Raw genomic sequence first — 72,089 nt, forward strand, 5'->3', positions numbered from 1 at the left:
TTCAAACACCCTCTCTCTCTCACTCGTTCATCTTCTCTCTCTCTCTCTCTCTCTCTCTCTCTCTCTCTCTCTCTCTCTCTCTCTCTCTCTCTCTCTCTCTCTCTCTCTCTCTCTCTCTCTCTCTCTCTCTCTCTCACACACACACACACACACACACACACACACACACACACACACACACACACACACACACACACACACACACACACACACACACACAACAATACTTCATTCAGTCTAAATGTAATACTAATACAAATACTAAATTGAATAAATGGCCTATACAATGAAATTAAACAATAGCATTTGTTCCTGACATATATTTATTCAACTAGGAAAATATTTATGAAGTTTATGTGGCATAGAGAAGGCTGTCACTCTTTACTTTACTGCACACCTTCAAACATAAACACTTCTCTCTCTCCCTCTCTCTCTCTCCCACTCACTCAAACACAGGCACACATGCATACACTCGCACACACAGCTGCAACATGATCTCCGAAAATTCTGTGCTCCTGGACACGGATGTTAAGGACACAAAATCCGTGTCCAGGAGCACGGATTTTGCCAAAATTCCGTGCTCCTGGACACGGAATTGTTTTCCGTGATGGACACACAGAAGTGCTCTCTCTATACTCCCACAGCTCTGTGTTTCCACAGTCTTGTGTTTTCTCAGGATTTTTCACATTTCAAATATTTTTTCTCCAAAAATACATTTCTTACTGACAGGTTAGGGTTAGGGATTGTTTTGGTCTGGGCACAGCTAGTTTTCTTTCATTCATTATATGAATTTGATAGCCTAGCAACCAACTGGAATAGGTATTTCTCAAAAATATGTCTTTAATGACAGGTTAAGGTTAGGGAATGTTTTGGTCAGGGCACAACTTAAATTGCTATAACATTATTTTGTTTAGGATTAGCATTTGGTATGTATTTTCTGATGACAGAGTGAACACAGTGCTGTGGTAATAGCCTATAGAAAGCACTTCTGTGTGCCCATCACGGAAAACAATTCCGTGTCCAGGAGCACGGAAAACAATTCTGTGTCCAGGAGCACAGAATTTTGGCAAAATCCATGCTCCTGGACACGGATTTCGTGTCCTTAACATCCGTGTCCAGGAGCACAGAATTTTTGGAGATCAGGCTGCACATGCACACATGCACGCATGCACACACGCACACACACACACACACACACACACGCACACACACACACACACACATACACACATACAGCCCTACAGTTAGTAATGAACCTCAGGGCAGTATAGTAAAACAGACTTAATCTTACTCTGCGAGTGAGCTGCATATTGGATTTAAAACTTGTCTTTGTTGCAAAAGCTCTGCGGGCCAGATGAAATGGCTCAGCGGGCCGCATGTGTAGCCTGATTATCATCGACGTTCAAATCTCTCTGAGACTTGGTCTGACCAAGAGCACAACAATTAACATTTTCCAAACGGCATGGTTGACCGGCCTCCCTTGGTTTGCTTATGTTTGTTTGCTTACCAACAAAGTGATAAGAGTTCCCGTATTTTCGGGAACTCAGAAAATACTTGCATTGCTTTTGACCTGACTAGTTGCAATGCTGAAAGTATTGTGTTACTAAGAGGGCACAGCCTGGCTAACACATGTGGCCCCCGGGCCTGAGTTTGCCCACCCCTGTCTAGAGCAATTATACCACATTCTTAACAGAACGGCACAAAGTCTTAGCTCCTCAACTTCCGACTTAGACATTCTACCAACAGCTTTCTTCAAATCCATCTTACACCTGATATCACCTGATGTACTTCAGATCATCAACACCTCTCTACAAACTGGCATATTCCCAGGCTGTCTGAAAGAAGCAGTTGTGAAACCCTTAATGAAAAAGAACAACCTGGATGCACTGGTACTAAACAACTATAGGCCCATATCCAATTTACCATTGATGGGTAAGATAATAGAGACATTTGTTTTTCACCAATTAACTGCCTTTCTAACGTCCAATAGCTACCTTGACCAGTTTCAATCAGGCTTCCGTGCCTACCACAGCTCTGAAACAGCTCTTATTAAAGTTATGAATGATATACGACTGAATTCTGATGCTGGCAAAACATCCGTCCTGGTGCTATTAGACTTAAGTGCAGCGTTTGATACAGTTGATCATGCCATACTACTACATAGACTGGAACACTGGGTTGGCTTCACAGGCATAGTGATCAACTGGTTAAAGTCGTACCTACAACAAAGACGTTTTTTTGACGCCATTGGAAGACATACCTCATCACCGATGTCTCTGAACTGTGGGGTCCCCCAGGGCCCCATTCTGGGACCACTATTGTTCAATCTGTTTGCTGCCACTGGAACACATTATAAAGAATAACTCAATAAATTACCATAACTATGCAGATGATACCCAACCCTACCTATCTATGTCCCCTAATGACTACACCCCCCTTGAATCACTCTATCATTGCATTGGCCAAATTAACAAATGGATGTCTCACAATTTCTTCCAGCTGAACACAGATAAAACTGAAGTAATTGTATTTGGGAAAAGAGAGGAGAGACAAAAGATTGCTACTATCCTTGAAACAAAGGGACTGAAAGCAAGGGATACAGTTAAAAATCATGGGGTCCTCATTGAGGCATTGAGCCTGATTGGGCTCTTGCATGACTTGGAGTTTGGATATTTGGAACGCCATGCTTTCGTGAATCTTTGTCTTGGAGCACTTTTGTGTCCCCACCAATTGTCAAAATCAAAGTTACGTCCTTGGCTATGCATTACACTTGCATTATTCATATTATGGTGAGTAGGATATTTGTCCTACTTTGGACCATTAGTTACGTACATCCAACACACCGTTCGAAATGGGGTGCGCAAAAGCATCATATGGTGAAATGATTTGCAGCTTTCACAGCAGGTTAGTGACACATTTTCATAAACCAAAATGAGCAGGCTCCAACTTGCAATTGTTTGTTAAGCCCGTTGTTATACACAAGTCAATTGCAATATGCTTTAAAAAAATGCAACAGTGAGTCAGTTTAGGTAATTTCTACGCCGTCTGTGAGCCCCTATGAGTAATTGCTAATGGGGAGACAACACGCACACACGCACGCACGCACACACGCTCTCACTCACTCACTCACACACTCACACACACACACACACACACACACACACACACACACACACTCACACTCACACACACACACACACACACACACACACACACACACACACACACACACACACACACACACATACACGGACAGTACACCACCCAGTGCAGGGCAGGGAATCTCCAGAGATGATCGCTGCTAGATTACTCCATACCACCCCCAGCTAGCTACCTCTTTCTCTCTCATACCCACAGACTTAACATGACACAGCCACAGGGATGCAGTGGGCTTAAATGCTTACACTAAAAAGTCCCTCTGTGTGTGTGTCTGTGTCTGTGTCTGTGTGTGTGTGTGTGTGTGTGTGTGTGTGTGTGTGTGTGTGTGTGTGTGTGTGTGTGTGTGTGTGTGTGTGTGTGTGTGTGCGTGTGCATGTGCATGTGTGCATGCGTGTGTGTGTGTGTGTGCGTGTGTGCGTGTGCATGTGTGTGTGTGTGTGTGTGTGTGTGCGTGTGCGTGTGCGTGTGTGTGCTCATCACCAGGCGTATACAGGGCCTGGGCCTGCCACATTGGATTAAACGCTTACACTCTGTGTGTGTGTGTGTGTGTGTGTGTGTGTGTGTGTGTGTGTGTGTGTGTGTGTGTGTGTGTGTGTGTGTGTGTGTGTGTGTGTGTGTGTGTGTGTGTGTGTGTACTCACCAGCAGGAGTATATAGGGCCTTCAACTTTAGTAGTTAAGTTTAGTCATTTCAGTGTTTCAGAGAGTTTGAGTCAGTGAGCTTGTCTCTGTCTTCAAAGAGAGGAATACCTGAGAGTACCTGAGTGTGTTTGTGTACATAAGTGAATGTGTGAGTGTTCATATTCTTGTTGATTTGTTGAGTAGGATGGTTGTCCTCACCTACTGGCTACTCCTCGTCTTGATCTCATTATTCTTGGAGGTGTCCACAGGTGAGTCTACATAACGAAAAACACTCACACTTATAATTATAAACACTTTATTACCTCAATTTTTCTCTTTTAATTTATTCGTTTGTAGTTATATTTTACTCATTATTTACTTACTACACTCATTTTTTTCCGACATAGATATGTGTGTGTGTACACTACATAGACTATATTAATGAGACTCTGAAGCAAGATGGGGAGGGGCCTGATATTTGGGATGTCTGGATGGGGTCAATTTATTAACTTTAAATGATCATTTTAGTGGCTTTACAAATAATCTTTGATCTTCTTAATTGCTTAATTGTTGTAAATAGTGGCAATCAATTTGTTTGTGTTTGGTTGGACAGCTTAAATATGAACTGTAACACTGTTGCCATACCGAAAACCGAATGACACATTATGACAAGTCATAAAAAAACAACAATGTGTCATTAATGTTCCTGACATGTCATGTCATTTATGGTTGAATGATACCCTTATGTAAGCCAATAAACTGTAAATTAAGGTGTTACCATATGACCTTCAGCTGGCTTTAAAAAATATGTTCAAGTGTGCTCTGAATTCTTCTAATTACTGGCTGCCATTTTATTGTGATAATGTGGGAATGTTTGTTGTCTGGGAGTTCATTATGTGTGGTTATACTGGTTAAATATAAACCTTCGGTGGCTCTAAAAAACACCTCTGATCAAATTAGTTGAAATGTAATCATTGGCAATAATAGAGCTTGAAAGTCCCACCCCTTAGTTCTGCATTTTACAGGACCTAAGCTGACCATCTAACGACATGGTTGCGAGTAAATATCTTCTGATTTCAGCCATTATATGCGCTAGGCTACAAATATGCTGTTTAAGAGACTAGATACAGATTATTCATGCAGATATATCAATATTTTGTCCCGAGGACGTCTGCATGAAAAATGTGAAGAAACACACCCTTGGGGGTTCGTACAAAAAATTACACAAAAATATCAGAAACAACATATATGGAGCTCGTGGCATAACTCGAAGGGGATCGAAATATCATTTTAATACCGCCATTGGATTACATGCTAAAATTTTCGCTGTTGAGGTCCCATGAAATCGGGGGAATTGACGTCACTTTCAAGCTCTATTTTGTTTTGACTGTTGAAATGGTGGAATGTTCTTTCTTGGTTTTCGAGGAGTTGGCCAGGTGTGGTTATGCTGCTTAAAGGGGAAGTCCAGTTTTTTGAACATTAAGGCCATTTTCTGAGTGGTCTGCAATGTTTTAGAGTCCCCCTCACCGTTTATTTCATGTTTGCTGCTGTCTCTGTTATTTGGCTGATTTGGATTTGATCTCAACCAGCTTTAGAATGGCCGTCTATGAGCACCTGCAACTCTGTTCTTAAAATCAACTTTAACATTTGTTTTCGAAAGTCTACAGCTCACAAAGTGGTTACAGGTGTTCACTAGCAGTCCCTAACAAGTTTCAAGGCGAAATTTGGCTTCTGTCATTTTTTATTTGCCATTTTGTGAAAGAAAGTGAAAGTGAAAGTGAAACTTAATTTACAAATTGCTACATAAAACACACATAAAACATGACAGATGCCATATTTCGCTACAAAAATTGCTAAGGAACACCAGTGAATACTGTTGAACACTTGCTGAGTTGCATATTCTTCAAAACAAATGTTAAAGGTGATTTTAAGAACAGAGTTGCAGGTGCCCATAGACGGCCATTCTAAAGCTAGTTGAGATCAAATCCAAATCAGCCAAATAACAGAGACTGCAGCAATCATGAAATAAACGGTGAGGGGGACTCTAAAAGATGGCAGACCACTCAGAAAATGGCCTTAATGTTCAAAAAACTGGACTTCTCCTTTAAATATAAACGTTCAGTGGCTTTAAAAAACACCCATGATCAAGTTTGTTCTTAATTGTTGTTATAATTCCTGCCAATCAATTTGTTTTGACTGTTGAATATTCTTTCGGTTGTTAGGGAGCTGGGAAGTGTGTTTCCACACGTTAAATATAACCTCAAGTGGCTTTAAAAACATCTATGTTCTGTTCTGTCGAATAATTTCTCAAAAAATGAATTTGTTTGGATTGTTGAATGCTCTACGTTATCTAAGAGCTTGACAGGGTGCGGTTATCCAGGCTAAACCTTCTAAAAAAACATCCATGAATAAGTTTGTGGTATCTTGAGGTTCTGGCAATAATTCAGCTTTGTTTATTGTTGAATGTTCTTCCCGGTTGTCACGGAGCAGGTCAGGGTGCATGACTGGATGGCATCCAAATATGAAATAAAATTTAAAAAAATAATAAAATAGAATAAAATTAGTGAATAGAAGAACAAAATAAAAACTACCAGTGAAAATAAGAAAAGACACACACACACACACACATCATTGTTGCATCTTGAATACCCTGTTTTCTGAATACTTGTTATAAATACCGGCGATAACTTAGTTTTGATTGTTGAATGTTTTTCACGGTTGTTGTGTAGGAGAAGGCCAGGGTGTGTGGCTGGACGGCTTCCAGCCGCCGGAGCTTGACGGAGCCCCAGTCCCGCCTTGCTTTATCATCACCATAGCACCACCTCCACTTCCCACCACCAGTGCCCAGCAACCAGCAACTACCGCCACCCCACCAAAACCACCAACACCGCCAATCCAGCCACAGACACAGGCACGCCTCCCGAACCCCACCCTCAAACAATCCCAAGGCAACGCCCAGCTGAAGAGGGACCAATTGCTTTCTCTGCTGGTCCTCCTCTTGACCAATCAGAGAGGGGGAACTCCTGCTGCTGCTCGCAGGCCGGTTCCGAGAACGGGAGTCGTGGCGACGAGGCGAAACCGTGGTAATGCTGGCGCTGTGTTGCCATGGTGGGCGGTCCCGACTCAGACACGGGATGGGACGAGGGTGGGGTCCGTGCTTGGATTACCATGGGGACCCGCCCCCAGGAGAGGATCAGACTCTTCCTCATCAGAGGAGTTAAGGAAGTAGAGACTGGACATAATATAATCTTTTCGAACGAGCACGCACGCACGCACGCACGCACGCACGCACGCACGCACGCACGCACGCACGCACGCACGCACAAGGACGAGCCCACAAACACACAGACATACACACACACATGCACACATGCACACATGCACGCATTGATTCGCAAACACACACAGAAACACACAGAAAGTGTGATTTTGACAATTCTTTTTAATTCCAACAGTAAGCAGAACAATAAGAATAGCACATTCAATTCTTATGAAGTCATTATTTACTGTATATTATAACAACGTTTTGTAAAAAAAAATGTAATCAATTATAAACCAACTTTAGAATATACTCAAGCCATGTGTCTCATCTTTGTTTAATAACTGCAGTATAACACAATATAATAATAAGCCTGTTGACCTTTTTCTTAAAGGGGTAGTCCGGTGTGAAATGGTTTACGTTGTGTCAATATGTGATGCTGAGCGCTGACGTTTGCCTCATACCTCGCATCTAAAGGTCCCCTGCATTCCGAAATCCGAGTGGTAGGCGGGACCCCGCGAGCTAGGTGAAATGCAGCTTCTGTCGGGAGGTCCTGGCACCTGTGTTAGCCATGGGGCTAAATCTTTACTTTACACCCATTTACGAGGCTCAAAGTTGCAAAAATGTTGATCCCGTAGTGTCGGGTGGTTGTTGACATGTAAATCCAGGCACTGAGAAGTTTGATAGTGCACCGTTGTTTTAACTACAATTACGTTTTTGAAGGCTGCGCCTCGGAGGACTCTGCCGGGCGCCGCCATCTTTTTTTCTAGTCGCGATACGTCAATAGGTCATGTGATACATCACGTGGTTATTGGACTGCAGTCGGAGACCGTCTAAAACTGACTTCAGCTTCAGCGACAAAATATTACAGTACTTATAGGTTTGGTTTGTTTTGTTTTTTTATACAATGGGTGTTTTGTCGCTGAAGCTGAAGTTTTAGACGGTCTCCGACTGCAGTCCAATAACCACGTGATGTATCACATGACCTATTGACGTATCGCGACTAGAAAAAAAGATGGCGGCGCCCGGCAGAGTCCTCCGAGGCGCAGCCTTCAAAAACGTAATTGTAGTTAAAACAACGGTGCACTATCAAACTTCTCAGTGCCTGGATTTACATGTCAACAACCACCCGACACTACGGGATCAACATTTTTGCAACTTTGAGCCTCGTAAATGGGTGTAAAGTAAAGATTTAGCCCCATGGCTAACACAGGTGCCAGGACCTCCCGACAGAAGCTGCATTTCACCTAGCTCGCGGGGTCCCGCCTACCACTCGGATTTCGGAATGCAGGGGACCTTTGGATGCGAGGTATGAGGCAAACGTCAGCGCTCAGCATCACATATTGACACAACGTAAACCATTTCACACCGGACTACTCCTTTAATGCAGGTACAAAAAATGTCACTCAATTGTGTACAGTATATGTTCTGCTGGCCGAACTCGTGTGTGTGTGTGTGTGTGTGTGTGTGTGTGTGTGTGTGTGTGTGTGTGTGTGTGTGTGTGTGTGTGTGTGTGTGAATATCTTAACAGTGCATTCAAACCATCATCTGTTTAATATAGCGTTCATTTGTTATTATTCACATTATATACACTGTTTAGGTTTGATGACATGGATACAATGTCCTCTGCACATAATAAACAAATCATCTTCCTGGACCAGCATAAAGAGTCTGACAAAGTGCAAATCACTAGACTGGAGACTGTTTATGACTTCAGCACAATGATTAAATGACGGGTGTGAGGGCATCTTTAACTGCCCTGTGTTTACGAGCCTTTCCCATGCGTAACCTGAATTGATGCAAGGGGAAAATATAACGTGGGAAACTTCAGGTGAGCTGAGTCCATGGTATAGATTAGAAGACCTGCCTTCACTGCCTTTTAAAGGTGCACTGTGTAGGATGGTGGCCAGAGTAAGTATTGCAACTATGATGATGCTCATTGAAATTGTGTTGCCTATATTGCCAAATTTTATATTTTCGTGAAAATTTACTAAATAATAAACCAATATTTACTAGTGTGACCAAAGTAGGCTACAGTAAGTTTTTCATCTATGTCTATTTTAAATTAAATTCAAAATGGCGGACCATGGAGAACATCCCTCTTTTCATGTATGTAAAGTGCAATTTTCCCAATGAAAATGCATACCTAGAATGTGATGGTGGTGGTAAGTATTTGTAAAAAGTTAACATTTGAGAGTGGGCAGCATGAAATCTGGAAATGAAATATTACACGGTGCAGTAGTAGTCTGTACATCTGTACTGGGAGGTGTCAGTAAAGACAATTTTTGAGGTACTCCTTAATAATGTTAAAAAAGCCTTTATTAGATTCTGGATACATACCTATGCTTTTGGACATAGCGGCGAACTGTGCGGCGGGACCTGATGAAGACACTATGGTGAAATGCATATATAGTCATATAGCCAGGATCTAATGAAAAAAGGGCCTCAAAAGTTGTTATCATATTTAGATTGCTGTTTGGACACCCACGTTTTTTTGATGAGCATTTTTTTTGCTAAACTTAAGTAACAATAAGTGACCCAATGAAGCATTCCATTCTCACTTTTTTTGTAATATTGTCAGTATTCAATTTAAATAAGGTCCAGAATATTCTGTTTATATGTGTGGAATAATGTTCTGCAACCAACCGGAATATTCCCGAAACACGGCCACATTTAGAATGAATTAAGACTTCACATGGTACTTGCACAATGCCAGCATTCCGCTCAAAATCTGAATATTCCTCCCATGTAGCTGAGCTGACAGATACCCCAACATAATGCTGTATCTCCCAAAAGTTTTAGAGGCGCAATGTTTCCTCCAGAGACAAAGAACGATATCATCATCTTAGAAAAACTCATCTGGGTTGAAACATTGCACATTAAAAAACAAATCTATGGGGGATAAAACATTTTGTGTCTTTAAGTTTGTCGAGCTCCTCCCGCTCATTGTCTCTAAGCCTTTTATCTATGCTCTTTAAATCTGGTTGAGACTAGCTTCAGCACGCATACCTGTGATGACAAAAGAAAACAGACAGACAATTAAAAATAAGAGTCTTCCTATATATACGCATAAGTGTGTGTGTGTGTGTGTGTGTGTGCAGGGAAGCTGACATGGGGGGGGGGCAAAAGGCTTAGTTGTCCCGGGCCCAAGTAGAAAGGGGCCCCAGAATTAGGTCCCCATTAAATTGCATGTATTGGGAAGGAGGTCCCTTTCAGATGACTTTGTCCTGGGCCCCTTGTGTGTGTTTATGTGTGCGTGTGTGCGTGTGTGTGTGTGTGTGTGTGTGTGTGTGTGTGTGTGTGTGTGTGTGTGTGTGTGTGTGTGTGTGTGTGTGTGTGTGTGTGTGTGTGTGTGCGCGTGCGCGTGTGCATGTGTGAGTGAAAGTTGAATCTGTTTAATGCTGTGTTTAAAGTGTCATGCCTTGCATTGTGTTCTTCTTGTCAAATTATATGACTATTTCTATACAATCTTATGTGAAATGTTAATGCTAGCAGTGATGACAATACGGGTATGGTAATAACAATAAAATAGTAACAGTATTTGTGATACATGTTTGATTCAGTAATAACTGTGTGTGCGTTTGCGTGTGTGTGTGGGTGTGCGCATGTGTGTGGGTGTGCGTGCACACCAGTCACAGATTTGAATTGCAGTGCAGGTCCACTGGTGTTATGGAGGGGATCTTTGTCTCTTTCTTCTGCTCTTTCTCTTTATTGGGCTTGTGCTTTCCTGCAATCACAAAGCACAATCTACTACAATCTACGATTCCTCTCCAGCACACTGAACAATAACGATCATCATTCTCTCTCTCTCTCTCTCTCTCTCTCTCTCTCTCTCTCTCTCTCTCTCTCTCTCTCTCTCTCTCTCTCTCTCTCTCTCTCTCTCTCTCTCTCTCTCTCTCACACACACACACACACACACACACACACACACACACACACACACACACACACACACACACACACACACACACACACACACACAGAAACTAAAAAATAAAGATTTTTCTCTCTCTGTTTGCTTCTGTCTCTCTTTTTCACACACACACACACACACACACACACACACACACACACACACACACACACACACACACACACACACACACACACACACACACACACACACACACACACACACACCAGGGTTCTTGCAGGATTCAGCAGGTAAAATTTTAGACCTTTTTTAGACTTTTTGAGACCATTGTGAGCAAAATTTCCGGAATGAGGGCGAGTGGACGCTGGCACGTTTTGGCTGCCGCTACTCGTTCTCTTCCACTCCTTATCATTCACTAACTCAAAAAATACACACAAAACTTTCGGACTATTTCTCCACTAACGTGAACGCTCCATACCGTCATTATTTATGGACAAAAAAAGAACTTTCCATTGCCGTTGTGTTGTGTTTTAGTCTCTGTATGTCTTTGAATGTCTGTTCATGTTTTTGTTTTATGTGTATGTTCTGTAAAGCGTCTTTGGGTATTTACAAAAGTGCTATACAAAATTGAATTATTATTATTATTAATATTATTAAGATAAATAGCCTACGTGGAAATTAGCAGAAAATCAAACAGCCTACATAACATTAGATGAGGGTTGGGGAACCTTTAAGGTAATCTATTCGGCCCTTGACATCATTTTAATGTTATGCAGTTTCAGATCTAATATGACACGTCTTGTATAAAATAAAATAAAAACTTCAGGGGACTTAAGTGAAGGTGAGATCTGTTGTAAGGTGGCTGCCTTCAATATGGGCCTAAGTGCCGGGGGAAATCCTGGTTTGTAGTGCCAGAGCACATGTTGCCCATTAAACTTGCTATTCTTTAAAGTTAAAGTTGCTATTCTCTTGGATGTCGGGATTTGTTTCCTCACTACTGATTGAATCTAAAGAGACAAGCAGTAGGCTACTCGTCCATATGGCCAAAGAGGTTAAAATTATCGTTGCTGTAGGAGCAACACCGTTGTACACGAAGGCTAAGAGCTGCGCAGGGTAATGAAATGAGGCAGAAAATATTGTGTTGGTTGCGATGCGCTTCCATTGACGCTGTCCCTGAAATGCATAGGACTACGGAAACGCAGTCAAGTGGCACTTTGAAGTCCAGCGACTTCTAAAACGTATAAAAGTAGAGCATGGCTTTACTGCAATCAGAATACACGTAAACAATTGCATTATCCCAATTGTTACACAGCTAATTTAGCGATAAAACAGCTATATCAGCCTTAGCCACTTTTGTTTTATGGAAGTTGTCAAGAGAAGCGAAGGGAAGCGAGCGAAGTCATGCTTTGTTAGAGGCAGCTGACTAGAGACAAGTATTTCACAGAAGCAGTCTCCCTAGCATGACTTTTTAAAATGACGGATGGGCGTTATTTGGTGTATTTGGTGATAATTCCGCTGAATCTGTCTTGTTTCTTCCGATAAGTCAGGGTAAAGATGTTGGACACCAACAGCGGCTATGAGCGAGATCTCGTCGCCCAACTAAATATTTTTGCCACAAGATGCATACAGTAGACGGTTTCCAGAAGCCAGCACATGCCTCTGCCCATACCCATAGCCATTTGTTTTTGATATATCCTGCATCACGAAATATTTTTTTCCAAATGGACTTGTTGTAGCCTAGGCAAGGCAATGCGGAGCGCAATGCTCTTCAGGAAACCCGCCCCATTTTACTTCTGATTGGCTAAAATTACACTCTCAGTGTTTACCTCTCACTTCATTGGCAGACAAACGCACATAGCCGAAAGCGAGCGTCTTTTAATTTTTTTGTAGGCTTGACTTTGCCTCGCAGTAAATCGAAATATTTAAAATTCTGCGGAAATGAAAGGCGGTAACATTTTTTAGACCTGGGTAAAATACATTTTAGACCTAGAATGGAAAATCTGGCTGTTTTTTTTTTTGTTTTTTTACTTTGTTAGGCCTAAAATGACAGTTTTTTGACTTTTTTAGACCCTGCGGGAACCCTGTCACACACAAATACAGACGCACACACAGACACACTCTCTCTCTCTCTCTCTCTCTCTCTCCCCTACCCTCTGTTCCTCTGAGTTCTGGCAGGAGTGTGTTTTTGAGTTCGGGGAGGCGGATGTCGGTCCGATGTGTGTGTGTCTCTTTTCTCTTCACCACGGTCCCGACTGAACGATCACACACAAAACTTCTCTCACTGGCCATCTAATGAAAACACACACACGCACACATGCACCGACACACACGCACACATGCAGACACGCACGCACACACACACACACACATGCACACACACACACAAACATGCACACACACACACACACTGTAAATCAATCTAGGACACACACTGTTCATCACTACTCTATTTAGTGTTCACGTTGCTTACTTTTTTATCACACCTTTTAAGTGTTACAAAATCTCTCTCTCTCTCTCTCTCTCTCTCTCTCTCTCTCTCTCTCTCTCTCTCTCTCTCTCTCTCTCTCTCTCTCTCTCTCTCACTCACTCACACACCCACACAATGCAGTCAGGTTCTGTGTAGTATACAGTATCAGCAAACATATCTGACAAAAAGTCAATTTTGCAGCAGCCGCCTCCGCGTCAGTTATTCAGTCCTTTAGTAAGTCAGTCTATTGTCAGTCGGTCAGTCCATTGTCAGTCAGTCAGTCCATTGTTGTCAAGAGCTCCTCATCACCTAGGCAACCAGTCTATTTTGGAACATCAGCTCGACCAATCAGCATCTCTGATACCTGACCCCTAACCGAGAGGTCTAGCACACGTAACATTGTCTATCCATGCACTCCTCTTTGATATCCGTGGGCTGGCTCTGGCTTGATGCCAGTGAGGCTTAGTACTATGAAGTATGAACAGGAAAACCCTGATAGCAAGCACTGAACAATAGATGCATTTCGACTACCATGATCTGAATGAATGAATGAGAGGCTTTGTAGCTTTAACTGTCCAAAGTAAGTCCAAAGTAGCCTAATTCATTAATAGTATAATAATTATTATTTGTATGAATTACTATTGTGGCTATTGTAAATGTTACTATTATATTATAAGAAATAGTAGAAGTAGTAGTAATAGTAGTAGTAATATTAGTGTTAGTTGTAGTGGTGGTAGTGGTAGTATAACTGGACACACCAACCCACACACACACTCACCTGTCCTGCAAGATGTCCGGATACAGATTGCTGGGAGATGCGGTTGAGTATGTTTACATGCTTCTTACTTTTATCGAAGGACCTAAACACAACACATAAACATACACACACACCCAGACACACGCACACACACACACACACACGCACGTACCCACACACGCGCACACACGCACTCACACACACGCACTCACACACACGGCAGAAACACAGTGTACCATAAACACTTACATGAGTATATAAGAGTGCACAAAATAATTAACTCCAAATTTCAAATGCACCGATTGAGGAAAGAACACACAACCATATACTGAATATTACCACAGTGCTAGCTTAGTAAACTAGACCAACAAACCTAGAGGCTAAAAAATATTTTTGCCAGGTGAGGATTTTTTAAATTTTCATGACGTTTTGGGATACCACTGCCCTTCCTCTCAGGTCTTTCTTGCCTTACATGAACTTTACATTTGGACCCCTGCACCCGGCTAAAAACAATTGGATGTGCGTGAGATCTGACCGGGATTGGTGAGTTGGTACAGCCTTGTTCATTATTATAATCTATAGATATAGTTATAGATATAGATTTATAGATATAGATATATAATTTATAGAATCACAACAACAACAACACACATCCCTGTGGTATCCCTTCCCCTGCCTATCAATAACAATGCAAGTTCTAAAGTTCTTCTAAACTTCTAATGTTTTCACATTCAGTCTGGCTCGACTGAAGGCTACCTGAGTGCTCCGGATGCTGCCCCCACTCCACTGGTCAGGGGGTTGTTGGGGATGGGAGGGATGGGCCTGGACAAGGACCCGCAGGACAGTTCCTGGCTAGTGAGGGGACGGGACTCCAGCTCCTCTTCTCGGCATTTAATTGGTGCATTGGGCGAGGGCTTAGAAGGGGGGTCTTTAAGGATAGGAACCTGGGCAATAATAAGACAGATTCAATAAATGAAACAAGATGAGGGATAACAAAACTTAAATGAAGTAGTTTAGTAGGTTTATCGATTTGTAAATGGCCATTCTAATTTTGCTTTACTAAATAGGTTATTATAGCTACCAGTCTGAATGAGTGGGCTGACTCGTGAGGAGATTGAGAGAGAGAGAGAGAGAGAGAGAGAGAGAGAGAGAGAGAGAGAGAGAGAGAGAGAGAGAGAGAGAGAGAGAGAGAGAGAGAGAGAGAGAGAGAGAGAGAGATGGAGAGGGGTATGTGTATATCAAAAGGAGCTAGGTTTTGTATTTATTTAACTCTAAGGTCTCATTGACCTACAATGTCTCTTCTTTCCAGCCAAGAGTGGCAGCTAGCTTAAAGTAAAAAATACAAAGGCAGAGGACAAAACTAATTAAAAAAAAACCATAGACAAAATCAAACGACAATCACATAGACACAGTGAAATATGCCATTGCATGGACAACTTCAGGAAAATCTCACCCTCCTATCTTCTGTTTCCTGTTTGGTTGCTCTGACTACTTTTGGGGAGGGGGTGCTCTCCTTCATGTCCTCTTTTGAGCTGACCACCTGATGAAACCTGAACAATATAGCACCAGAGGTTTGGTTGAATGGCTGAGTGATTGAGTGAGTGAGTGAGTGAGTGAGTGAGTGAGTGTTTTGTCTGTGTGGGCCTGTTAACTTTCAGTTGAGTAGTCTCCGTGCGAGTAGATAGATACCTGAGGATGAAACCATCTTTAGTGAAATACTCGTGTTGTTGCAGATCGACGCAAGACGGCCTGTTGTCTGGATCAATTTGCAGGCATTCCTGTCAGTTAGAGAGAGAGAGAGAGAGAGAGAGAGAGAGAGAGAGAGAGAGAGAGAGAGAGAGAGAGAGAGAGAGCGCGCGAGAGCAGGTTGTATAAAGTAAAAGTAGAAGAACAGTGTATAAAGGAATGCATAATTGCGAGGATGCATGCTGACAGAACGATGTAAAACCAGAGACGGTCTATTATGTTAGAATTAAAAGAATCTTTGGTAAAACCAGCCACAGCCTGACAAAAGAGCAGCGTGACACAGTGAAATACAGATGTTATCTCAGCAGCAGCAACTTTATCATACACTGTCATCTTGTTTATTAAAGAAAGAAGACACCGCGTGTTTCTTTGTACAATTGTGGCATTTGTAGCCTACTGTGTAGTTTAGGCTACTACTAGCATGCACTTTCATATCCGTCTCCTCCGTGAGAAATGCCAGTCTTTTTTGCACAGCTTACAGAAAGCCTTTCCATGGTAATCCATGAATAGTTCCCCTCCCCATTCCTTCCTCTACCTGCACTGTCGCTTCTGTTTTTTACTCGCATGGTGGGGCTCTTCATCTGCCATGTCGCTACTGTCATTTTGTCATTAAAAGTGATAATTTGCACCGGTCATTGCTCACGCTTGTTGCAATCGAATGGAATTAGAATGTAAGAAAGATAAAATAGATACATTACTTGGGGCGGCACGCAACCACTTTCCCACATTTCGGGCTGTGCAAGCAGCCTCTCGGGGGCACAGGCGACAGTAGCACATAGTTTGAGATGTGTACCTGGTTAAAACGCTATTATTAGGTAAGTCTACATTTCGGGACATGCACAGTCAGATTCGGGATTCGGGACAAACGCTTAGAATTCGGGACTGTCCCGAATTTTTCTGGACATCTGGTCATCCTAAGGGTAACACTTTTTAAGGGGTCATTGTTACAGTGTACTTAAAGGTGCACTGAGTAAACTTTTTAGTACTTTCCAGATTCATGTCCATTCACAAATGTTACCTTTCACAAATACTGTACTTACCATGACCATCTAAGTATTCATTACAACTTGGAAAATTGCACTTGCACTTCATACATGAAAAGGGGGATCTTCTCCATGTCTGCCATTTTGAATTTGCAGAGATAGACATTTTTAGCTGCAAAACGTCTTGTACTTTTAAGTAAACCTTAATAATGAAACTTTAAAATAAAGTGTTACCGTATAGGCTGTTATATCGTGTACTAGTCTTGTAATAACGGTACATTTGAAAGTGTATGTCCACTTCTACTTTATATACCTCGGTGAGAGAGAGAGAGGGAGAGAGAGAGAGAGAGAGAGAGAGAGAGAGAGAGAATATGTGTCAGGTTAATATTTTACCAGTTTCAGTGAGAGGTGTACCTTTCTCGGTCACATATACACATTCCTGTGGTTCATTCATTCATGCATGACATGTTGGCATGGAAAGCATATCATATACACTTGGGTACTGCCCTCCCTGTGTGTTTGTGTGTGTGTGTGTGTGTGTGTGTGTGTGTGTGTGTGTGTGTGTGTGTGGGTGTGGGTGTGGGTGTGTGTGTGTGTTATGGCTGCATCCTAGGGTCCCCCACCTGCCAGGCGGCCCTTGAATGGTCAAAAGTGAAAAAAAAGCAGAATTGCAATTGCAAGATGCAATATTGAAACATTCAGCTATTGTGTTGAGTACAATTGGTAAACATGTTATCCTTAATTCCAAACTTGTAATTATGATATTGTCTATATACATTTGTTGCAGAATTTGCCTTCTAGGGGGGCCCATAGCAACCTGTAGCCTAGGGGCCACAGGCCATCTTAATCCGGCCCTGCGCCTATACTTCAGTTAAGCTGCACGGTAATCACAGCATACAGTACTCTTAGGTATCTCTGTGTGTGTGTGTGTGTGTGTGTGTGTGTGTGTGTGTGTGTGTGTGTGTGTGTGTGTGTGTGTGTACCTCAGTGAGGCTGGCGGCGGATGGCTGCAGTGCTAGGAAGTGTGCGGTGAGTGTGTGTGTGTTGGTGTGTGAGGTCTCGGGAAGGCTGACTCCAGAGAAGAGGGGGTTCCGGTAGAACATCTCCTCATGTCGTGGTGTAAGACTACCTGTATGAACACACACACACACACTACTATCCACCACTTCTTATGCCTCATTCAGACCAAGAGCGAACTACGCTGCCTGGTAGCGGAGGTAGCAGAAGAAGTTTAGCGTTGAATTCGCTGTATTCGCTCTGGACGTGGCATTGACATTTGATTTAGCTAATCACATAACGGTTCTGGCTTGACAGCCTGGGACATTCGTTGATATGAACATTCCAATTGGTTTTCGCCAAACCGCGTCATAGCTCATTACCATAAGATTAGCTGACTTTTTATCGTTAAAATTCGCTCTGGTCGCTCAGGAAGCTTCGCTCCTGGCGAAATCGCTCTGGTAGCACTGGTCGTGCACCCTCCATACAAAAATAATGAATTTCGTCGTTCCGTTCGCGTTGGTCGCTCCTGGTCTGAACAAGGCATTATTCTATGTTGCAAATAATGACAAATGACAAGCATTTACACAATTTCATAAATAACACCCCTGTTTATAGCCATTTTTGACACACTAAGGATGACACTGAACATGGAAACTAGTTTACAAAAGTGATCTACTCAAAATGTGTGTGTGTGTGTGTGTGTGTGTGTGTGTGTGTGTGTGTGTGTGTGTGTGTGTGTGTGTGTGTGTGTGTGTGCGTGTGTTAGTTACCTATGCATGATGTGGTAGAGTTGATCGACATATGTGTGTGTGTGTGTGTATGTGTGTTTTACCTATGCAGCAATGTGTTTACCTATGCATCTGATGATGTGGTAGAGTTGGTCAATGTCAGTGTACATGTGTGTGTGTGTGTGTGTGTGTTAACTATGCATCTGATTATGTGGTGGAGTAATGTCGGTGTACGTGTGTGTGTGTGTGTGTGTGTGTGTGTGTGTGTGTGTGTGTGTTACTATGCATCTGATGATGTGGTAGAGTTGGTCAATGTCGGTGTGTGTGTGTGTGTGTGTGTGTGTGTGTGTGTGTGTGTGTGTGTGTGTGTGTGTGTGTGTGTGTGTGTGTGTGTGTGCGTGTGTGTGTTACCTATGCATCTGATGATGTGGTAGAGTTGGTCAATGTCAGAGTCTCCAGGAAACAGTGGCTCTCCTGTTAGCATCTCCATAAACACACAGCCCACAGCCCAGACATCCACAGCCCTGCACACACGCACACACACACACACACACACACAAAGACACATACACACGGACACAAAGACGTGCGTGCGTGCGCACACACGCACACGGTTAGATATTCACAACACTGAGACACAATATAATTCCCTCCCTCCCTCATACAGTACATGAATGCACACGCACACACACACACACACACACACACACACACACACACACACACACGCACGCGCAGACACACAGCTTCAACATAGACATGCAGGCAAATACACGCGGACAAGGCTGCAAGCACGCACGCATGCACGCACGAACGCACGCATGCGCACATGCACGCACATGCACACACATATACACACACACACACACACACACACACACACACACACACACTGTACCTACTTGCCATATTTGGGGTCTCCCACCAGCAGTTCAGGGGCCCTGTACCAGCGTGTTGCCACATAGTCAGTGTAAGGCTCTCCCGGTAGAGCCAGCGTCCGCGCAAAGCCAAAGTCACAAAGCTTCAGTACGCCCTGTGGCGTCACCAGAACGTTCTCCGGCTTAACGTCTCTATGGATGATCTGCAGACAAAAGAAGTGTGTCCATGAATAAAATATGCAGTGCAGTGCCAGGTATTGAATGCGGCAGTCGTTCCCAACCTAGGGGGTCGGGACCCCCAAGGGGGTTGGCAAACATCCACCAAGGGTCACGGCACCCTCTGGATATCAAGGGTATTGAACCTTTAATATACTGTAGTTCACATGTGTGACTAAAACAACAACATTCAAGGTCCACATTAAACACAGGTAAAGAAATGCGTTTTCATGAGGAAGAGAGCGTGCATGACATGAACACCTCTTGGACCTCGGGGTCACCAAGGTTTACGAAGGGGAAAATAAGGGGTCGCTTAAGGTTGGTAATCACTAGTATAGGGCTTAAGATACTGAATACTAAAAAAAACTGACAACAGAACTGTGGCTAGTAGAAAAGCTGAATGGCTAATGTCTCTGGAAAACCACTAGCCACTGTGGCCGGTGAGCAAAAACTGAGTAAAAAGTTAATGTCAAGCCCTGATAGAGGAAGATTGAGCATAAGTTATGGGGTGCTCGCAATATGACAAAAATTCTTAGGGGATAGAGAAGAGAAAAAAGGTTGTGAAACACTACTCTACAACACCTCTGTGACTACAACAATGTCAACAGTATCACCAGGGCAGGTCAGTGAAGTTAATATGTCACCAAACTAACTTCAACCTTCATCAAAACCAACTGGAGTGCCAATATTGATTTAAAACACAGCCTACTGTGACAAATGTGGGTGACACTTCTTAACTTTGACATCCACCCATTAAAGGTTTGTTCATCCACAACCATGATGATGATGATAAACAGTGGCGTGCACAGACATGTTGAGGGGCAGGTGCTCGAGGGGGAACATAACCTCCAGCTGCCTAAAGCTGGGCTTACACTGTGCGACTTTTGCCCCGATTTGGCACTCGCACGACTTTTTGAGAGTCGGGCCGATTTCTTGCTCAATCGCAGGTCAATCGTGAGTTTCGCATCGTGCAGTGTACATGGGGTAACGACAAGCGATTTCGCCTCACGATCGTGCAATCGCAGGGTCGCAATAAAATCAAAACGGTTTGAAATTCTGGTCGTGGCTCGTGCGTAAATCGCACAGTTAAAGCAGTGCTACGACCCAATTTGACACTTCACATGCACAAATTAATAGGGCCGTGCGATTCGCTGTTCGCTGCGCGACCTCATCTCCACCTCAGGTGCGCATGTTCCATCCTCTGCAGACCGGGGAAACTTGCCTGTCGCGTCGTATGGTGGAAGCATTTCGCTCGCATTCGACTGTCGGCTCGTGTAGTGTGAGGACGTGAGTCGTGAGTTGTGAACTTTTAACCTCTTAAGCTTCGGGGCTATTTTTGAGTTTTTTTGAGGTTTTGCACAACGTCTACTTAAATGGCTCTTGTGTCTGCATACTTTGACCTATCAAGAAGTGGCTGGTACCATTTTAAAGAAGAGACTCTGTAGAATCCACATGAAGAGTCAGGAAGATTTTGTGATGCACTGCCAAGGACTTACAGGGGTTGGAACATCTTCTTTTCTGAAATCCGGTTTTGAAAATCCCAGGATAGTACCACATTTCATCAGTTTAGCTGATACATTTGACCTTAGAAACACATTTGAGACATACTCCCAAGTCCACTGAAGCTGTGTGTCAAAGGGGATCTTGTTACAGCTATGTATGACCTTTCCCAAGACAATTATGTGTGGGTATGCACATGCGTTTTTCCCAAGTCTCCAAAAAATACCATTTGGAGACTCCAAAGGTGCCTTTTGGATAGCCAAAACGCACCCTGCAAATAAAGTGTTGCTGCACAAGAATCTTTTGAGATAGAAGCATGATCTTGGTCAGAAATGAAAGCTTACCCCTTGAGGTGTCTTTTAGTGACTTGGCTGGGTTGGAAATGGCTTTAGAAGGGTATTACAGAAGTATAACTGTACGGAAATAGCCTTTTTTTTACACTTTGTACAGGAAAACACTTCCAAAGACAAAAGGAAACCAAAGTACTATAAGGCAAATTTGACATTTTATTTTGGCATAAATGTCATTATCAGTGCAAACATGAATATGAATGTAACCATATTATATAAAACAGTGCAGTGCAGGAACAGTAGTGCCAAAATGTAGTGAGAAAAGGTCAAGCAGTGTAATATCGGTCCATTTCACGGTGTGGTGCATAGCTCCAAATGTGTTGGTATTTTGCAGGAGAGTGCGCAGCATATCATCTGTCATGAAAAGTCTAAAAAGTTGTAGCGCCGTGTACATGGCACCCTGTAGGAGTTGTGGGCCAGGCTTTCTTGAAGGCCGAAAGGTGGGCTGAGGTGGCAGGATGTCCTCAGTATCCTCATCTAGCCAGGCCCCATCCTCCTCTTCAGCAACCGCTGAGCCGTGCCCTCTGCCTCTTCCTCCTCTTTGGCCCCTGCCTCTTCCTCCTCTTTGGCCCCTGGTTCTTCCTCTGCCTCTCCCTCTGGCTGTTGCTCTGCCCCTTGATGGTGTCCTTGTAGAGGCTGAAGTACTGTCCTCTTCCTCTTCATCACCTCCTCTATCCTCCTGGCGTCTTATTCTCCCCCTGGAGACCTCAGGCTCCCAGTCTTCATCACTATAAAACAGAGAAAGAGATAAACAATGAAATACAACTAATGCACACAGGGTAAACAACATGCACTCTTCTTGACTGCATCTACCTAAATCCTCTCCCCTGGCTCTTTCACTCTCTCACTTGTGTTTCTCACCTTGTGTGTGTGAACTACCCATCCCCCATCATCACCCTGCAAGTTACTTTACCATCCCCCATTACCTCACAGTTACCCCCCCCCACACACACACACCCACAATAGATTATACCAGCAGAAGTGCATTATAATACAGCACTCATGGTATGATGTAACATAGTAATATCATAATATTATAATAATGTCACTAGTATCATACTACTAGTGTTGCAATTACATATGTAAGAGGACTGGCACACACACACACACACACACACACACACACACACACACACACAATACAGCACTCATGGTATGATGTAACATTGTAATATCATAATATTATAATAATGTCACTAGCATCATACTACTAGTGTTGCAATTACATATGTAAGAGGACTGGCGCACACACACACACACACACACACACACACACACACACACACACACCTTTTCTCTCAGACTACAACTCAAACTCACTTTCAGGACAACACAATTACGAATTTCCTTATATCCTATACACCCCCAATGAGCTTGCTAATGCTCACATTGGAACATGGAAACCGTGCGTTTTATATGATACGTGATAGCATTGTATCATTACTAGACCCCTGGAATAAATAGATATAATGCTCACCTCACCTCACGAGTTGTGTATCTCTCGCCTCTCCTCGTCTGCCTCGGAGACATCTGAATCCTCGCTCCCTTGGATGTTTAGAACTACTTCCTGGTCCTCGTCTGGAAATGTGGAAGGAGATCCAGCTGCTGGTTCAGCATGCTTCGTTTTTTGTTGTCTTTTTGGCATGTTGCTAAAAAAAAACAAGCTAACTCAGCGAAAAGACTGCTACCGAAAATGCAGTCGAAGTTTTAGATCTTTCTTCCGTGACGCAAACTAACTGAATGAATGGTTCAAACGCCGAGTCTTACGCATGGCTATTACGCGAACGCGTGGCTTCTGTTGTGAAAGTAAGGGGCGGGCTTCCGATAGCTCGTTGGAAAGCTGTGTTCATTGGCTTCAAGGCTGTGCTCGAAGGAAATCCGTAGCTTCTGATTTGACGGAGCTACAGTCAATCAAAGCAAGTGTGGTAGAAAAAAAAACGAAATGCCTATCATGCTTCGAAGGCTTGTATTTCAGCCAAGGAACCTCCTATCGAGACCAGGGTTGGCTTGTTGGATTCCACAGACTCTAGGGATCACGTGGGACGGCGCCAATGCCGACTCAAACGCGGAAGGGCGCGAAGGCAGCCGTTTTCCGTGAAAAAAAACTTCATAGTCCGGAACTTTCAAAGCAAAAATGTTTTGTTTGAGTGGAATTGTGTCGTGTGTGGTTGGAGTATTACAAAAAAGGGACCCATATTCTTATTCTTTGGAATCTTATGGACATTTTGACACCACCCAAGCCAGGATTATCCATGTTTTCGATGTTCACTGATGGCGGGAAGGTATGAATGCACTTGTAACCCCACCAATGGCCACTGGGGGGTACTCAACAGGTCAAAGGTATTCAATGAGATGAATTGATAAAAAAGGAGGAGGCTGGTGTTAAAAAAATATATAGGCTTTATTAAATTGCTGTTCAAATAACGAAAGAAAGTGGTAAAGTAATTGAATTTATTCACCAAAAAAAACAACTGAACAAAAATAAACAGAAAACTGAATAGGCCGGCTGTGGCAAGTACTGTGCCCACCCCACTAATAATACACCCACCCGGAGTGACTACAGGGCAAGCTGAGCCGGCTCAGGGCCGTACACTACACACTACCAGGGTTAACACAAGAGTTAACTTCTCTACACCGCACCGCAAGCTGAGCCAACTCAGGGCCGTACACTACACACTACCAGGGTTAACACAAGGGTTAACTTCTTTACACTGCACAAGAAGCTGGGCCAACTCAGGGCCGTGCACTACACACTACAAGGGTTAACACAAGGATTGACTTGTTTATAATTCACAGATATGTTTATCTATAGGGTGGGGATCCCATAGGGGTGCAGCACCTATCTCCCCTTCAAGCTACTTGGCCACAGCCGGACCGAAATAAAATAAAAGACAAAAGAAAAGAAAGACAGGATGGAGGCGGTCTCACAAAGCGACCAGTAAAGGCGTTCTAATGGCCTTCGCGTTCTGACTGACTTGCTCACGAATTAGATCTTGCAATACGTGTATCAATACTAACAAAAAAACAATGGTTACATAACACAACAGTGGTTGTCTATAAAACAAACACAAAGAAAGGGGAATAAAATCATTAATCTTGCCCATCAGTGCCATTTGTTCATATAAAATAAGACACAATATACACGCAATATATTTACATTTTAAACTACCTCGTTCCTTGTGTGCCACCGCTTCCCGTCCAGGTCAGCGCAAGAGACTGCTAGGTTGCCTAACATCAGCATACAAACATTACAATTAAAATACACACAATGGCACTTAGGGCCGCACGACACATACAACCGTAAAACATGGCAGAGGAAAATCAACAAGGACAATCAACATGTATGCAAAATGGGCTCTTAAATAAAATAACATATTATATCAATTACCTTAGTAAAGTTCAGTCCAGGAAGGAATCTCATAAGTGTGGTTGCCTTCTGCGCTGTACTGACTGCGGGGCAAACAACATGATAGCTGTGAGTATGTGTGTGGAACTAATGTGCAGACAGTTGTTCGAGTGTGGCATGAGTACCTACTTTTAATAAATACGACGGGTTGCTCAGCGCAATTTTCCTCGGGTTCAGCGTGGCTTGACTGCAGGGCAGACAGCATTGTAAACATTAGACACTTGTGTACGCGAGATACTACTTTAAGACGGCAGAGAAGGTAACTGAAACGAACGGCAAACTACTTACTTAGAAGTTGATCTAATCTGTAATGAAATCGTGTCGAAGGAGTAATTTCACCGCCGGCACAGCCAAAGTATACGTGCTTCTCAGCGTTTACCGCTCGAGTGTGATTTGAAACAAAGGGCTCACTGGAGCTAGTGGGAACGTCACGTCATGTGACAAGCTGCAAGGCTGCCAACCAATCAGGGTCCATCTATGGTTTAAAGGGCCAAGGGCAAGTGCCTGTCACATATTCCCCCACTTTTTAAGGGCACCGTCCCGGTGGCCACTAATGCCATGGCCTAAAATACTGATTAGACAGAACTGCAAGAACCGAACTCTGTTGGCCCTCCAGGTGTTGGGTCGCTGACTGTGGCAGCCGGAAGGGGTTTGAATGCTGGCCCGCTCTGGTTCGTCTGGGACGTCCTGGGTCTTCCAGGGGGCTGCTTGGACTTGAAACTGCTTCCTGTTCTCCATCAGCATGGTCCTGGGCATGCATAGTTTCCCTTGTTCGTGATGGCTGATCCTCTAGGGTGGCTTCGGCACCGGGGTGACTGTTAGAGGTAGATGGTTGGTCTTCTGTGTCTGGCCGTTCATTTGCGTTTGGTTGCAACGCTGCTTGGTCGTTTGGTGTTAGTTGCACCCACATGGTATCCTCCTCCTCCTCCTCATCGTCACCTTCCTGCCGCTTGTTCACTTCCTTCTGCCTACCTGGTGGCGGTGCTGAGGGTGCCTCTGGTGGTGGTGGTTCCAGCTGGGCAGGTATTACTTTCAGCTCGGAGCGGTGCATGTTCTTGTCTGGGCCTGATCCATTCTCGGGTGTAATGTGGTATACTAGTCCTTTTTCGTCGTAGCATTTCACTATCTTATACACTGTTGGCCCCCAGTGGTCCTGTATTTTATGCCTGCCCAAGGGATGGCTTTTCCTGTACACTCTTGTTCCAGCTGGTAGAACTGGTAGAGGGGGGACGTGCCGTTCCCGGGACACAGCAGCAGCTTCTAAGTGACTTTTGGCACTGGAGTAGACCTCAGCCAAATGATCGGCATGGGCTGTGACCCAGTCTTCGTGGCTGATGGTGGTTGGCTCTTCTCTGACCAGGCCCAGCAGAAAGTCCACTGGAAGTTGGGGCTTTTGGCCAAACAACAGCTCATAGGGGGAGTGGCTGGTGGACTGGTGGACAGTGGTATTGTACGCAAAGAGCAGTTGTGGCAGAGCTCGGGGCCATTTTCTCTTTTGTTCTGGTGGGAGGGTGCGCAGAAGATCGTGGAGCGTTCGGTTAAAGCGCTCGCACTGCCCGTTTCCTTGTGGGTGGTATGGGGTAGTCCTGCTTTTTTCTATCTTGTACAGTTTACACAGTCGTTTCAGTAGTTCCCCTTCGAAGGCTCGGCCTTGGTCCGAGTGGATCCTTTTGGGTACACCGAAAGAGTAGAACCACTTTTCAGTGAGGATCTTGACCACAGTCTCTGCTTTCTGGTTCATAGTTGGGTAGGCCTGTGTGAATTTGGAAAATATATCTGTTATGATTAGGACGTTCTCATGTCCATCACTTGCTTTATCCATTAAGGTGAAATCAAGGGCAATGACTTCAAGTGGTTTGGAGGCCAGGAGATGGCCGGAGAAGGTACGGACAGTTGGGACTTCCCCTTTGGCCACCAGGCAGCGTTGGCACAGTTTACACCACTCCTCAATGTCACGGCGCATCATTGGCCAGTAGCACCTTTGTCGTACTAGCTCTGTTGTTCGCTCAATCCTTTGGTGGCCATGATCATTATGCAGACTAGTCAAGACCTCTTTGTAGAGTGACTTTGGTAGCAGCAACTGCAGCGTGACCTGTCGAGCTGGTGGTAATTGCACTTCCCGGTATAGGACGCCGTCACGCTCCCTGATACGCTTCCACTCCCTCAGCAGCTCCAGCACTTCTTTTGACTCTTTGGCTCTTTCCTCTCGGTTTGGTTTTCGTGCTCGGCTCCAGTATGGCCAGAAAGCCCCAATGGTGGGATCCTTGGCTTGTAGCCGCTGTAGGTCTGCAGGCTGGCGGACAGGGATTGCATCGACAGCCGAGGTAATGGCTGTCAAAGTCGGCAGTCCTAATTTGCTGGTGTTATTGGTCAGCTCCGGGGGGACAGTAATTCCAGCGGACAGTGTTGAGATCGACTGGGGGGCTAACTCGTAAGTCTGACGGGAAAGGGCGTCGCAATTCCGATTGGCAGTCCCAGGGCGGTATTTCAACTCGAAATCAAAAGCCGCCAACTGAGATGCCCATCTCTGTTCCACTGCCGCCAATTTTGCAGTCTGGAGGTGACTGAGAGGGTTGTTATCAGTGTAAACTACGAATTTGGCCCCCAATAAGTATTCACGGAAACGCTCAGTCACTGCCCATTTTAATGCCAAGAACTCGAGCTTCATCGAGCTATAGTTATTCATGTTCTTTTCGGTTGGCCGTAGAGCTCTGCTGGCAAATGCCACTGGGCGCCGTCTCCCCTCCACATCCTGAGACAGCACCGCCCCCAGCCCATGAGAACTGGCGTCGATCTCGAGTACGAAAGGCTTTGAGAAGTCAGCGTACGTCAGTACTGGGGCACTGGCCAGCTCTTGTTTGAGGGTCTGGAAGGCTTGTTCACAGCGGTCATTCCAACGACCCCCCAACTTAACATGGGAACCACCAGCAGCTCTCTTGCCTTTCCCTTGGGCCTCTGCAACCAGGTGGTGGAGGGGACCGGCGTGCCGTGCAAAGCCCTCCACAAAGCGTCTGTAGTAAGATGCGAAGCCAAGGAAGGATCTGAGCTCGGTAAGGGTACTTGGTCGTTTCCACTCCAGCACCGTTCGTATCTTGTCTGGGTCGGTGGCCACACCGCTCGCGGAGATCACATGGCCGAGGTACTTTACTTCTGCCTGAAAGAGATGGCACTTCTCCAGCTTCAACTTCAGGTTGTGTTCTCGGAGCCTCTTAAACACGAGTTCCAGCCGTTGCAGATGTTGATGGAATGACGATGAGAAGATTACAATGTCATCTAAATAGAGCAGTAATGAGTTGAAACTCTGGTCTCCAAAGATGCGCTCCATCAGGCGCTGGAATGTCCCTGGGGCATTACAGAGCCCGAATGGCATACGGTTGAACTCAAAGAGTCCAAACGGAGTGCAGAAGGCAGTCTTGTCCTTGTCTTTCTCTGCCATGGGAACCTGGTTGTAGCCTGACGCCAGATCAAGAGTTGAGAACAGTGTGGCCCCCGTCAGAGCGTCCAAGGACTCCTCAATTCTCGGAAGTGGATAAGCATCCTTTCGGGTCTTTGAATTGAGCTGTCTGTAATCGACACAAAGTCGAATAGTTCCATCCTTTTTTTGAACGACTACAATTGGAGAGGCGTACGGGCTGCAACTTGGTCGAGCTACACCCTTGTCCACTAACTCTTGAATGTGGGCTTTCACGACTGCAAACTGTGACGGGGGTAAACGCCGGTACCGTTGACGCACTGGAACTTCATCCAGCAAAGGTATCTGGTGTTGCACCAGGGTCGTGCAGCCTATGTCCCCATCATGTTGGCTAAACACCTGTCGATACTTCTCCAAGAGTGTCTTTACCTCTAGTTGCTCAGAGGTGGAGAGACTTGGCCACTGCAGACTAGTAAAATCTACTGTGCTGGGGTTAGCAGATGCCGTTGACTGTATGAAGGCCATATGGTCAGCCTCTGTACCAGATGCTGGTGGAGAGTCAGTGACATACAAAGTTCCCAGTACAGTGTGGGGGTGGAGCCACTGGTCTTCAGTCCCAACATTGACAACTGGAATCTGCACTCGCCCTTGTGTGATGGGCAGAAGGGCTGCAGAGATGAGGATATTCGCTGGCAGGCGACCCTCGCCATAAGGCAGAGGTTCCAAGAGGCAGGTTTTAATGGCACCTACTGCAAGGGAACATGTTGCGGGGACAAACTGGAGGCAGCCTGCTGGTAGACGCAGGGTAGGGCCAGGCTGAACTGCTGCTCGACCAAGGTGCCCAGAGTTGGAGATGCGTTCCCAACTTTGACATTCGGAAAAGGCTCGTTTCCACACTTTACTTGCTGTTTGGACTGGGGGGTACTGGAACAAATGCTGGCCATGTTCCTGAAAGAGTTCTTCGTAGCAGCTGCGGATGGCGTTCATCCCAAGCAGACCTGGCACAGACTTCTTCTGTTGTTTGGTAATGGGGTCAGGGGCGTCTTTCACGACAAGTACTCCTATTTTCGGTAGAACTTTCCCCAGGACCTCAAGGTCCAGCTCCAGGTAGCCCAGGTATGGAATGGCTAGTCCGTTAGCAGCTTTGAGTTGCAGCCAATCACATGGCCGCATGACTTCTTTGACTTGTGGCTGTATGCATTGGTGGAAGAAGCTCTCTGTTACTGTTGTCACCATCGAGCCAGTGTCTAAAAGGCAGCGTGTAGTCACTCCCCCAAAACGAACATCGATGATGGGGCAGTTTCCAATAAGTTGCGAAGTCGATGGAGACGGAGCTGACTGTTCCACTGAGCCCAGCAAAACCCCTCCCAGTGCCTGGCTCCCAACACCGGAGGGCGCTAGTTTTCCTGTGGCTTAGCACTACTGGCTACCTCCCCGTCACGCTCCCCGCTGACCCCCCCGCTCGACCCACTATAAGGCACTGGCCCTGGCCCTGGCTCTACTGGAAGGACGGCGCGGCATACTCTGGCTATGTGCCCAGCTTTATTACAACGCAGGCAGATGGGTTTTCCGTCTGCCGTATAACGAGGTTGGGGTCGCTGGCTGGATGGGCGTTGGGCGGAGTTAGGCTTAGCATGCGGTTGTCTCAAATGACTCAAGATGGCCTCAAGCTGTGCTTGGTGATTACGTAAGCCTTCCTTGAGTTCAGCGAACTCGGACGTGGGGCCAACAGTGACTGCGTTAGCGTCAGCCTCGTAAGAATTACACGAGTAAGCACGAGCTCGAGATGGCTGGGTACGTCTATTTAACCACTCAAGGGCTTCACGGCGTGTGTCACGAAAGGTTAGGGTGCCATTAGCTGAAATCTTATCTAATAAATCACCTTGCAGTTTGTCATCACGTAGACCTTCCACAAACTGGTCACGTAACACATGGTCACCATTATCCAAGTTATCATCCCTGTCCTTAATTTGCTCCATAAGCTCCATTAACACATGGGAATATTCCCTGACTGATTCACTTTCCTGCTGCCGGCGATGATAGAACTGACGGTAAAGTGTGTTAAGTGTTTTTGAGCAACGGAAATTCTCCTTTAAAATTGTGAATATTTTCTCCGGGTCATTTCTATCAGCTGATGGACTGAACTTTACTTCCCTCTTAGCTTCCCCATCCAACAAATCATACACAAACAAAGCCTTATCTAAGGGAGGACCTGGACGGGCCGAGAGAGACCGACGTACTTCCTCAATCCAGTCCTCTACTGAAATATTGTCAACTGACCTCTTGCCAGAAAACCTGGGACATTTTCGCTCTCGTGGCAAGCACACCAATCGTTCGGTAGCAGTCTGACCTGACGCAGAGGTAGTAGCAGTCAGGGAAGATGGCTGCGTTACTGACGGCCCTCCATCCCCGGAGGACTGGTTACCTCGCAGCCGCTCATTGTCAGCCTGCAGCTGTTTCACCAAGTCTGTGAGGGCCCTCACTTGAGCCTCCAGGCTTTCAGGTTCGGACATGCTGGAGGAAGAGTTGGAGTGCTTGAGAGCGACGAGTGATCCGTGTTCCTAAGCGTAACCACTGTTTTTTTGTTTTTTGTTTTTTTTAAAACCCTACTATGGCTCACTTCTAACCACCTCCAACAAAAAAAAGGAAATATCAAGAGATACAAAAAGGAAAACAGAAAAATAAAGTAACACACAGCCTCCAGTCCTACTCACAGCGCCAAATGTAACCCCACCAATGGCCACTGGGGGGTACTCAACAGGTCAAAGGTATTCAATGAGATGAATTGATAAAAAAGGAGGAGGCTGGTGTTAAAAAAATATATAGGCTTTATTAAATTGCTGTTCAAATAACGAAAGAAAGTGGTAAAGTAATTGAATTTATTCACCAAAAAAAACAACTGAACAAAAATAAACAGAAAACTGAATAGGCCGGCTGTGGCAAGTACTGTGCCCACCCCACTAATAATACACCCACCCGGAGTGACTACAGGGCAAGCTGAGCCGGCTCAGGGCCGTACACTACACACTACCAGGGTTAACACAAGAGTTAACTTCTCTACACCGCACCGCAAGCTGAGCCAACTCAGGGCCGTACACTACACACTACCAGGGTTAACACAAGGGTTAACTTCTTTACACTGCACAAGAAGCTGGGCCAACTCAGGGCCGTGCACTACACACTACAAGGGTTAACACAAGGATTGACTTGTTTATAATTCACAGATATGTTTATCTATAGGGTGGGGATCCCATAGGGGTGCAGCACCTATCTCCCCTTCAAGCTACTTGGCCACAGCCGGACCGAAATAAAATAAAAGACAAAAGAAAAGAAAGACAGGATGGAGGCGGTCTCACAAAGCGACCAGTAAAGGCGTTCTAATGGCCTTCGCGTTCTGACTGACTTGCTCACGAATTAGATCTTGCAATACGTGTATCAATACTAACAAAAAAACAATGGTTACATAACACAACAGTGGTTGTCTATAAAACAAACACAAAGAAAGGGGAATAAAATCATTAATCTTGCCCATCAGTGCCATTTGTTCATATAAAATAAGACACAATATACACGCAATATATTTACATTTTAAACTACCTCGTTCCTTGTGTGCCACCGCTTCCCGTCCAGGTCAGCGCAAGAGACTGCTAGGTTGCCTAACATCAGCATACAAACATTACAATTAAAATACACACAATGGCACTTAGGGCCGCACGACACATACAACCGTAAAACATGGCAGAGGAAAATCAACAAGGACAATCAACATGTATGCAAAATGGGCTCTTAAATAAAATAACATATTATATCAATTACCTTAGTAAAGTTCAGTCCAGGAAGGAATCTCATAAGTGTGGTTGCCTTCTGCGCTGTACTGACTGCGGGGCAAACAACATGATAGCTTTGAGTATGTGTGTGGAACTAATGTGCAGACAGTTGTTCGAGTGTGGCATGAGTACCTACTTTTAATAAATACGACGGGTTGCTCAGCGCAATTTTCCTCGGGTTCAGCGTGGCTTGACTGCAGGGCAGACAGCATTGTAAACATTAGACACTTGTGTACGCGAGATACTACTTTAAGACGGCAGAGAAGGTAACTGAAACGAACGGCAAACTACTTACTTAGAAGTTGATCTAATCTGTAATGAAATCGTGTCGAAGGAGTAATTTCACCGCCGGCACAGCCAAAGTATACGTGCTTCTCAGCGTTTACCGCTCGAGTGTGATTTGAAACAAAGGGCTCACTGGAGCTAGTGGGAACGTCACGTCATGTGACAAGCTGCAAGGCTGCCAACCAATCAGGGTCCATCTATGGTTTAAAGGGCCAAGGGCAAGTGCCTGTCACACACTGAAAACGGAGGGGCTGGGATTATGAATTTTGAAACATGACATTGTTACATAAATTGATTATTAAGCACATATATGCTGTTTAAATCTGCCTAATACAGTGATAAACGAACTCTGAAGGGTCTAAGCTTTCCAATGATATGCATTGTTTGACATGTTTATTACACTTTATGGTTTATGAATGATGAATTATGAATATGATATTGGTGGGAGGTGTGGTCAAAACCCGGTACCGGGGGGTGTGAAGCTTAAGAGGTTAAACAGTGAAATTCCATCGTGCAGTGTGAGCAGAAGCTTAAGACCAACGAGTGAAAATATCGTACAGTGTATGCCCGGCTTTAGGCTACATAGGCTATATCTATGGACATTATTTTGACTCATCACCCGGTGAGCAGACGGAACGTCTGATTGGCTGAGCAGGTGTCCTTTATTCCCCGGTAGCATTACACCTATGATGTCATGCGGGCGTCCAAGTTGCTTCTTTTCTAACTTACTGGCGAAGTGCCGTTACTAATTCTATCGCATCTGGTTGTCTAGTCAAGACCGCGTTGTTAGTTCTATCGCATCTGGTTGTCCTGTCAAGACCCCGTTACTAATTCTAGCGCATCTGGTTGTCAAGTCAAAAACCCAGTCGTCAATTCTATCGTATTTGGTTGTCAAGTCACCCCAACGTTCTGCGCGTCCTTACATGCCTCCGATAGAGGCGCGTCTCACTAGATTAGGAAGTGGTGCCCATAGCAACATACCAAGCGCAGTGGTTAATCTACTTTCTCACGAAGCCTTAGATCAACATATTAATAAATTAATACTTAAATGCTGGTAACCGGGTGATAAGCGGAATAGTGGCCTTCGAGGTGTCCCGATATCAAGGGAAAATGGCTGCGCCGTCAGGCTGTTAGAACGCTCCGCCTCGTCCATTATTTCCCTTGATATCGGGACACCTCGTCGGCCGCTATTCCATACATGCTTTTGATCATCAGCATTTCTAAATGACCATGTCAATATGGACCACAGTATATGGTGACAAAAAAAATCCAAAAAAGGAGCGTTCAAAAAGGGCAGTAAAGCAAAGGGGCAGGTGCTTTAGCACCACCTCATCCCTAACTGTGAAGTGTGCACGCCACGCCTTTAAAGATAACTATGACGTTAACTTTGTAAAAACTCTAGTGAATGGTGTGGCGTTCACACACATCAACTATATTGTTAAAGACATGCTGAACAATGTTGTTGAGGCTATTTTCAGAGTGATTTTTCTGAACTATAAAATAATGTCAGCCAGTCAGAATACTTAACCCCTTCGTGCAGAGCCTATACTATAACCTTACTGTCACCAAAATTGTAATAGTTGTGTCTTAATCTGTTACTGAAGGCTCTCTGTACTGTCATAGCAATGTTGTTATGATGTAGTTGAGTATTTTCAGCAAATAGTGAATAGTCCCGCCGGCGACCCCATCTGCAGTAAGAGGCTACGGATTTGTAGATGTGTTTGCTTATGAGAAACAAGTTATTATTGGTCAGTGTCAACGGAAATATTTTATACTTCTAAGTACAGAATCTCAAGATTTCTTTGAATGCATTGAAGACCAATGTCACCTAATTTAAAATACATATTTACATTCGCTTTTCAAATTAAAAGTTTGAGCTTTCTATATGCTTAGCTTGAAGGCTATACTTTCAATGACTTTACAGACCAAAAATAAAGATAGTTTTAAATACTTTCAAGGCAAATTAAACTTTTTATGCTTCCAGGGCAATACCTTCATAGAAATGTATAGACCGAAACACTGTTACTTTTACATTGTTTACAAGGCAACAATTTGATAACTGTAGACCGAAATCTGTGAATCTAATTTAAAATGCATGTTTACAAACTTCAGCCTGGCTCTAAACATGTTGGACAGGCTTAGGAGTATTTAGCTCTATCATCGGGCCGAGACTAAATGGCAGAAAAAAGATACGGGGAGCCTTTGTTCGAGAGAAGGCCTGCGTGTGTGGGGTGGGTGTGTGTGTCAAATAATTGCTCAAGTGCAATGTGGGTTTGTGTGTGTGTGTGTGTGTGTGTGTGTGTCTGTGTGTACACTGAGGTGGTGGTGGTGTGACATCACCGAAGGCCGGGATCTTCTTACACAAAATGACTGTGCATACGCACACGAACACACGAACACGCGCACACGCGCACACACACACACACACACACACACATTATGAAACAACAGGACTGGCAGAGACAAGTCGATCACACAAATATAAGATTGATAGCTACAACAAATGAAGCGTAATGATCAATAAAATAAAAGAAAGCTTGGTAAAAACAAACAACAACCTTGTCACACCACAACACAAGACTTAACATATTAATTGCATGAAAATGATTAAACCCCTTAAAATGGAGAGGGTTTTGCTATGCCCGTGAATGCTTGGTGACCCCCCTTGAAACTCCTGGCCCCCAGGCTGGGAACGACTGCTTTAACACATTATGGGCCCTACTTTTTTAGGAAAGAAGGTTGAAAATCTCTCTCTCTCTCCCTCTCTCACACACACACAGATAGGTCTGAGTTTTATTATTACACACATGCACACACACACAGTAGAGACAATCGATGATAGGTCTTGTTTTTACACACACACACACACACACACACACACACACACACACACACACACACACACACACACACACACACACACACACACACACACACACAGTAGAGATAGTCCGATGGGTCTTATTTTTCCACACACATACACACATTGTGCTGGTGGCAGTAGTTGAGGGCCCTGAGGATCTGGTAGAGGTAGGCGCGGCAGCGGCTCTCCTCCAGGCCCGAGGGGTGGAGCTCCAGCTCATCCAGGAGATTGCGCTCCACAAACTCGAACACCAGGTACCAGCGCCGCCTCCTCTTACACACCTCCAGAAGGCTGACCAGGTTCTCGTGCCGCAGTTGCTGCAAGGTGCAGGTGTACACAGAGGGTTAATATAGGTAGCCACTGATGGTGGACAATCTGGATGTATTAGCTAGCCTACCATTCAGTGCTACATAGCCTACTCTATACCAGGGACTCTTAACCTTTTTGACGTTTAGGCCCATTTTTTCCAGTGCAGAGTGGCCTGAGGCCCATCAAATATTACCCACATTATATAGAGTATATATATTGCCAATATAGTGTTTATAATTATACCATATATACATATATACAGTGTATACCAAATTATCTGGTTTTAGTTGCCCATTTTTAACCAGATGAGTATTCAACTAGTCAATAGCCTAGTTATATTGGACAGGTAAAACAATGATCACCTAATTAAATTACACAGGTAAGGCCCTGTCGTGGCTCTAACGGTAGGTCATCGCACAGCTACATTGGCGACCCGGGTTCGATTCCGGCCCGGGTCATTTGCTGATCCTTTTCAGTCTCTCTCTCTCTCTCTCTCTCTCTCCCTGTCATCACTTTCACTGTGCTGTCCTAATATAATAAAAGTGAAAAAGGCCCAAAAATATACAACCAAACGAACATACAAATTAAATAATAATAGGTTGGTTATAGCCGACTTCCAATAGCAATCTAGCTCCAGCTCTTTGCTCCACAAACTTGAACACCAGGTAGGCGTACCACTCCTCCTCTTAGAAGGCTGACCAGGTTCTGGTGACGCAGTTGCTACAAGATGCCAGTTTACACATGTGCTTTCATTCTACCTTTGTTTACCCAGGGGGAGAAATCACATAGGGATAGGCGTCTCTTTTTCAAGTGAGCCCTGGCCAAGGCAGTAGCAAACAATAGGCCTACATTAATGATATGCAGAAAGGCACACAAAAAGGTCAAAGACAATGATGGGGAACCTGTGGATTCATTAGTTACAAATCCAGTGCCATATATTCCAAATGATCTGGCTTTATCTGTCCAATTCAACCAGATTATAGATGACATCTGGTTTTGCTTGTCCATTTCAAGCACTATCAGGTGATCATTCAATCAGGGAATCATCTAGTTTATTTGGACAGGTAAAAACAGTTCATTTAGAATATATGGCACTGCATTATAACTAATGAATCAAGGTCAATTACTGTTCCAATAGTGTGCCTGCCTATTTCCAACAGCAGTCTTATCTAGCCAATATCCTGGGCAAATAGACAGAATTATCCATTGAAAAGCCCAATGGTTGACTTCATGAATTAATGCGATGCGCACCTATTATAGTATTATATTATAGGAAGAAGTCTTACTTTGAGCATCTTGATCTCGCGCAGGGCGATTTTCCTCACGCCTTTGTCATCCTCACTTTCAAAAAACTTCTTCACGGCGACAATCTTGCCGGTCTCCCGGTTGCGGCACTTCAGCACCATGCCATAACTGCCCTCCCCGACGAGCCCCAAATTCTCATATTTGTCCATCAAGCGCGGGCAGGTGTCCGGACCCGGCCGACAGACAGACACCGTTGAAGTCTCTGTGTAACTTTAGCCAGCCTTAATAACGCAGCGTCTCAAACCCACCCACACGCGGCGGCTTCATTTTACCTCTAAGACTCTGCTGGGAGTCTGTTATATAACGCACAAATTAAACCAATGAACTGTCAAACTTTCTATGTTAATAATTGTTGGGGCTTTCGTAGCACCCCCTTTTCTCTGCAAGTAGGCCTATTGCTTCCTCAGTGGTGCGCTCTTGGTTATTCGCGCCAAGTCTTCAGACAAGTTGTCACCAGGGGAGAGCCATAGGTGTCACGCTCGAGTGTCTTCGCACCTGCTTGTGCTTGCATCTGGGCCAGCTCACAGTTGATCGATGGGAGAGAAGGATCAGCTGTCACTCCAGGTTACCAATGGCAACAGCTTCACGCTCGGTACACAAAGGGACAGCCGCACTCAGGTGTTGAGACAGGCAGACAACAGACTAGTAGGCTATAGTCTTACTTGGACCTGTCGGTCGTGCGTATAGCCAGAGAGAGTTAAGAATATTTCTGGTATAGCATTTAAGACTAGGCATTTTTACGCAAGACTTAATTCGGACTTGAAGCATTATGGAGTAAAAGCAAGTGTCAAGTTGTTCTTCCAATTGGCTACCCATTCCCCAAAACTAAACACACAGACGTCGGCATACCTGCGTAGCCTACTGCAAGTGTGCCATGCGCGTTCAGCATGGTTCAATCAGGGTTTTGGGTCTCAATATGTTTATATCACCTGGTTTGGGGAACCTCACCTGTGTGGCTGCTACCAAAAGTATTCCGGACCAAAGGTGTAGGTTTGGCTCGAAAAGTGGTGGGGACATTTTTAAGGCAAATTGTCCGGTTATGCTGTTTTTGCATTATATTTGTGAAACAGTGGTGTGAACAAGCTAGGTTTATCTGAAAAGTGGTATGGACATGTCCCCACCATCCCCCCCTAAAATTACGCCCATGTTCCGGACCACCTTGAAAACGAGATGATACATCTCAAGGTGCTATCCTTAATAAAAATTGAAGTTGAAATTGAATTCCCTTATGCAGATCTGAAAAAGAAATCACATTGAGAACAAGGACACGGTCAAGTCAATCAGTGAGAGGATATGGAGGAATGGAGGCCATTTCATGGATGATTAAGTTCGAGCTCTCCACAAGCTACACTCCTTGGTTGACATGACAGAGGTGCATCAAGGCCATTACACATTATACTCATGGCACAGCATATTAAACTATCCATACATACAAATTACAATAGTACATGACCTCAGTCACACCCACTTTTTAGTGCAAATTGATTAAAGTCCTATTCAAAGTCTATCAGAATTTAGCCTACAAACTCTGCCTTTTCTCAAGCACTGATGGCTCAAGTTTTTGCTGAGACCAGCAAAAGTGACTGAATAGATAACAATTGAAAATGAATGCCCAGCAATATCAAGAAAATCGTGCTACCAGGAAAGGAATGGGCATTAGTTTGACGACACGTCTCAATTCTGCTACATATTGAAAATGAAACGACACCAGCTTGAACACGGTCAGCGACACACATTCATCATTGCACATTACAGACAAGGGTTGCCAGGTTTGGGTGGTTTACCTCCCTACTGGTCTGTTTTGGATGACCATCCGCAGGTTAAAAAAAAACATGTTGGGAAATCTCATCTGGCAACCCTGTTTACAAACTCAGTCTCCTTCAGCCTTTTTTGCAATTAGGTCAAACAACTTCCTTGTTGGAGAGGCAGGACAAAAAACCCTACTGGTTTCCAAAGAAAAAGTGGGGAGCAAGTTTATGGGTGATTCCAATACAATACCAGGACTTCCGTCCTCCCTTGCTTGCTAGTGAACTCATGAGGTCACCCACGACAGAAAATTCATTCATTATCTTGCAAAAGCACAATTCTAATGTAATTTTCTCATTTTGCAATCGGGATGGTGAATGAAGAACAGTCCTCCAAAAATTGGTTTGGCTAATCTGACAGCGGGGAAACTTTGTTTTCTCCATGGAGGCAGAGCGTCAGCAAAACGCGAGACCATGAGCGCAAGTGGCGGACGGAAATCTGCATATTGGAATGCACCCTATGTCTATGGCACCAGATGCTAACTTGACCTGCTTCAAATGTATTCAATCAAAAGGTGTATTTAAGTCACAGGGGGAAAAAAAGGCCAATTTGTTGCATGTGCTTATTTCATAGAGGAAAAAAAAAAGGGACCCTGCCCATGTGCAGATTCTCAGTAGTTTCGTTTTTATTGAAAGTTGACACGCTCACGCATACATACACACAGTTTGGGATTGGTCGCGCGGGAGCCGGAAGCAGTGCGAGTAGAGTCGAGTCGAGGGCCCCTCTCTGCCGCAGCAAAGGGAGGGGCCAACAGGGGCGCTGCAGAGTCGCTTACAGGTTGTTGTGTTGTCTTTATTTTATTATTTAGCCTTTCTGTAGAAAAGAGCGGAACATTCAGTCTTTTTTTTTTTTACTTAGCGGGAGCTGCAAGGTCTCACAGAAGGAAGGACGCACGCACATGTGAACTGAAATACACAAACAGAACACAATCTCGCGCACACACACACCAACACCACGCACATTCCCATACAACATGCACACGTGCACGCACACACACACACACACACCCTTCACATACATGTAACTCAATCATACACACATACATGCACCGAAAAAGCCTTCCTTTCAGCACAAAAAGCTCAACCAAGTCCATAGGCCTGACCTAACAAGCACACACACACACACTCACAACCACACACTGTCCAACACACGTAACACATTCACGATCACACATACAGACACGCATGCGCACGAGAATACCAGCATTGATCTTTTGAACCATGGACACACTGCTGTGGTGTCTCCATCACCCATCTCACAGCATACAGACAGGGAGAGAAAGAAGAAGAAAAAAATTAAACAAAACAAAGAAAGAGATAGAGAAAAATAGTAATAAGGCACCATCTCGCGTTATTATTAACTACCAAAATAAATTAATCGAGTGTGTGAGCGTTGATTTTTTTTTTAATGCGTCCATTCCGTTGCGTCGTCGCGTGCAAGCTTGTGTCCCGGTTGACCAATCCAGAGGCCCCCCTCCACTCTCTCCCATCTCCTCTTCAGAGTGACATCACCAGTTCATGTTTGTTTGTTTGTTCCTCAGAAATAACACAAAAGACTAAAAAGAACAAAAGAAAAAAAAACGAAATCAAAAAGGTAACTGACAAAACCGAAAACAAACGAAAAAAAGAAATAAGTAGTAATAAACAAAAGCTTTTTCTTTTTTTTTTTTCATCAGGATCTCTTGTTCTGCTCCAGCAAGTCAGGCAGTCCAGGGACATTCCATAGAGAATGACGGGGGAAAAATGAATGGAAAAAAGAAAACAGAAAAAAGACGAGAAGGAGCGATAGCTCGAGATAGAGAAAAAAAATAAGAGACGAGAGAGAGCGCTGTGAATGTTGGGATAATTTTTTGTCGCTTTTCCCCCCTCCCCGCTCTCCATCAAGACATGGTGGTGGTGGGTCATCATCATCATCATCATCATCATATATTAGCTAGAAAGAAGCCGGTTGGTTGGTTTTGTGGGCGTAGTCATCAGCGCCTCTGGCTGGCGAATCCCCTGTCTCCGCCTTGGCCGCCGCCCCTTCCTCCGCCCCCTCCGAGACCGCCGCGGGAGGAAGGCGGGCCCCTCTGGCCCATGCCGTTGCCCATTGGCCCGCGGGATCCGGGGCCACCACCCCCTCCTCCACCGCCGCCACGCCGCATGTCTCCTCCCCCGGGGCCGCCGCGGGTCTCGCGCTCACGCAGGGCACGGGTCTTCTTCTCCTCCACGTTCAGACGCACCTCTCCTCGGAACATCACCGGCTGGGGGATGATGGGAAAAACGAGAAGACAGAATGAGAGTAAAGTTACCCTAATGTTTTCTTCATCTGACCAGTCAACGGCAATTGAGGGGTCCGAGTCATTAACTGAACCAATCTATTCGAAATTACACGATCCAAAGCAAAATGGACATTACTAATTAACAGTTGATTTTGGTGAACTTGTTGTGACTAGTTGAGTATGGGAGCACATGAATGCGCGTGTGTCTGTACCTTGTTTGCCAGGATCCGTTGCACAGGATCAGAGTCGTCGAATACCACAAAGCCGAAGTTGGGCAGCTTTCCTCCAACGCCCTTAGTGTTGATGCGCATCTCCACCACAGTACCGAAGCCTGCAGAAGGGAGGAGACGACACGCGTCAAAACACACAAACATACTGAATGGAAGTGAAAGCAGCGAGTCAAGCTAAATCCTGGTTGCATTTGACATGTGCTCTGGATTTCACACATGATTGCAGTGAATTTCAAAGATTTGGATTGGTGTCGGAAAAATTTGACAGGCAAGAAAAGGTTTTTTTTTATTTTTTTTAAAGTTTTTGTTCAAGACTAGGTAATGGACAACATGCGCCTCACATATTCGGCATGAACCAAGGCTAAAGGCATGCAGCCAGCCCTACCGCTGCACGCCAGCTTAAGTTGTCGTACGTCAAGACATGAAACTTCACTTGACACTATTGGTTATTAATCATTCTGAGGTACAGCATGTGTGATCTAGGGAGAAAGACGAGGATGATAAGAAAACAGGCTTGGTCATTCCATTAGATCACAATCAAACTTTTTTTGCTGTGCAGAGGGAGCGGAAAGTGAATTTGGATGCCAAAGTCTCCGCTCCCTCCGCAGAGCAAAAAAGATTGATCATTTCAAATGAGTAATATTGCATTACTGTGGTCTAGAAAGATGTAAATACAGCCACAGGTACTTGGATAAATAAATCAATATTTATAGCAACTCACCCATGAAGAAGTCCTTGAGCTCTGACTCGTCAATGTCGTGTGGCAAGTTCCCCACAAACAGCTGATGGGAGTCAGGGTACCGCACCGTCCTACGCACCTCCTGGTCTCCAACCTCACCATCCCCACGCCCGCCTATACACATACGCACACACACACACACCAGATTGTTCCTTCATTAGCTACCTCATGCAGAACTTAAGAATCATAAAGGGGGTTGAAATACATGGATTTCCAATGTTGTCAAACATTTAGCTGTGTGCAGAGGCAAGAATCCCAAAATGCTAAGTGGCTAGGTGTTTAACATTGGAAGTCCCATTGAAGCAGTGGAGTGTGTGGTTAGGAGGACCCCTTTTCTAGCCGCTTAGCATTTTGGAATTCTTGTCTGCGCACACAGTGTGATGTTTGGAAGCATGAGAAACCAATGTACAAGGGACACCAATGCAGAACTTTTTTTTTTTAGCTTCTGATACATATGAATAACTGCTTGTAATGTCCAAGTGCAAGCAAATCAGTATTGTGCAATGTGTTTGGGTCATTTACCTTTGAAACTGAAGTTAGGTTTTCCACTGGATTCTGGAGCAGCACCCTCTGGGGGGAAAAAAACAGCGGAAACACATGATGAATTACATAATTCTTAAAGGTGATTTATTTTGTTAATCCTGTAATAATTTGTTAATCCTGCAAAACTTTGCAAGTGTCTGTTGAAGTCCTGGTAGTAAATGTTAAAACCTAAAATATATTACCATAGGTATCTGGCACAACAACTGAACAAAACCTGACACCAAGGGGGTGGGGGTGGTAGTAGTACGTGCGCAGGTGTGTGTAAAGCCAGTGGTAGCAGAGAGAGTAGAGAGAGAGAGGTTCCATTGGCCCATTGTTTACGGGTTCTATTATTGCAAGGGGGAGGGGTGGAAAATCCCCCATTAGGCAGACCTTGGCAGACCTAAGGACTGTTCTATTCAATGCTAGGAGCATTATGACACGCCCCTTTAGGCAGACCGGAACCTGGTCATGTTAGGTGCCCATAGCAACCTATTACAATGGCATATCTCTATATACTTAAAGAATCTCTGGTGGTAGTGCAGGTCGCTCACCTGGGCGGTACCCTCTGGGCGCAAAGCCACCGGGTCTCTCCCGCGCCCGCTGGTCCCGTGGCATGGACACCTGGGCGTCAGCCTTGACCTCTACCCTGGGCTGCACACAAACAAAAGGAAACAATGCAAGATGAATATTACAAAAAAAATGTACACATGCAAGTGTTCCCATGAGTAGTTCAGAAGGTTAAGCCCTACACTCATTTATTGTTGGCCATCTGGTTTTAAAGCTGGGCTTTTACAATACTCTTGACATGCACTTTCAAACCAAAACTACCTCTATTCTGGGCTGCACAAACGTGCATAAACATAAAATTACAAAAAATGCAAATGACTCCTTGGCCTGCTTTTCCTGTGAGCCCAGCTGAAGTGAAAATATCTGGTCACAAAGAGGGTGCCAGTCATGCTTCCTGGTTTTGAACCACTTGTTCATGGTAGTCAACGTTCACTTTGGCACCAAACCCACTAAAGAGCCAGGCTTTTTGATATAGATGTCAGAGCACATCTTAAGCACCTACAATGACAATCCGTTTTTTTTTCCTTTTGGGGCCAAGTACAACTAAATCATAAATGTATGATTTATGGCATTCAGGAAAACGGGTTAACTGCTGAATTTATTTTTATTTGTTTATTTATTACAAGGATAGCCCATTGAGATGTGCCATCTCATTTTCGAGGGGGTCCTACACAAGAAAAACAATTCATTTTCTAAGGCTGCCGTTACAAGCTCCACAGGCCTCATTATGATTCCATTTTTGAAGCAATTGTCATCGTCATCACACAACAAAATTTCCTGATGAGCGCTCACCTGTGGGCTGGAGACCTTGACCACGTGGGGAGGGATTCCGGAAGAGGGCAGGGTTCCACTGGGGGGCAGGTTCTTACTGGTCACCGAGGCCCAGGAGAATGCCTGAAGAGAACCAAGGAAAGAGCAGGGTTTATCGCAGAATTCTCATCAGTAGCCAGTAAAATCAGTAACGGGAAGCGAAAATGCTTTGAAAGGTCTTGCATACATGCTGGTAATATTATTTACAAAAAGGTTTACCCTCACACCCATATTTTTTTGCGACCAAAAATAGATCTAAAACAGTCTACCTCTGACAACTCTTTGCATTTCAATAAAGGACTAATGTCGATAATTGTTCTTTTCCTAAAATGTTGCTGATCAGCTACAATAAAGCTGAACAGCGACCGTCGGTAAAAGATTTCTCTATAGGCACCAGTTTGACCGATTCAGCCACATGGAGACTAAATCGGCTTCGATAGGGCCAACACAGAGGACAATTTTGATTCCAAACTGAGGGGGAACTGAAGATACTCTTTCACCCATCATCCGAAGTAAGAGTTATGTTTTCTGATGTGAGAGGCTGCACATGTTCTCTGGAAAGTGGACCTTTCAGCTCATCTGGGATGCATTTCTTGAAGACTAGTTGCTAATTACGTTAGCTACTTAGCTTTGTGCCATGCTATTTCCCATTGGCAACTACCCAAATTGCTAACTGGCTAACAACTACGCTTTCGAGAAATGCACCTCCCAGTTGAGACGAAACATTAAGTTCCAAAGAAGAAGTCGGCAGGGGATGCTGCGGAAGGGACCCTTCTCTGCCAATTACAGGTTCTTTCTACTATCCTAAGCCCTGTCCTCCCAGTACGTATGGCCTTGTGATCTAATGGCCTTGTAATTTCGATATCTCGCAACAAACACCCAACATTTCCACCCACTATGAGCGATGCTGACAACATGGGGGGGGGGGGGGGGTGGAAGGGTAGTACGTGCGTAGGTGTGTGTAAAGCCAGTGGTAGCAGAGAGAGAGAGGTTCCATTGGCCCATTGTTTACGGGTTCTATTATTGCAAGGGGGAGGGGTGGCAACAGGGCAATTGAAACAACATGGTAATTTGCTGTCGGGATATTGAAAGGGGAGAAGTCCCCCAGACATTGTTTCGGCTCAGGTGACTGTGGGGAAACTTCATTGTTTTCCCCACAGCATACCTGTCAACTTTGAGCTCCCAAAATCCGGGGAAATTCCCATATTTTAAGCCAAAATCCGGGAAATTTTACAAAGGCCAAATTCTGACAGTCAAGGGGATGACAGAGACAGAACGCACCGGCCGATCCATCTGCTTTTCACAACAGCGTGCGCGCAAAGACAGTCCTGTCTAAAATCCCTCAGAACACGTTTTACAGTGTGGGAAAAACAATGTAGCCTAATGAAAACAAAACAATGAAATGAGCGCAATGAGTTTGTTATTTTGTCGTATAAGCCGCCTGTTTGTGCAAAACTTCATGCTGGTAGCCTACAGGTTGTGATTAGGTTAATCGCATGATTCGCTGTTCCGAGGCTGTTTTATGCGTTGCATGCGTTTCTGAGGAAAAGAGTGGGTGCACAAGCGCTACAAAACTACAGAGCTCGAGGGTGACAGACAGCTCGTATTTTCAAGGAACTTCAATTCTTGGTGGCATCTAGCATACAATCTTCTGGCAGATAGCTTGATAAGCGAGACCCTGTGGCTCTCTCTTCAAGAGGGGGTGTGGCTCATCGGACAGGACCGTGGGTATAATTACTGGACCGACTGTGTTTTTTGATAATGTGAAAAATCTGGGATATTTCTGGGAAAAAATGTAAAATCGGGAAGAAATCGGGAAATGAGTCAAAAGAAGGGAGTTTCCCGGGAAATTAAGGATGGCTGACAGGTATGCCCCACAGATGGCTCTCTATAGCCCTCCTGCAATCAGTCATTTCCAACCTAAATACGCCCCAAATCCCTCCAAACTCAACACAATGCTGATCTGTATATCTGTACCTTGGGTGGTTCCGGTGTCTGTGGTGGGGGTGACTGGGCAGGGGGTGCGGGGGATGGGCCCTTCTCCTCGGGCAGCTCTTCCGGAACCTTCTCCTCCTCCTCTGGCACCGCCTCCTCCACTGCCTGAGGCTCCGCCTGTTGGGCGAGAGCAGGGAAGATGGGTTATAAGCAGGGATACAAATTCACTTTACCATCACTGACCAATTTGGCTAGTAGATATTAAATCTTACTAGCCACACGTATATTCATTATCAGTCAAAGTGGCTAGTAAGTTTTTTTTTTATACCAGCCAAACTGAATTTTTACCATCTGGCTGCTTGGCTGGTGCTAATTTAGAGCTCTGGAAAAGCATTAATCAATCAGCCTGGCACAAAAACATGACAATAATATTAATCCTGAAACGCCTGGTTTATATGACTGCTAATACCTTGTATGCTCTAGAGTTTTCAGTTATCCTGACAGACAGACAAACTAACCCGACTGAATGAAACATAACCTCCTTGGCTGAGGTAACAAAAGCAAGCAAGAATGCTCTGGGCCAGGAGTGAAGAGAACCCAAGGCAGCCAGCCTTAGTATCGAAAAGGCCAAAGAAAGCAAAAGACCGTTTTTCATGATTTGCATTTAGCTTGTGTGACTTCTATTCTTTTCTCCCGTTTAACCTTTCTAAAGGTTAATTGGTAACACTTTACTTTACGGATCGCTAATAAGGTGGTAATTTCGTGTTAATTTCAGTTATTTCAGGGTAATAACTGTTTGTTTTTAGTAACAACAGCAAAATAACCATACAGTTTCCAGTGTATTGTGTGTGTGTGTGTCAACAAAGTGTCACCGTGCTGCGAGTCATCAGGGTGTCACCACAATGCAAATGCAAAAACAAACAGTCATTACCCTGAAATAACTATGAAATGAACACGAAATTACCACCTTATTAGTGATCCGTAATGTAAAGTGTTACCGGTTAATTTCTTGAAAGAAAAAAAAAAAAAACAGAAAAAAGATAAATAACTAGAAAAGCCCAGAAGAGAGCGCATGCACCTCCTCCCTCCAAATGTACGTACACACAAACTAACAACCACACAACCTTCTTGGCAGCTGTGATTTTTTTTTTTTTAAAGTAATGACCAACGAGGAGTCTCACCTCTGGGGCGGGCTCTGCAGCGGCAGCCGGCTCCTGGCTGACCTCTGGCTCTGGGGGGACCTCTGGCTCGGCCTCAGGTACCACCGCCTCCTCCTGCGCCTCCTCCACACCGTTACTACAAAACACACACAGAAGAGTTATACACAGAACTATCTGATCCTTATCCTGTGCAGGTTTAAATCCTAAGCCTCTATAAGCTTTAGGGGTGGGTATTGGCAACCCATCTCATGACACGATACACATCCCAATACAGGGTTCTCGATACGATACAATTGCGATACATGTGCATCCCGAAACCTTAAACCATAAAACCATCAGCCCTGTAAAAGCAGGGACATTAGCACTGTCACAACAAAAACAAATATGAACAGAGTGAGTGCAAATGGCCCTAGTTGTGTGCAGATGTTGCGCGCTAATTACGGAGAGAGAGAGAGAGAGAGAGAGAGAGAGAGAGAGAGAGAGAGAGAGAGAGAGAGAGAGAGAGAGAGAGAGAGAGAGAGAGAGAGAGAGAGAGAGTGTGTGTGTGAGAGTGTGTGTGTGCGCGATAGCGTGCGTGTGCAGGCGCGTGTCCTTACCTCACAGGTGCATGTTCGTAGTACGCCGTGCTGGCAGGGGCCTCCTGTGGCTCCGGTGAGGTCTGAGTCTCTACCTGTTCTTCCTCTCCTTCCTCCTCCTCAGAATCTACACACACACACACACACACACACACACACACACACACACACACACACACACACACACACACACACACACACACACACACACACACACACACACACACACACACACACACACACACACACACACACACACACACACACACACACACTTTACCTCATGAGGCTGCATAACACACTGGTCTGGTGGGGTGCGTTTCTCAAAGGCGTAGTTGCCAGCCATCTAGCAACTTGGGTAGTTGCAAATGGGAAATTGCATTGCTAACAGAGTGATTAAGGTAGTTAGCAACTATGGTTTCAAGAAAGGCACCCCAGATTACAAGAATTTGCAGGGAGGTTGCTTTAAATCAGTGGTTCTTAACCTGGGGTGCGCCAGAGATTTCAGGGGTGCAGAGAATGTTTATTGTGTTGAGGTTGTGACCAAAATCCTTCTTGGGAACATTAAAATTAGGCCAAATCAAACAATTAAAACGTGTTTTGGTCCCCATTTTAACTCATTAAGGCAGAAGTTTGGGTTGGGGGTGCACGGCTTGTCTTGCGCAGAATGCGCACCGATAAGGGGGTGCTTTAAGGAAAAAAGGTTAAGAACCACTGCTTTAAATGACGGGCAATAAATGAGCAATTTGAACTGTCCTTTTCCTAAAATGTTGCTGATCAGCTACAATAAAGCTGAACAGCGACCGTCGGTAAAAGATTTCTCTATAGGCACCAGTTTGACCGATTCAGCCACATGGAGACTAAATCGGCTTCGATAGGGCCAGCACAGTGGACAATTCTGATTCCAAACTGTAGGGAAAACTTAAAAAAAAAAAAAAAAACCTATCGTACTAGGTAGCTGCACTCTCCACCTCACATGAAGAGAAGCAGGTCTGTATGATAATGTCTTGGATGAACAACCTGTGTTGTATAGTCCTGTGATAAGCACCAAATTGGTCATACTGCAGGAATCATATGACACTGTTAATGTTGACATAGGGACTGGAAGGTACCATAACATTAAATTCAATTGAAATATTAATACACTGCAGTTGTACCGTTGGTGACAGAGCCTTCCGTGTTGCTGCCCCCACCCTCTGGAGCGCTCTACCTTCCCACTATATGGCACTATCCTTCAGAAAGAACATCCAATACCATCTGTTCACTGAGGCCCCATGGTCTCTAAGCGCTGCCCAAGCCCCTCATTTTTTCTGAAGCGATCTTGAGTTTCATGAAAAGCGCTATAAAAACATAACCTCCAAACGTAGCGCCAATGTGAAAGTGAAGGCCCAACTGGCAAACTCCAACTCCCATTGTCATTATGACAGCACTCCACAGCAGAGCTCGAAATTAACGGTGTCCCGACGTCCCGGGGACCATAAAAAATGTTGTGGGGACACAAAGTTATCATTTCTGGGACAATGCCGGGACCGTCCAAAAATATAAATGAAAAGATTCTAAAAGTAGGCTATTATATTTGCAAAGCCATTACACAGGGACATTAACTCAACACCAATCATCGTCGAAAATAGCAACAGAAAACTTTCCGATAACCCTTCGCATTGTGTTCTAGAATGTTGATTAAGATTTCGCAGCTGCGACTGCAAGCGCGTTGTTCTTCGGACTGCTGCTGAGAGGTTGTCCCGTTGGTTATGCCATTTCACCCTGAACTAGAAATGCTCTCAGAGAAAACGGGCTCTGGATTGTTGATTTTGCAAGCCAATAAGGATATATTCCAGTAGACATGGTTAAGCTGTGAAAGGAATGGAGGTCGGTTTTGCTAATATTTCAGGTAAGCAAAGCAACAGCCCCAAACAATGCGCAGTAGTCTGTTGCCACCTGTCGCGTGCTTATCCGCCCAAAACACCAGAAACGCGAGCTGGCTCTAAAGTAGATTAACCCTCATTCATACATATCAGAAACTGCCTGTAAATGACTTTCCAGTAACAAATAGTTAGTGAAACAGCAAGCAAGCTAACAGAGGTAGTTGTTAGCCAAGAACGTCAAGCAGTTTCATTCAAATGTGGCTGGAAATGAAGGCATTGATTACAAGCACGAAGAACGCGCATTGCCAGCGCATTGTTTCTCTCCAATCCCTCTCTTTCTCGAAAGTGAGGTAGGCCTAAGTGTGCGGTCGTAGTTTTTTCTCTTGTGCATTTATTTTTAGGTTATCAAAATGTCAATGTCATGTGAATTTAAAGCGGAAAGGAAACGTCTTACAATGCGTTGTCATACTCCTAATGCGGCCCAAAAACCTACCGCATCTTCTTCCACCTAGCCTGATTATCATCGACTTTCACATCTCTTCGAGACTGGCTGAAGCTGTTGCATCACTAGGAGGGCACGGCCTGGCTATCTTCCACCGGCATGCCCATCACAACCAGTGGCCAAAGTCAGACTAGGTTAGACTATTGCCACTTTTTAACTAAAGCTAAACAGACACTGAATTGTTATTGATATGTAGTAGACTAAATGAAAGCTGTTTTTTCTGTAGGCCTAAGTTAAATAGGCTACAACAGAGTAACAGGCTGGCTGCAATAGAGTCTATAATAGCCTACATGATGAGTAGGCTATATTGGTGCATAAGCAATCAGTTTGACAAATATAATGTCATTGAATGCAGATTTCCTCATATCACCATGCTCATATATTCTCTGGTTACTCAAGGCATTTTTCTATACAAGGCACAGATGTTTTAACACACCCTCGTTTTTTCTTAAAAACCTGAATTCACAGTTGCACTGCAAAAAAAAAAAATCATAGTCACACATGAAATTTAACGTGGACATAATTTACCACTTATTTAGGCGCGAAAAAAATGGGGACACTTCTGGTTACATTCGGGACAATACAAAGTGGAATCCGGGACCATTGCGGGACACAAAGGAAAAAAGTTAATTTCGAGCCCTGTCCACAGTATTGCTCACTGCACGCAAACCAAATTGCATTAATGCCTCATCCATGCAAGGGGGCAGCCCCCAATGGCACCCCAAGGGAGCAGTGCGACGGGATGGTACCATGATCAGGGTACCTCAGTCATGGGGCGAGCACTAGTTAATTACTCCCCCCACCAATCTGGCAGGACGCGAGTCGAACCAGCAACCTTTGGGCCACAAGTCTGACGCTCTAACCGCGTACCCATGACTGCGCAACCACTTACTCATGAAATGCCCTTCTGCCAACACAGCACAGACCTTCTTGCTCTGGCAAGATGACCTCAGTCTTTTCTGAACGCATCTCCAAGATCATTTCCCTTCATAACAAAACCAACCCTAACCTACACCACCATGATATGCCTTTTACACCCTCTTGCATTACATGTCACGGTTTATGTCCACTTTTGTGACTCACTTTGGATAATATTGTCTGCTGAATGCAATGGTGTAGTTTTGAGTTGATCTGCGACCACAGCCCATCCTGACTGCGGTGTGTGCTATATGGGTCTACTTGAGATCAGAACAGCACTCATTACTCAGTTTCGCCTCTTTATCTCCCACATCTACAACTGACTGGGAAAGGTGTGTGTGTGCGTGTGCGCGTGCGTGCGTGCGCGCGTGCGTGTTTCTCCCTCAGGCCGACAGAGAACAGTACCAGTGCTCGTTTTCGGTTCTAATTTCGAACCGGCCTGCTCAAGTCTGAGCATACCAGAACCGGAAAATAGCTTTGCGGCCGAAATATACTTGTTTTTTTTTCCTCTGTGAACTGTGACGGCAACGTTGACGTCAGCAGGCTCCTCAGGGTAACACAGTCACATGCGGAAAAGTATCAGAGTGCTCACCTCCTAGCTCGGCCTCTGAGTCATTGAACAGCTCCTCCTCGTAGCGGAAGATGTCGTTGTGCACGTAGAACTTGTTCGCCGCCGACCCCTGCGGACACACGAGAGAAGAAAACATTAATGACACACATTGATGTCATTTGATAAAGAATCAGCTAAGCAGAATGTAATGTGATCAAAGTGACTTAGTACTTTCCAGGGTATTGGTTACAGCCCGTGGAGCATAGTGGGGTTAGGTGCCTTGCTCAAGGCACCTCAGCTATGGAATGTGTGGGATTCAAACCTGCAACCCTCTGATCTACAGTCTGACTCCCTAACCATACACCATGGCTGCCCCCATAACATAGTAGTGAATTGGTCATCCTTGACAGCAGAAAATGTGGATATCTGAAAACTCTCTTGAGGGGCTGGTTTGGGAGAAAGAACCATTGGTGGGTGGGTTTTTAGGATGGGGGATGTAAATGTTTTAGAAAGTTGCAAGTCGGAACATTCCCGTTTCTTTCATGATTTGCCCACAACAGTTACGGCATCATACCGTCATGCTAGAGACCGGGATTTGATCCCAATCCATCTCCTGTCCATTCCCATCTTTTTCATCTGTCCCGTCATGATAAAGGTAAAAAGCCCCAAAAACATAGCCTGATTATCATCGACTTTCAAATCTCTTTGAGACTTGGTCGACCAAGACCATAACAATTAATCTTTCCCAAATGGCATGGTTGATCCGCCTCCCTAGGTTTGCTACTGGTTGAGTGGTGTCCGACAAAGTGGATGTAGTTCCCGTTTTTCCCGGAGATCAGAAACAGTATTTTACATTGCTCTTGGTCTGACTAGAAGCAACGCTGAATGTGTTGCATCACTAGGAGGGCGTGACCTGGCTAGCAAAAATATGATTTAAAAAAAAAAAAAAAAAAAAAATCCAAAAGAGAAATGTACTGCATTTCAGAGCTTAGAATGACGCATACACAGGGGTACAGCATATGAAATCAATACGCCATGGGCTACCAGTGACTATGAGGTGCGTTATGCAATTTGGTGTATGTGCAAGCGTGAGTGTAGGTGTTATGCAAGTGGATGCGTGTTAGGTGTTCGCACGCGTTAGGTGGTGAGTAAGAAAGTGCTGTACATGTGTGCGTCCTTTACACAAGTGGATGCATGCAAGCAGCCAGGTGTGCGTGTATGCGTGCCAGCTGCTAGCATGAACCATCTTAGGTGAGAGTGAACAAGAATTTTACTAAAAGATGGTGTGTGTGTCATCCCCTCACCTTAGGTGCCAGCAAAAAGGTCTGCATGAACCTCCTTATGAGGCAGCCATTGTGTATGTGTAAATATCCAAGCCGTGTGCGCGCACGTGTGCGCACGTAAATATCCAAGCCGTGTGTGTAAGAGAGAGAGACCCTCCCCCTCACCTCAGGTGCCAGTACGAAGGTCTGCATGAACCTCCTCATGGGGCGTCCGCTGTTGGACAGCTCGCCCATCACCTGCACCACCACTCCGTCGCCCAGAGTGGCGTGGGCATCCACGTGGCGGATCTTGGTGTGGCACTCGCTGAACTGCAGAGACATCACCTTCTTATGGATCTCCTGCAGAGAGGAAAAGAGAGGAGGGGGGAGGGGGGAGGCAGAGATGGAGGGGTGAGAGAAAGAAGGATACTGCACTTTTCTAAAATCTACACTAGACGAAACAAAAAAAACCCCATTATGACGGGGGACTTTTTACAGGGGGCGCTGATTAAAAATCATTGACTGCAGTACAGTGGCACAGTACAGCAGTAGTGTTTTTGGTTCTCAAGGTAGTGCATACACATTCTATGCTTCAATGACCAAGGCTCATAAAACTAGCACAACAGAAAGAAATCACCTTGGGAACAATACATTTTAAAGGGTCTACATAAGGGTGTCATGAAACCAGTAGAAGAATGACATGACACATATCAGGAACATTAATGACATATCATTGAGGTTTATGACGGTAGACGTAATGTAACATTGTTTGTCAGAATGTCACGACACCCAAATAATGTCAACTTCACATTCCAAAAACACCCAACCACACACATCAATGTGTCAATGGTCCTGACACAGGTCATTTCATTCTTATGCCCGTTACATGACACCCTTAGAAGACCCCTTCAAATAGCGTTGCCATATCTTCAATATGTGATAATACTGCATGGGGAAAAACGCAATAACAATTTGTGTTTGAACTGTTGCAATTGATGAGCCAAGAGGGATTGAAATGTTGGTAACTAAATAAAATATTTTTTCTGTGGTGAAAAACTGTGAGTAGACAATTTCTTGCAAAAACAACCCCCCTGCTATGCATTGTTGAGCATCTGAGCAGACTGTCAACACTTTAGGCAGCAGCAGACATCTTGGTTTGGACTACTGACTATCTGAATCATTTTCTTTTTTTTTTTCAAAAAATCCTAAAAAGTAAGTTACTGCATGTTCTTTTTCCTCCATTTTAAATGGCATCAAATAGCTCATCCAAAATCGCCACAACACAAACAGCTGCTTGCAGAAAGGATGACAGTAGTAGTGAGTAAGTGTTGTGCGATAAGGTCGAACGGTGAAGGAAATTGAAGACATGAAGACACTCCACTTGTTTGGCAGGTTGAACTGCTCTTGGAAACATGCCACACATGTAACAGCAGCCATTAATGCAAAGTATTCCACATTCTTGTTTGTTTGTCTTGCGTTATTCTGCTTGTTCTTTTATGTTCTCTGTATTCCAAGAACATGGATCAGTGAGAAACCAAGAAATGTTGACCTATAGAAAGTGCTAAAACTATAGCCTGTAGGCGTCATTGGGGTACGGGGAGGAGAAGTTCTTATACCTGCCAATTTAAACGGCCTAATTAAATTAACCTGGTTTACCACTGAACCCCTTTCTTGGCATACCCTCTTGTGTTCATCACCCACTCATTTTAACAGCACTCACTTACAAACTGACTGACAAGGATTGACTTGAGCCTCTGGTGGCATTCTCACCATACAGTGATTAGGATCTGGTGCCCTCCCTCGCTGTTGGCCTAGTTACTATTCCTGGTAAAGGGGAGAATCTCTATGGTGCAGCTATGGTGCAATGGCTAAAGCGTGTTGATTTTGGCATCATACAGGTAGCCAGTGGGTAAACAATGTAGGTGGGGGAGTGGGTGACTTACAGTCACCATCCATGCATAGCTGCAGTCCTCATGAGCAAGGCATCAAACTGCCGCATCACATGTGCCCAGTTTATTTGCAGGGTGGTCCGAGTGCATTAGCTAGTGCAAATGTAGTGGAGATGCTCTGAGCAGCATTTTTTTTTTAGCCCAATCATCAAAATCACAATCTGCCCATCACCGATCACTGCAGATCACAGAAAGAATTGGAATCTTTCCTAGTTGTTTTTTAAAATACCATTAGTAATGTATATTGTAATGCATATGTGGTCTATACTGAAGTCCCCGAAATTGAAGAGAACCAATCATAATCTGCATATGTAACCTATGTATCCAACATATGTAGTCCATCTTTCAAATTGGAAATGTATTTGCCAATCCATCTCACTAGAATTGTTGGTAGTGTGGCCACAGTATTAAGCTTATTCAATTCAATTGAAAACAAATATCAAAGTTGACAATATAATATTGTCAAAGATTGAACTGAAATATTATTAACTCAAGTTAGGATAGCCTAAAATGTAGCCTGGTACACTAGACAAACCTGCCTAGCAGCGAAAATCCTTTTTGCCAAGAGAGTTGGTCCTTGTTGGCTCTGTTCCTTGCAAGATCGCCACAACAGGCACCAGGCCGGGACCAATCACAACACAAGGCCGCCTGTTAGCCAGGAGTGTGATTCTCAACAACATTGTTACTAAGCAAGTTAGCAACTTACTAGGTTTCCCAGTGGGAAATTGCATTACAACCAAGTATGTAGCTAACTGGTTGACAACTATGCTTTCGAGAAACAGGGTCCAGGCTAGGGAGCAATGTATTTGTAAGGTTTTGGCCTTGTAGAATTGCTCGTAGGTAAACAGTGCGTTTTGTGTGGGTGGGAGGTAGTCTGCATCATTAACCTGTATAAGAGACCTAAAGCAATCTTTGGAATATGCCCTAGCTTAATGTAAATCGACTGCATACGAGCGGTTTGTATTTTAAGTAATTAGCAGTGCTGAGTAAGAGACCCTGATGGGTTGAAACACATGTCCTAAGTTAACGATTCGGTCAGAGTTACAGTGCATGAGTTTCTGCTCTTTCTTTGCTAGATATGCCTTTGCATTGTACCTGGCTACAGTGAGGATGCATGTGTGATACTTACAGCCTGCCCATACACAGCCTCCTCTGGCTTGCCACTGCTGTCCAGACCTCCATGCACATAAGAGGAGTTCCTGCCATAGAACCTAGAGAGAGAAAGAGCGAGAAAGAGAAAAAAGAGAGATTGATTAGGAACACTGTATGCATTGCCAAAGGATATCATATAATTTCCAATACATCAGGGAATAGAGAACCATGCCAACTGACTTATTCACACCACAAATGTGAGCGTACAAGAAACAAAATGTTGGTTCATAATTTATACTGTGTAAAAAGCACACCGTTTTCAGGGGAACCCTGGCACATTAGGCAAAATAAATAACACAGTACAACTGCAGGTGCCATTCACATAGAGGCCCAAACATTCAGGCTGAAAATAGGTTGCAGACGCGAGGTCGAGTCATATTCATCAACAGGCTCACCACCTGGATAAGTACATCACCTAACAGAAGGACCCCAACACATTGTTTTAAAGGCCTAGTGACTAATACATTTTTAAAAAATACATTTTAAAAAGGTGTACTTCCTATTAAAGATTGTAGTACATGTATTGCTCTAGTGACACAAGTCTATATAAACCATACCTTTTCCATTCAATCTCCCAAAATAATAAACCAGAGACTAGAATATTCAAATTCTTTAGAGCATGCACACACCTGTGTAGATAGTCAGGAGCCTTGTTGAGAAGTGTGTAGTACTGCCTCACAAACTCGCGGCCTACGAGCAGGGGGCTTGGTTTCTCCATAACCATCTCTTAGGAAGCCGGATGCTGCACTGGAAAAAGAACGCAGGTTAGAGACTGGGTACCAAGGGGGGGAGAGAGACAATGGAAAGGCACATCACAGCAGAGATGATGAAGAGCACAACACAGCAAATCAACGACTTCTAAAACACATCACAACAACACCACACGAAACAAATCGTTAATTAAAGCACCAAACGTCGTTTATACTGCTAGCTAGTGAAACGGGAGTGGCAGGCCAGATTTTAATCCTTCAGCGGACATCACCTGATCATACCTTACCAAACCACTGCGGTCAGTGATTTTCAGTGGCCGCGCATAATCTAGAACTGATGTTGACCGCTGGAAATGGATAACGCTAAAGAACATGCTCAGATTCCGAGATGAGTGATTTAAGCGCCACACAAATCAAAGGCCAGACATCATTAGGATGTATGCGGCATGAGTGTAGCTAACATAAAAGCTAGCAGGGTACCGTTAATTGTCTACCGCAAGGCAGACAAGGAGCACTAGCAGGCTAGCTAGTAACTGCGCAGCGTCATTAAACGCTTTCAGCCTTAGCCAATATACGAAAACTGGCTGTGTTTTCTATGGTTTGACGGTCTTAAAATGTGTGTTTATCTATTGTTTAATTTGTATGTCACAACTACAGTCTTTGTTAGCTATTTCGCTAACCCCACGTTCACAAGGCTGACCCAATAGACTAGGGGAAACTGCCCCTCGTCAATGGCGAGGAGCTGGAGTAGCTTGCTACGCACTGGCTACGCTGCTATCTTGCTAACGCATCAAAGAAAGGCTCAGGAAATAAAAAATGTCATGTTATTCATACCGTAACACTGTCTTACATTATATTCTATGATATAATCGGACGACACCCGGTTAACAGCGAGAGAGACAGCTGTATCTTCGGAGAGGTTTCTAGAACAACGCAAACGAGACGTGAGTCAGGCTAGCGACTTGAAGACAAAGCAAAGTGGGGTCTTGCTAGCTGTGTTAGCCGTATAGCTTCCTAGTGCCGCAGGGCTACTCACCAGGATGAAAATTGTCGTCGGCCTGGCGTCGCTGTGTTTTGTATGAAATCGGTTTGGAAACCGCAAATTGCTGTCACCTTTCTCACGAACGAATGGCGTTCGGGACACAGAATAATTCTGGTCTTCACACACCACTTCGGCGTTTCACCCCCTGCTGAGCGAGCAGGGAACCCCAATGCTAAGCCGGGTGTGACGCAAAAGGCATCTTTTTCCCGCCGGGGTCGCGGCAAAATTACGTCACTTCAATCTCGAACGTACTCTGGCGCAGCGCAATCAAAACTAGTCTGTAGCCTACCTGTTTTCCAGGTCAGTGTCTGAAAACGTTTATTTGTAAGTAGGCCTAGCCCATTTACCAGGTGTGGAAATATGGGCTGTTGGATTTCGGCCTACTTTGTAGGCTTTGCCTTGTTAGAATGGAAAAGCACATCCAATACTGAAGCCTTGGCTATCTTAAGGCGTTAGGTAGTGACTTTCCAGGACAGACAGACACAGTTGGCCTAGCCTATAGAGTTGACAAGGACAGACAGATAGGCCTACATATACATCTTTATTTATGAAAAATAGGAAGTGACAAGCAACTGTGTGACAAGGACAGAGACAGATTTAAACGAACCCACTCTGCATGCATTAAAAAAAAAATCTTTTATCATCTACCTGAGATAGGCTAAGCATAGTGTTTGCTCAAAATGCATTAGGCTACTTGGCTGCATTTGAATTGAACTAAAGACTTTTGCCACTGATCTCATATTTACATCAGTCATTACATTTTATGGCTTGCCATGCCACACCACAGCCAGTATAGGCTAATCATAACCGTAGGCTAGGGTGGCCAGATGTCCGTCTTTAGGGCGGATCTTTTCAGTGCCTTGTCCTAATTGATTCAAATGGATTAAAATGCATGACATTGCATCTAAGAAACACACATTTTCTTGGGGGAGGACCCCCAAACCCCCCATCCAAAAACATGTCGGCATTTTCACTGTCACAGAGATGGTCACCCTACCATAGGCCTATGTGAATTGTGAGTAGGCTTGGGAACCCAAACCCTATGCAGGCAAAAAAAATCACACACACAACTGTTCCTGACAACCACCTTCCCAGTTGTCAGATCTGAGATCTGAGTCCCTGGGGATTGGGCCCACCAAGCAGTTTCTCGCATGCATTGCCTGTTGCCAATCTACAGGGCCCGGGACAGACATCTGAAGGGCACCCCTCACCCAGTAGGCCTAGCCTATGCAATGTAATGACCAAAGAGGCTTGAGACAAGAGGGCTTACTCACGTCATAACAGCGTAGTACGAAATGATGGCGAGGGGAGTACGGAAATGTTATTCACTGTGGAACAGGTCATAGGACAGCGTGAATGTCTGTCAGCTGTCCTTAATTACCCCCAGCAATTACTGCTGACCAACAGCTGCCGTTAATTGGCCACAAATTATCCATCATGGTGTCGCCCCCCACTGACCATGTGCAAGGGAGTACGAAAAGGGGGTTAATTTTCCATCCACTCGTGTCCTCAGGCAGCGCCCCGGTATTACACCGTGGCCAATGCATTTCCCCCCGAGAGATTGTTCTTCTGTTGAGTTTCTTTGGTAATGACGTCCCAAATCTGGGCCCACCCTCTCCCTGTGCCCAAGGCAAGGCAACTGAAACCTTTTGGCCCACCCCTGTCAACTTCCCTGGTCATTTACGCCCCTCGCTTGGGACCACAACACCAGCAGGCAGCTCAGTTGGTTCTTTCTTTCTTTCTTTCTTTCTTTCGCTGGGCCATCATCACTATGAAGCTCAGTGAGTGATAACTTGTGGCTTGATGCTAATGGTTCTTCTATCCATTTTCAGTGATTATGCTAAGCTATGCTAATAATTCTGATAATCTATTGCATTCGGCATTACGGTGTTCGAGTTCCCCTTCCTTGCTTCAAGTTAATCCCCTGGAACCTACGCACCCACCAGGCACCAAGTCTAAAGGTGCGTTACCTCCACTGAAAGAATAATTCTGATAGGCCTACCAACAAATCTAAGTACTGATAACGCTGAGAAGAAAATTACATGCACATTCATGAATAACACTTGGAATACATACTGCAAATATATGTGAAAATCAAAAAGGGTGGACTGTTCATTCAAATCTTGACTTTGGCCTTTGCTCACTGACACACATATACTGTATGTCAATAGCAGTCTCCTCTGCATCCAGTAACTGAAGCTTTCGTAGAGTTAGCCGGCAGTGGGTTTGAGGGTGTTGTTGATGGTGGTGGTGGCGTAAAAGGTTGCTTGATTCTAATAGAAATGTCCTGTTAATACAAATAACACATAATTATATGTCGTTAAAATTGTTAAAGTATTCTGTTGGCAGGGCCACTGACAGCTTTAGCCTGGCCCGGGAAAAAGTCATCTGAAAGCCCCCCCACCCCCGACACACCTAATACAATACAATGAGGACCCAATTCTGGGGTCCCTTTATTATATAGTTCCCCTTAGTCTCCTGTCAGCCTCCCTCTCTGTATGTCAAGAACAGTCTCCTCTACATGCAGTGATTAAAACGGTAGTTGAGCTTCCTGCTGGCTGGGGTGTTGACGGTGTCTGTATTGCTGGTGTTGTGGATGTAGGTGGTTGTGACAGTGTCCATCTTGATGATGTTGACGGTTCTGATGGGGTTGTTGATTCTGATGGTGTTGTTGCCGTTAGTGTTGCTGTTGATGGTACTGTTGTTGTTGATGGTGACGGTTTAGGTGTTGACATAGTTGAGCTTCCTGCTGGCTGGGGTTTTGACGGTGTCTGTATTGCTGGTGTTGTTGATGTAGGTGGTTGTGACAGTGTTGGTATTGATGATGTTGTTGATCTAGATGGTTCTGCTGGGGTTGTGGGTTGTAATGGGGTTGTTGATTTTGACTGTGTTGTTGGTTCGGACGGTATTGTTGATATTGAGGGAGTTGTTTGAGATGGTGTTAAAGGCCTCGAAGGTGTTGGTTCTGATGGTGATGGTGGTGTTGGTGTTGATGGTGGTGTTGGTGGTGATGGTGGTGTTGGTGTTGATGGTGGTGTTGCCATTGCTGGTGTTGTTGATGTAGATGGTTGTGACAGTGTCCATCTTGATGATGTTGACGGTTCTGATGGGGTTGTTGATTCTGATGGTGTTGTTGCCGTTAGTGTTGCTGTTGATGGTACTGTTGTTGTTGATGGTGACGGTTTAGGTGTTGACATAGTCGTCATTGATAGGGTTGTCGGTTTTAATGGTGGTGTTGGTGTTGGGGGTGCAGGTGTTGTTGGTTTTGAAGGTGTTGTTGTTGAAGCTGACTTAATTCTTATGTAAACGTCCTACAAATAATATACAAGCAAATGCAAAAGGTGAAGTGTCTGTTTGTCCAACACCCCCCCCACACACACACACATACACACACCTCCTCTCTCTGTCACACACGCACACAGACACAGACATCCGCGCACACACACCCATACTCACACATGCACATGTACAGTATAATTAAATGGTAATTTGAGAACTTACATATTGCAGAAACACTTGCACCTGTGGAAAGAAAGAACATGTTTAAACTCTCTCTCTCTCACACACACACACACACACACACACACACACACACACACACACACACAAATGCACTCTCTTGCTCGCTCGCTCGCTCACTCACTCACTCACTCTCACACACAGACACAGACACACACACAAACACACCCACAGACACACACACACACACACACACACACACACACACACACACTCTCTCTCTCTCCCTCTCTCTCTCTCTCTCTCTCTCTCTCTCTCTCTCTCTCTCTCTCTCTCTCTCTCTCTCTCTCTCTCTCTCTCTTACCGGTTCGGCAGAGAGTCTTTTCTTCCATACATAGGGGTAACACCAGGGCACCTACGGTACGGGTACAGCAGAGAGATGCATCTCCTGAATCACTTCATGCCATGCTGTGGCGTATGCCCACAACTGAATCAGACAAACGTAAGACCACTCACCAATATCAGACGAGGTATGCTAGTCCAGTGATGATAGAGTAGAGACAACTTTAACAGAAAAGATAATGTCTTTTTTACTTTATTGTTACTGGTTTATCACTGGTTCATCACTGTCACTCACCAATGTTAAATGCTCAGATCTTATTTCTTCATCACTTTACTGTTATTGGTCCATCATTGTTACTTGTCCTGCCTTTCACTTTGATATTAATCTGTCAAGGGCAGTCCTGTGTATGTCTATGTCCTTTCATGGTATAGAGAGAGAAACACAATTTCAATTTCCTGATATGACCTGCGCATATGAAGAAACTGACAATTAAAGCTTACTTAACTTGACTTGATTACCGGGTGTTAACAACTACCTTACAGGTTTCCGTCCTCACCTGACCTCTTCCTAGCCTGGCGACGCCATCCTACGTACTTCCACCTAAAGATTCTGGCTCCGTACCCAACCTTGCTAGCTCGGTTTGCTCACGGTTCTGCCTATCAGCAAACAGTGGTGACGCAGAACTCACCCCCGGAGTCCGTTACTGATTGGTGAAGGTAACGCTATTCACACTTTTGTCTTGATATTTGTATGCTTTGGCAACACTGTATCATCATTATTATATCACTGTGTCATGCTAATAAAGCACAGTTTGAATTTGAATTTGAATTTGGAACTCCAATGAATTTAAATTCCAGAGTAAGGTCAGACCATTTCCCACTCTCCATGGAAACGGATTCCTCTTAGCTTGTTCCAGACTGAGTCAACTGTCGGCTTTCGCCAAGGCTAATCTCTTCCTCCCCTTGATCTGGTTTCTCATTCTCCTGTCCTGTTATTGTCTTAATAATTGGATTTCATTCTTTATTCCGTCACTCAATATGATTATTCATAGTAGGTGTATGCGGCCAAAATACATTTGATATAAATTAGGCCTACATGAGCCAATCTAGGCTAACCTTGATCGTAATTATACAATTATGAATGCAACATGGCATAATGATAATAATAATTATAATAATAGGCCTACATTATTATATATTATTTTAACATCATTATCTGTCCCTTTATGCTGCCAGGTTTTTTTTTGTAATTTCATTCGACGTTTCAAAATATGTCGTAAATATTCTGACATAATGACAGAATAAATATGTATTATAAATGTAACAACACACCTTGTAATCTCCAGATGTTGACAGCTGTATCGTGCACAGAAAAAGTTATATTTCAAATGCACACTTTTCTGTCAAATGCAAAGCTTTAAATAGAATGGAGCAGACATACACAAAGCCATATACAACACAAAAGGTTACTCACAGTCTGTTTGTGTGGTACAGGGATTCCATCCTAGAAAGAATCATTGCATGTACAACAGTCATGCTATAAACATATAAATGAATGAGATGATACCCCTAAGAAAGCCCATGAAGAGTTCAGATGCAAAACCCCCTAACTCCATTTCTGAAGACCTGCACTTCACTATTTTTAGAGAACCCAGTTGTTGGTTTGGTTTACATTCATGTACTTGATAATACATATAAATAGTTATATTACATAAATAAAATAAAAAACTATGCAATTTTGATAGCTTTGTATTAAATAAAAATGAATTAAGATTATTTTCTGAAAAAAGCATTTAGGGGGTTTTGCATCTGAACTCTTCACATATAGTATATCATAATATGAATGAAGAGGGTAAACACAGGATATTTCTCAAAACCTAGTGTGCGCACTTTCAAGTGTATCAGCCTAATTAGTCACGCCCAGTGATTGGATACTCTTTTGTGAACTCTACGGAGTATCCAATCACTGGGTGTGACTAATAAAGAGTATCCAATCACTGGGCGTGACTAATTAGGCTGAATACACTTGGAAGTACGCGCACTAGGTTTTAAGAAATGCCCACTGTGTATGCAAACATGCTAAAAAAGCAATCTGGCTTTAAACTGACTGACCAACATAGTGGCACGGTCATGCAACACACAGAGACTGCTTGGCAGACTCTCACAAACACATGCACACGCACACAGAGACAGAGAGAGAGAGAGAGAGAGAGAGAGAGAGAGACAGAGAGAGACAGAGAGAGAGAGAGAGAGAGAGAGAGAGAGAATTAAATGAGAATTAAAAGCACACAAAAAGGACTTACTATAAGTGGAAGGACGGTGATCGCAGTGGAGAGAATAAAAATAATCCAAGTCATCGTCCGGTCGCACCTTTCAAAAGATTTTATTTTATTTTAGCAAACACACTTTGATGGAGCCTCTCAAAACAACCTTTTCCCTTTGTCCTCTGTCCTTTCACAGATTCTATTTTCTACCCTCAGAATGAACCAAGAGTGATTTAACCCTTTGAGGATTACCATCACAAATATGTGATGAGAACTTTGCCAAAATTTTGAGTTTTCATTATATCTAAGGCAAGATTTTTTTAACACTGACTGGGAGCTGTATGGTGTTCTCGAAGAACCGGAGGAAAATCCTTCCTCCTCAAAGGGATTTACCTGTGTTGATGATGTCCACCTGTCTGTCTGCAAACGCACACACACACGCACTGACACACTAACACACTCACGCACCTGGTTATACACACGAGTACATGATTGAAGTGATTTAAGGACTTACCTGTGATGGTGCTCCTCAGTCTGTCCGTCTGCAGAGCAAGCCTCTGGATCTAGCCATGGATATATAACCTAGGTGTGTCTGACTCTGTGAGAGTCAGCAAATTCCCTTAAACCTCACACAATTTATTATGCTACACACATACGCACATTCACACACACACACACACACACACACACACACACACACACACACACACACACACACACACACACACACACACACACACACACACACACACACACACACACACACACACACAGACTTCAGGTTCTGCCTTGTCGTGACTTGTTTTAAATGTTTTTTTTTGTTTTGTAGGATATAGTGGGGTCGTAGGCATGTGCAATTTTTCTCAGTCATTTCAAATTGGTGTTAAAGTTTGGTTTTCACTTCCAAGTTGAAGTTTAGGGTCTATAGAACAATTTGGGTTCGAGTGTCAAACACACAGATGACAAAATGGCCTGCGGGGGGCGCTCTAAAATATATAAACTCAGAGCCGTATATAGAGAAACTGCTATAACTTTTTATTAGTTTAACCAAATTTAACATATGAGGTATGTATGGGTTCAGCATTAAGAGGAGGAGCTCGTGAGCTAAGTATTTGGTTACCGGATTAAAGACACACTATGTCATAAACACACTTTTAGCCCATGGACAGCAAAATTCAGGTGGAAATGCCCTCCAAGTTGCAATGAAACATCATTTATTGTTACAATTTATCGTAAATAAAGCCTGGGATATCATTCAACTTGATTTGTTCAAAATATCCCTGAAGCACAAAGATACTTAGGATACCTATACGCAAATATGGCTGCATAAAACCTATGTGATATATAGGACCCAACTTGCAACTTTGAGTTTATGAATTTAGGATCATGAGTATCAACTTTTTTCAATCAAGCCATATTCTATTCACACATAAAATCACAAAAAAAAACGTTATATCGGGAAGAAAATAAATTATTATTATTAATAATAATAATAATTAAAGCCGCGAGCGGCGATGACGGGCCCTCGCACCTACGGCTCAAGGCGGGGCATATCTCCCCATCACATCCTGCCCAAAACAAAAATGGAGTCTCTACGACGTTCGGTTCACGAGATACAGCTATTTCAGAACTCCACTTTTACTGCAGTTCATTTGCCTACCACATGGTGGCGCTATATCAAGTTGCCATATTAGGCATATAGAAGAAGTTTATATTCATTATATTACTGAACTCATGTGTTTGCACTGTTTTAGAAACACTGCAAACTAAAATGGTGGCCAACTTCCTGTTTTAAAAAGAGGTCCAATTATCTCACTTCCTGTTGGGATTAGCCTTGCCACTGTATGACATTTTTTGTTCGTCTTAGTAAGATACACATCCAAAAAAAATTGGAGTCCGTAGCTTCAAGTTTATTCTGGTCCTGCCCTATAGACCCATGACTTAAGGGGGCGCTACAGAGCCCATAAGCTGTCTTAAGGGTGTGGCTTGTTTGGAGACGTACGTGCTGCCCTACCAAACACCTGTGCAAAGCAACGTTGAAAGATATGCATGGCAACCCCCTCAGAAAGGGCACATTAGAGGCACATTTTCTGTAATTTTTTCATCAGACTTCATCAAACCGCCATATTGTTTTCGTACAGCATATTGACAATTCCTTCGCAATATATCATCTGCAATGTCTTAAGATCATTTACAAATTGAAACGAAATTGAACAGTTGTATGGTTCAGGACAAGTACATCAAAGTTCATGGTATGACAATTTTGTCGTATGTCAAAAGTTGCATTTCAAGTCCAATTACCTCACTTCCTGTTGGGTGTGGCCATGGCATCCTAAAGACTTTTTTGATTGGCCTAGTGAGATACACACACACACAAATTTTGGAGTCCGTAGCTTCAACTTTATGCCAGTCCCACCCCATAGGCCCATGACTTAAGGGGGCGCTACAGAGCCCCTGTGCTGGGTAAGGGGTGGGGCTTGTTTTGAGAGGTACGCTGTGTCCTACCAAACACCTGTGCAAAGCAACATTGAAAGATATGCATGGCAACCCCCTCAGAAAGGGCATAGTGGAGGCACATTTTCTGTCATTTTTTCATCAGAATACATCAAGCCGCCATCTTGTTTTCTTACAACATATTGAAAATTCCTTCGCAATATATCATCTGCAATGTCTTAAGATCATTTACAAATTAAAACGAAACCGAACAGTTGTACGGTTCAGGACAAGTACATCAAAGTTCATGGTATGACAATTTTGTCGTATGTCAAAAGTTGAATTTCTAGTCCAATTACCTCACTTCCTGTTGGGTGTTGTCATGGCATCCTAAAGACTTTTTTGATTGGCTTAGTGAGATACACACACAAAAAATGTTTGGAGTCCGTAACTTCAACTTTATGCCGGTCCCGCCCCATAGGCCCATGACTTAAGGGGGCGCTACAGAGCCCATGTCCTGAGTTAGGGGTGGGGCTTGTTTTGAGAGGTACGTTGTGTCCTACCAAACACCTGTGCAAAGCAACACTGAAAGATATGCATGGCAACCCTCTCAGAAAGGGTATAGTGGAGGCACATTTTCTGTCATTTTTTCATCAGAATACATCAAGCCGCCATCTTGTTTTCTTACAACATATTGAAAATTCCTTCGCAATATATCATCTGCGATGTCTTAAGATCATTCACAAATTGAAATGAAACCGAACAGTTGTACGGTTCAGGACAAGTACATCAAAGTTCATGGTATGACAATTTTGTCGTATGTCAAAAGTTGAATTTCTAGTCCAATTACCTCACTTCATGTTGGGTTTGGTCATGGCATCCTAAAGACTTTTTTGATTGGATTAGTGAGATACACACACAAAAAAATTTTGGAGTCCGTAGCTTCAACTTTATGCCGGTCCCGCCCCATAGGCCCATGACTTAAGGGGGCGCTACAGAGCCCATGTCCTGAGTTAGGGGTGGGGCTTGTTTTGAGGGGTACGTTGTGTCCTACCAAACACCTGTGCAAAGCAACACTGAAAGATATGCATGGAAACCCCCTCAGAAAGGGCACAGTGGAGGCACATTTTCTGTCATTTTTTCATCAGAATACATCAAGCCGCCATCTTGTTTTCTTACAACATATTGAAAATTCCTTCGCAATATATCATCTGCGATGTCTTAAGATCATTTTCAAATTCAAACGAAACCAAACAGTTGTACGGTTCAGGACAAGTACATCAAAGTTCATGGTATGACAATTTCATAGTATGCCAAAAGTTGACAAAAGTTCTACTTTAGCTCCAATTACCTCACTTCCTGTTGGGTGTGGCCATGGCATCCAAAAGACTTTTTTGATCGGCTTAGTGAGATACACACACATAAAAAATGTGGAGTCCGTAGCTTCAAATTTATGCCTGTCCCGCCCCATAGGCCCATGACTTAAGGGGGCGCTACTGAGCCCGTCGGCCGATTTGGGGGCTGAGCTTTATTGGAGTCCATCGTGCCACCATATCCAACACCTGTGCCAAGTTTCGTTCAAAGTTACGCATGGCAACCACCTAACAAATGGCCCGACGTGCGGGAAAAATGTATCACAAAGCAAGAACAATAGGGCCTCGCACCCTCCGGTGCTCGGGCCCTAATAAGACTGCATTTCCGGAGAGACAATGCTGTTAGTATGCTTGCGGCTTATGCACACACACACACAGAGCTGTTGTATACACACACAGAAACACGAGGGAAAGAGATAGAGGTGTGTGTGTGTGAGAGTGTTTGTGTGTGTGTGTGTGTGTGTGTGTGAGAGAGAGGTGTGTGTGTGTGTGTGTGTGTGTGTGTGTGTGTGTGTGTGTGTGTGTGTGTGTGTGTGTGTGTGTGTGTGTGTGTGTGTGTGTGTGTGCGTGTGTATGGAGATGCTTCAGGTGCCTTTCAGCAATGGGTGGGTAGGGAGAGGTAAGGGTGGGATTCAAACCTGCAACCCTCTGACAGACCAACACCCTACCCAGTAGGCCACTGCCACTTACTGTATAGAGTGGCCACAGCAGCATATTAGGCCACGGATGCCCAGGTGACAGCAGAGGTCTAAAGTTCTACTAGGCTGCATGTGTGTGTGTGTATGAATGAAGATTCTAAAGGTGACAGTTTGGCAGTCAATAGCTGAGAAATATGTGCAGCCTTATTTTTACGCTGTCATATCTCCAAAAGTTTTGCAAGTTGTCAGATGATATTGACAATGGCACAACCCTGCTCTTCATGTCAAAGCTGAGATCACTTTTCTAGGCTAAATGGTTCAGTCAAAAAATGGACATATTCAGGCCTATGCGCTGAGCTGTTCACACATTTTTTTCTAAGTGAATGGGGTCACATCATAGGGATTTTAAAACTGCTCTCTCTGAAACATTTTTAAGAGTTGGCTTATGATCTTCACACAGTTTGTATTCAGAGCCAAGACCTCTCTGACAATGCCTATACCTAGTTGATACCTAGTTAAAAACCCCAGGACAGGTCACCTCTCACTCTAACTGCGACAGTTTGTTACATCATCATCTTGACCATTCTACCATTCATTTCAATGAGGGGGAAAACAGAGAGAAAACTGAGGAAAAACAAGTCTGGTGAACGAATGAAAGGGGGTAGGCCAGGAAAAAATACACCACCCTGAGCCCTTTTCGAGCCGTTCATTTTGGCACTCGAGCCGTGTCTCTATCTCGAACGCTGCAACGATTCAAAGCCGCCGTACTAATGAATGGCGATTCCCATAGGCCGAGGTGAATGGAAAAATGTAGAATAATAATAAACTGTTGATGAACAATTAGTATGCTTTCCCGCAAGCATACTAAATAAACTGTTGGAGAACAATTAGTATGCTTGCTGGGGGCAAGCAGAGGCCTTTGGCAAGCATACTAAATAATATTATAGGACTATTTCATACATGGTAGACACAATCATCTGCTGTTATGAGGACATCTCTGTCATCTGGGAACTGTCCATTTGTTACCAGCATAGTTCACAGGAATGAAAACCGTTCTTATTATCTGCATTTGCCAGAAATGCTTGCCAATCTGGTACCAAATGAACAGTTCCCAGATTTGGACTGCACTACCAAAGATGCAGTTGCCAAAGATGTATTCCAACTAGTGGTGAAGTGCAGCTGGACTAGTACTTGTACAAATAGACTTGCCAGATCTCGGTGCAAGTGCAGGAAGGCAGAGTTAAAGTGCACACGTCTGTGCAAGTGCACATGCAATTTTTAAGACTGACCACTGACTGTTTTTGCATCTGTTCTCTGTCATAGTTATTGTAGAGTGGAGTATTTGAATAAATGTTAGCCCTATGGTCTTCTGTTTGCTTTTTGAATGCAGGAAAAAATGACGTTCCCCATAGTATTTATCATTATTATTATTATTATTATTATTATTATTATTATTATTATTATTATTATTGATTTACTTTCTTCCAGATATAAAATGTTTAAGTTGTGAATAAAATGATGGCTTGATTGAAAAAAAAAAATCATAAACTCAAAGTGGCAAGTTGGGTGCTAAATATCACATAGGCTTTATGCAGCCATATTTGTGTATAGGCCATATTTGTGCAGCCATATTTGTGTATAGGTATCCTAAGTATCTGTGTGCTTCAGGGATATTCTGAACAAATCAAGTTAAGTGATAACCCAGGCTTTATTTACAATAACTTGTAACAATAAATTATGTTTAATTGCAACTTTGAGGGCATTTCCACCCTTTACCTTAAAAAAGCCCGGATTTAGCTGTCCATTGGCTAAAAGTGTGTTTATTACATAGTGTGTCTTTAATCTGGAAACTAAATACTTAACTCACCGGTTTCTCCTCTTAATGCTGAATCCATATATACCTCATATGTTAAATTTGGTTTAACTAATCAAAAGTTATAGCAGTTTATATATTTTAGAGCGCCCCCCGCAGGCCATTTTGTTATCTGTGTGTTTGACACTCGAACTCAATTTGTTCTATAGACCCTAAACTTCAACTTGGAAGTGAAAACCAAACTTTAACATCAATTTGAAATGACTGAGCCTAATACGACCCCACTAATAGTGTGAGAGAGTAAGAGGAAAGTAGAGGAAGAGAGAGATGGCGAAGGAGCAGAAAATGACCTCGTGTCCGAATCAAACCCGGTTCCCCAGATACGTATATGGAATACGGTTCCTTGAGGACTGTTCTTTTTTTATTGATGGGGTCACCTTAGGAAAATAGGGAAGGGGCATGGCATTTTTTTCTTTGTTGAGGCAAGGGTCAACCAGCATGTTTTGACCTAAAGGGGAGGGTCATTCAAAAATGTTTGGCCCATTTATTTAAAGAAAACATTCCAGTAACTTGTTTACCTGGGTTTCGTTAACATTTATCAGACTATAGGGGACCCCCCCCCCCTATTTTTTGACGATGTTGTGGGGAGCCACAGAACTTCCTTTGTCAATATTGTGTATAGTAATGTAGTAGTGCATTTTTGAATATTCACATTGCCCCTTAATTACCTCCGCCAAGGAGGTAATGTTTTCGGTCGAACCTAAGGAACCCAAGGAACAAGTGATTAAATTCTGGTGGTGATCCGGATCACGAACCGGAACCAGGACTTTTCAAAAGATTCTTCACTATCTAGATGTCCCCTAGTGACCAGAAATTGAATTGCGGGAACAGCACAAAAACAAGGCAGAAAGACTAAAGGGCTCTGCATACTTTACGTGCGTAACTTGGCGCATTTGGCGCGAGAACCATTAATGACGTCATCACTTGCGCCAGACTTTTCATGCTTATAAACGCCAGTTACACCACAAATGCAATTCTCTCCAGACCAGCGGGCGTCACTGTTGAGAAAAGGAGAAGAACTGAAGGCCGGCAGAAGCCTATATGGGCTATTGAAACTGTCATACAGTGTCTCAAAACAACCCCACGAGAAATTAATGTTGGTTTATTTTCGCCTGGCACGTAGCCAATGTATTTTACATAGGCCTATAAGCGAGCTCACAGTGTCTCACAACAACCCCACGAGAAATTCATGTTGGCTTTTTTTCCTCAGGGACGTGGCCATTGTCTTGCCATAACATTTAGCAAGTGAGCTCATAAACAGTGTCTCACAACAACCCGAGAAATTAATATCGGCTTATTTTCGCCACATCACATTTCACATCTAACATTTTGACGGGTTGGTTTGCCGTCTGTGTCACAAAGGAATAGATAACCAAACACAGGTTGTAGTTCTGAGGAGGTTTGTCGCCAATTTGACGCAAATTGACGCACATGTTTCAAATAAGTGTGAAATACGAATAAGAAAAAAATATATAGGCTATATACAAAGTACAAATAAAGAGCACACTGGCAGCCTGGCCAAGAGGCATAGCCTACAAGAAATTAGAGTCTTGCTGAAATCACTGGAAGGATCTTCACGGCATCCTCTTGCCCTCTTCGACGAGAGCGCAGACCCTCCTCATCACTTCACCCCGGTTGTGTGGCTTGACTTCGGTTTCGACGATCTTTGCAAGTGTAGCCAAGTGGACCTTATGTTAATTAAGCAGAATAATAATTATTCAGTTGGAATACCTGCAATTACACGACTACGCCACTAGGGGATTTTCGCCCCTAGAAATATTTGTGGACAAAGGCAAACACAGGTTCTGACAGACTGGGACAGAGACGTGGATTTCTTGTTGCAAAAATAAAATGATCTTTCTTTATTTATATAAAACATTAAATATCCACACCGCCAACATAAAATAAAAGACAGACAAATAGTCTACAGATAGACCTAAATGATGGCAGGGTCAGGCTAACAGGGCAGGCTGTCAGTTAAGGATAGAGCTATATGTGTAGTTCACCACTCGTGCTCAGAAACAAATGGCCTATGTTGGAGCACACAGCACACGCGGTACACACACACACACACACAGGCGTACTAGCTAAGCAAGTGATTCAATCAGTATGGCTACCCACGCTAAGCAATTGATTCAATCAGTATGGTTACCCACTACACAGGTGAGAATTCATGTCACACGTCTAAGCTACTAATAATACACACTA

General features: G+C 44.1%; 3 protein-coding genes and 2 non-coding genes across 6 annotated transcripts; 1 reads left to right on the top strand and 4 right to left on the bottom strand.

The window, feature by feature from the left end:
* The first annotated feature begins 3,902 nt into the window (after window positions 1-3,902).
* On the top strand, window positions 3,903-7,008 carry LOC134437135 (uncharacterized). Its single transcript, XM_063186597.1, has 2 exons — window positions 3,903-4,047; window positions 6,508-7,008. Exons 1-2 carry the CDS (start codon window positions 3,984-3,986, stop codon window positions 7,005-7,007), a joined length of 564 nt encoding a protein of 187 aa, XP_063042667.1. The 5' UTR covers window positions 3,903-3,983; the 3' UTR covers window position 7,008.
* Window positions 7,009-10,436: 3,428 nt separating this feature from the next.
* On the bottom strand, window positions 10,437-37,845 carry LOC134437129 (cyclin-dependent kinase-like 4). The gene is made up of 11 exons (XM_063186590.1): window positions 36,924-37,845; window positions 35,451-35,645; window positions 19,494-19,672; window positions 19,003-19,115; window positions 17,848-17,993; window positions 15,825-15,913; window positions 15,589-15,685; window positions 14,892-15,079; window positions 14,157-14,238; window positions 13,062-13,200; window positions 10,437-10,764 (listed from the first exon to the last, which is right to left on the bottom strand). The coding sequence occupies exons 1-11, from the start codon at window positions 37,089-37,091 to the stop codon at window positions 10,670-10,672; spliced, it is 1,491 nt and encodes a 496-aa protein (XP_063042660.1). The 5' UTR covers window positions 37,092-37,845; the 3' UTR covers window positions 10,437-10,669.
* A 1,506-nt stretch (window positions 37,846-39,351) lies between these two features.
* Window positions 39,352-57,692, bottom strand: g3bp2b (G3BP stress granule assembly factor 2b). Of its 2 annotated transcripts, none has more exons than XM_063186589.1 (14): window positions 57,494-57,692; window positions 56,377-56,489; window positions 55,725-55,806; window positions 52,833-53,006; window positions 51,427-51,514; window positions 47,571-47,676; window positions 46,996-47,110; window positions 45,857-45,991; window positions 43,862-43,963; window positions 43,054-43,153; window positions 42,500-42,547; window positions 41,960-42,091; window positions 41,221-41,339; window positions 39,352-40,990 (listed from the first exon to the last, which is right to left on the bottom strand). In XM_063186589.1, the coding sequence occupies exons 2-14, from the start codon at window positions 56,469-56,471 to the stop codon at window positions 40,721-40,723; spliced, it is 1,566 nt and encodes a 521-aa protein (XP_063042659.1). In that variant the 5' UTR covers window positions 56,472-56,489; window positions 57,494-57,692; the 3' UTR covers window positions 39,352-40,720. The 2 variants fall into 2 exon arrangements, with proteins under 2 accessions (XP_063042659.1, XP_063042658.1); XM_063186588.1 differs by having other exon boundaries at window positions 56,377-56,494.
* Window positions 44,191-44,327, bottom strand: LOC134438116 (small nucleolar RNA SNORA16B/SNORA16A family). The gene has a single exon (XR_010032534.1). It is a non-coding gene; the product is annotated as a small nucleolar RNA SNORA16B/SNORA16A family (small nucleolar RNA).
* LOC134438115 (small nucleolar RNA SNORA16B/SNORA16A family) lies at window positions 48,299-48,435 on the bottom strand. The gene has a single exon (XR_010032533.1). It is a non-coding gene; the product is annotated as a small nucleolar RNA SNORA16B/SNORA16A family (small nucleolar RNA).
* Window positions 57,693-72,089: the final 14,397 nt, after the last annotated feature.

Source organism: Engraulis encrasicolus, chromosome 21 (genome assembly GCF_034702125.1).
Source record: "Engraulis encrasicolus isolate BLACKSEA-1 chromosome 21, IST_EnEncr_1.0, whole genome shotgun sequence".
Taxonomy (NCBI): Eukaryota; Metazoa; Chordata; class Actinopteri; order Clupeiformes; family Engraulidae; genus Engraulis; species Engraulis encrasicolus.

Excerpts from the sequence above, each read along its gene's own strand:
- LOC134437135 (XM_063186597.1), top strand. The coding sequence starts at position 3,984 with ATGGTTGTCCTCACCTACTGGCTACTCCTCGTCTTGATCTCATTATTC. Across the intron at positions 4,048-6,507 it reads ATTCTTGGAGGTGTCCACAG|GAGAAGGCCAGGGTGTGTGG; the intron begins GTGAGTCTACAT and ends GTTGTTGTGTAG.
- LOC134437129 (XM_063186590.1), bottom strand. The coding sequence starts at position 37,091 with ATGGACAAATATGAGAATTTGGGGCTCGTCGGGGAGGGCAGTTATGGC. Across the intron at positions 19,116-19,493 it reads GGAGACCCCAAATATGGCAA|GGCTGTGGATGTCTGGGCTG; the intron begins GTAGGTACAGTG and ends GCGTGTGTGCAG. Across the intron at positions 17,994-19,002 it reads CCACATCATCAGATGCATAG|GTAGTCTTACACCACGACAT; the intron begins GTAACACACACA and ends GTGTTCATACAG.
- g3bp2b (XM_063186589.1), bottom strand. The coding sequence starts at position 56,471 with ATGGTTATGGAGAAACCAAGCCCCCTGCTCGTAGGCCGCGAGTTTGTG. Across the intron at positions 47,677-51,426 it reads CTCAGAGGCCGAGCTAGGAG|ATTCTGAGGAGGAGGAAGGA; the intron begins GTGAGCACTCTG and ends GTGTGTGTGTAG. Across the intron at positions 43,964-45,856 it reads AGACACCGGAACCACCCAAG|GCATTCTCCTGGGCCTCGGT; the intron begins GTACAGATATAC and ends GGTTCTCTTCAG.